The sequence below is a fragment of the Dipteris shenzhenensis genome, chromosome 19 (assembly GCF_047967505.1).
Source record: "Dipteris shenzhenensis isolate YYH24624 ecotype China chromosome 19, Dip_SZ_1.0, whole genome shotgun sequence".
In the NCBI taxonomy this organism is placed as follows: domain Eukaryota; kingdom Viridiplantae; phylum Streptophyta; class Polypodiopsida; order Gleicheniales; family Dipteridaceae; genus Dipteris; species Dipteris shenzhenensis.
The window spans coordinates 37,277,785-37,349,873 of NC_141614.1; the positions used below are offsets into that span (position 1 = coordinate 37,277,785).

General features: G+C 42.5%; 1 protein-coding gene and 1 pseudogene across 1 annotated transcript; both read right to left on the minus strand.

Moving 5' to 3' along the window:
* Positions 1-7,140: 7,140 nt before the first annotated feature.
* TTN5 (ADP-ribosylation factor family protein) lies at positions 7,141-40,825 on the minus strand. Its single transcript, XM_087390782.1, has 6 exons — positions 40,735-40,825; positions 40,258-40,408; positions 40,050-40,160; positions 8,117-8,279; positions 7,921-8,001; positions 7,141-7,766 (listed from the first exon to the last, which is right to left on the minus strand). The coding sequence occupies exons 2-6, from the start codon at positions 40,320-40,322 to the stop codon at positions 7,629-7,631; spliced, it is 558 nt and encodes a 185-aa protein (XP_087246908.1). The 5' UTR covers positions 40,323-40,408; positions 40,735-40,825; the 3' UTR covers positions 7,141-7,628.
* LOC147890427 (pentatricopeptide repeat-containing protein At1g11290, chloroplastic pseudogene) lies at positions 33,669-35,642 on the minus strand (annotated as a pseudogene).
* Positions 40,826-72,089: the final 31,264 nt, after the last annotated feature.

Below are 72,089 nucleotides of genomic sequence, written 5' to 3' on the forward strand. Positions count from 1 at the left end.
CACCATGCACTATCTCCATAATTCTAACGTACATTTTTCAAAATTTTGCCTTTCTGACCAAATGAGAAAATTTTATTGAGTTTGTCCTCAAATGTATGCACACAATTGCAGCACAGTATTAGAGCCCCCTCAACCATAGTAAAGGCTATCAATTGGTTTCCTCCTTTAGTTTATGGGAAGCTCAAGTAGTGCACTTTCAAAGAAATAATAGCATCCATGTATGTAGAATAATTATTTGATGTTTGATTATTTTTTTGGATTTATAGTCCAAGCTACATGATTTATAGGCATTATAGAATTTGCAATAGTTCGATTATCTCATTCAAGATGCCAATTATGTATATTTTTTTTATAAGATTCAAGTTCACAATGTGTAGATTCGTTTAGACACCAAGTTTGTCAATTTCCATTGAGAAATGCATAAGTTATGAGCTGAGCAAGTTAGCCATATACAAGATATTCCCTGGACTTCACAAAAAATGGCTGCATCCAATCATGCATTGATCCCTATTTGAAGTATTATCCCTTTTAAGTTATGTTTGAGGAGTCACAAAGGGTTTGTGGACTTTTGCAAGCCTGCCGAGAGCCCAAGTCACCATATGTCTACAAGAGCTAGGATATGATCAGGACATCACCTGGGCAATCATAGCACTTTATGACAAAGATCGGATAAGCATGAGGTAGACAAAGGAGACCATGAGCACGTCCACTATCATAGTTTGGTGATCCTACCAGGAAGGGATGCAAATCAAGTGTTGTTTGTGTTGTTCTAAAAGTAGGCTTGATGGCACATGGGTACATGCGCACATGCTTGGGAATTCTATTTCTACTTGGAGAAGAGGGGGAGGATGGTCAAATCTTCTTGGAAAACGTGGATACTTCTGTCTGGTGAATGACAAAGATACTCCTATAAAAAAAAGGGGAGCAAGCTTGGTGCTGGGGCCCAAAAAAGAAGGGTATAGTACGACAGCCTAGATCTAGTTCCTTGAAATGATTCTAACTTGTTGGAAGCATCCTTTAGAACATGGTATTACAAAGGTGATGATGCTATTGACCTATGGCATAAGATTTTGAACCTAAAGTAAGGGAATCAAGAGGATTATACAAAGTTTCATTTGATTGTGCTGTGACCTTTGGTGAGGCTTTGGCTAACCCTAGGAATACGGTGGATTTGTTGAAGAAGCAGACATTTATTGTAGTACAGCAACCTTTGTTGAAAGAAAAGGGGGGAAATTTTGAACTAAAGAGCTTCAAGGAAGTAAAGGATAGGGCATCATATGAGGTTAAGAATTACAAGCATAGGAGGAGTTTGCATGAAATCATTAGGGTGGAGCAATCTGCATCTCTAAAGGGAGGAGAGCTGGAAGTTCAAGCAAGAGAAGAGTCTATGGTGCAAGGTAGTCATCCACAGGTAATTCTCGTTATCACTGGATAGGCTAAATGAAAACATGCAAAATCTTTTTATTAATATGGACCAAATAATGAGAGCTATAGATGGAGAGCCATAAAAAAATGCAAGTACAGGTAGGGGAACAAATGGCATGGGCCAAGGGAGAGGAAGGTCACAATGTTGGAATTGTGGAGTTTTGGGACACATAATTTTCACTTTTTCTTGGCCAAGGATGGATCCTAGGCAAAGGTTTCCAACTTACCCCTAGAATGTGGCACAGGTGTTTTATATCTTAGCTAGAGGGAATCAACAAGAAAAAGGAGGACCGCATCCAAGTGATGAAGCCCAAAGAGTAGTAGTAGCAATAGGTTTGAATCAACAAGGAGGTAGGAGAAAGAGATGTGCATATCGTTGGGTTGGAGAAGCCAGGGAAGATTGCAGATATATGGATACTATGGATCCAAAAGGACTAGTGGGAAGGGGAAAAACTTGACTCAAGAGGAAGCTAGACCACCCAAGCATGTCGAGAAGAAAGGACGGTATGAAGGAGGGAGACCAAGTGCTAAAAGGAGGAGGATCACAGAGAAGCATTTTTTGCTAGAAGTTTTTGAGCCCTATGATCTTAAGATCCAATGTGTTGAGGATGGAAGTTTGGTGTTAGAAGTTGATCATGGTGATTAGGCTTGTATAGATGGTGTGGACGATTCTTATCTTTATGATGCTAGACACATGTTTGATAAGGACTCTTATGTAGGACATAATGCCTATGAGGAGTTTACTTTGGGCATGCTTCATGGTGATGTTGCTCCTCTCAGTGATGCTATGTCAAATGTTATGGAATCTACTAGAGAGTATGATGATGATGTTGATCAGCTATGGGACTCCATGTCTAATTCTTTCCATGATAGTGAGTATGGTACATGGGTAGATTCAAAAAGTTGTTAAATTGACCTAGAGCATGAGGAGCATGATTGCATGCCTTTAAATGGGGTACTTTGGAAACGCTTACTTTGATCAAGTTGATGATGGACTTAATGATGTGCCTCATCATGGCTATGAGAAGCATGTGGGTGATGCTAAACAAGAGGGGACTATGGGCATTTCCTTGATGGATTGGTCACCTACTAAGTGTCTTATTGGAGTAGGATACTTTGAGGATGTTGAGGATATATGCAAGGCTACGTGTGAGGATGAGAGAGTGGAAAGTGTTGTTCTTAAGTCCTTATTCCAATATGTTGAGGATGATAGTTGATAGATGTAAAGACAAGGGTTTAGATAGTAGGATGGTTCCATGAGTGATAATATATTAAAGGTAGTTGGTGTGAATATCAGCAATCATATGGACGAGTCTCTCGTGTTGACTCGTTTGTTGTCTTTGAGGATGAGAGATTAGATAAGGGAAAGTTTTCCTTGGAAGGTGGGCAGAACCTTGAGGAAATTTTTAGGGTCTTGAAGCTTGAGATCATACAAGAGGATAATAATGAAGAGACTAAGGTATAGGATGCATGTGAGATTATGAATGGTGCATTGGATGTTCATACAACCATGGCAAACAACGACTTTGTAGATGCTTGTGTGCATGCATGAAAGATACGCTATGGTGAACTGGTTTTATGCAATAGGATAGAGCAAGATGTTTTGAAGGATATATGCCTTGTGATGTACAAGGCTAATTGGAGGTTTGCTGTGTGGTCTACCCTTGCTATATGCTATTATGATGTGAGGGAAAGTCTCTTTGTGTGTCAGTTGTGCAATGCTAATTCTTGAATGGAACAACCCATTTTGGCTATCAATCTTTGGTAGATAATGCTCGAAGAGAACCAAAGCCTTGTTTTAGAACGTTGTATACATACTTGGGAAAATAGATACTACTAAGAATGGCTTTCAACTCCCATGCATTATCTATTGCTAGCTAACAAAGGAAAGGGCTATGTGATATCAAGCGCCATGAGACACCCACCATAAACACAAACAACCCATGATTGAAGGTAGATCCTCTTGTTTCTACTCCCTAGACACATATGCCTTGTGCAACATGTGAACTTCAGCGCGAAACAACTAGAATGTGGCGTTCTTGAAACACACCACCTTTTTCAAAGAGGGCGACCCACTACTTTCTTGAACAAAGAACTTGTGTAAAACCTCGCAACCTCTATAGAAACTAATGAAAAGTACGAGCATACAGCCATTGCCAAACACCACACAACACCAATGCAACTCTTGTGGAGGTCGCAAGCCACCGATCACTGTGGACCTAGAGGCAAAAGGCTGAGATCTACTTAAAAACTACAAGAGAATTCAAGAAACCATTGTAGGAGTGGTATGCTAACTCAACATAGTGGCCCCTAAGGAAGAAGATGAAGACTGATTAAAAGGTTGTTTTGTTTCATTTTGTTGAAGATATGATGGGTGCTGTCAGAAGCATTTTTTATGTCAACTATCTTCATATGTTCATCTTAAACACTAATCCACCTTGCAATAGATTCTTTTCAAAGCCGTGCTCAAAAAAACCAAAGTAGAATTGCAAAAGTAAGCATGTACAAGTAAATTGCTTATACTTATACGAGGTTTTCTTGGCCTCTCGCCACAACTAGAGTTGTCCTACATAGACAATTTTAGATGGCAAGAGGTTTATTTAAAGGGGGGAATCTTAAATAGTGGTTACAGGTTGGATATACAAGATAGAGAAAAAAATCTAGTTCAAGACATTGTGCTTAAGGGCAATGCTTACTTGTTTAATCTTTTGATCTTTCATTATTCCAAACACCTGTACTTTTCCATTGCATTCTCCAAATAAACATTAAAGAATATGGTAAAAATAGCTTTGTTTGTTCCTCTATAAACTAAGTCGAGAAAATCTCAATTGGCTTTTTTAGAAGAAGGAATTTGATATTGATTTTCATCTTGTAAATTTGATCAAGCTTTTTTTGGAGCTAAAAAGGTATTATTTTGGTCATGATGCTTTGAAGAAATCATTTTCTTCTTATGAATTCTTGCTCTGAAGAAGTATGCATGTATTTCTTCTATAGTCTCAATTACAATACCATTCATGAGATATGTAAATTATAAGAAAGCAAAATACGATTCAAGAACAAACTGAAACAAATAAGGCTTTTCAACTTTTGGGGATTTGGGAGCAATGGACAAAATAATATTTTGGATATTAATGTTTCCTTATTACTTTCGTATTTGCTTTCTATATTACACATATATAGGAGGTCAATAATGTTCAATACCTCTGAATAATTTTATGTCCCACTCCTTTAAGAATTGCAATCCATGTAGTGCCTTTTAGTCGCACTAGACCCTGGGACACCAACTCAATATGTAATATGTTACTATCCTCCTCTAAAATCCAAGGTATGGGGAGACAACTTTAAAAAAATTTAATATTCAAGGGAAATCTATGAAAATTTCATGTCCCCCCTCCCACAAAATATAAAATATATACCTTGAAAAATATGCAAGATTTTAAGATTTGTACATATTTTTCATAATATGTGAGGCCCAAGGGGAGAGGAAGGTCTTTTGGATGGGGGGGGTAAAACAAAAAATACACTAAAATATGAAAACCCATCTCCTTTCAAATTAATGTAACTTTTTCATGTGTTACCCAAATTTCAAGATATAAAGACATATTTGAAGCTCTTTTAGTATAGAACACAACCACATTAATTTGAATACTTTCTACTCATAGCATGTTGTTAAATTCATCTCATACTCAAGATGTTGATGGGTTTTCTTACTAAAGGGAGTTGGCGTCCCAAGCACTAGACATGCATTTAGTTGAAATAAACTCTTAAAGATGTGCTTCTAGTATCCTCCCTTACTCATTAGAGCTCTTATTACTTTACAATAATCATGTCTTGAAGAATAAAGTAATAAAAATTTTAAATGCACATTTTGAAAAATAAGAGAAATCAAAATTGAATGCGAAGAAGAGGATTTTTACTTAGAGTCCTTCACTTGGTCACCTTCTCTACCAAGATTTTCAATCTCTTTACAATATTTTCACTTGTTTCTCATTCCAAGTAAAGTTAATTTGGGGTGTTGGACCCTTTTCCTAACTTTAAAATATTTTTTTTTTGTTTAAATCTGCAAATCTCAAATTGGTTTCTTTTTTTTTATCAATTCATCATGAGAATCTCAAGAGTGATTTTAAACAGATATTGATTGAAGCCTCAATTATTGCACGTCACTATCAAAATTCCACGAGTAATTTCTTAACTCTATGTATGTTCTTAGAAGCATATTTCTTTAATGTTCATGCATGCCAAGTATCTTTCAATCATTTACAATAGCTATATAACCTATACTAGTCATTTATAACATATTCACATAAATTTCTCCTAGATAACAAGTTCTAACCTTCTCCTTAGGTACTCATAAGTTATGAGTTTCCTTCAATCTTTGTAGACATGTATGCCTTTGTAATTGAATTGCCTTTTAGTGACCCTATCGAAATTTAGTTTTCATCTCTTCTCCTTAGGTACTCATATAAGTTCTGAGTTTCTATCAAGCTTTATAGACATATATGCCTTTGTAATTTGAATTGCCTTTTGGTGACCCTATCGATTTCATCTCTTTACCTCCTCTTTTCAAAGACATGCACATGTTGTATTTTAAGAGCCGACTTTTTGTATAGGCACAAGCGCCCACCAAACATCTCATTGAGTAGTCTCTTCCCCCACCTTATCTATTCAGCGTCACATGCTAATGTTGACATGTTCAATCAAACACGATCATACTATTAAATGGTGGTAAAAGGTCTTCTATATATTCACTTAGTCCTTCACTAAGCAAATTGGACAACTTACATACTTGAAACAAGAAAGGTTTCCAAGTGCACAGTTTGCCTCACATATGACCAAACTAAGGTATTGCCCTAGAGCGCGAACTCCCTTTAGTAAGAAAACCTATCAAAATCTTGACTATGAGATGAATTTAACAATATGCCATGCGTAAAAATTATTCAAATTAACATACTTGTGTTCTACACTCAAAGAGTTCCAAATAAGTCTTTACACCTTCAATTTGGGTAACACATGAAAAAGTTACATTCATTTGAAAGGAGATCAGTTTTCATATTTTAGTGTATTTTTTGTTTTACTCCCCCTCATCCAAAAGACCCCCCCCCCTTGGGCCTCACATATTATGAAAAATATATACAAATCCTAAAATCTTAAATATTTTTCAAGGTATATACCTTATATTTTGTGGAAGGAGAGACATGAAATTTTCATATTTTTCCCTTGCATATTTGAATTTTTTAACAAAAATCCATGCATATTATTCATGGACCTTGTCCTCCCATACCTTGGATTTTGAACGTGTAGTAACATATTATATATTGAGTTGGCACTCCAGGGGTATTGCACAATCTCCTCCACTTTCTTATGTGGATTGAGATGTATGTAGATAAGGAATCATTTCCTTATACACACAATGTCCAAGTCTAAGAGTTCGTCGATTGTGGTTCGTCTATAATTTAATTTGAATATCAATAGACGTATACCTAGATGAATCCAGGAACATTCCCAAACTCATCCTCTAAAAACACTACATAGTGCAATTTGAATCTCATGATAGTCACTCACAAGGTTGAAAACCATAAACTCCATCATGCATAGCAAGGACTAGCTACTATGACATCCCCACTGACGTCATCAGCACCCAACAATGGATGTAGACCATGCCGATCTAGTTTTGGAATATCATGATTGCAAGAATCCAATCTTGTCCTTAGTGCATCATGCAAAATGGGTTACTAGGAAATGAAGAGGGACAGTGTGGGATTGGAGGGGTGTTTCTCACATCCCCCTTCCATGGACCTCCAAGGGAGAGGCTGGGTGAGTAGAGGTCTCCAATCTGGACAAATGATAGGCCTTTAGGCATTTACAAACCACTATGAAATCACAAGAGTTGATGAGATATTGTAATCAACTGCTCTTTATAATTAAGTTTGGCTAGAATTTTGAAATCCAGAAACCAGCCCTTCAAAACAATCTCTGTATGCCAGCAATCTGCCTGTGGTTATGGCAGTCGTAAACAGCATCATAAACATGTCATAAACACTATGTCAGCAATCTGCCTGTGTTTGTTGCATATTGTCAGTAATCTGCCTGTGTTTATGGCATATCAGTACAACTTGAAACTTGAGACAGGTCATAGAAGTACGCTATTGGTGTCCAAATAATAGCCCTTTTTCCTGCCAGTTTGAAACCCAATCCCTTGCTGCCTACTCCAACATGTAGATGCGTGAAGCTATGTCAGAAACCAGCCAATCAAAACCCAATAGCAGCCCTTCTCCTGTGAGAGCACTACAGCCAACAATCCGCCAGTGCCTACTATTATCCATCACCTCCAAGTTCAGGACCTGATTATTATAAAAAGAAAGCCAATAATTAGACCATGGAAGTCCCCGCAATTTCAAATAGTCCAGTCTGACAACATTGACCTGATTTCTGGATCAGATTAGCAGCCAATTTTAATTGAGAACTGCCAGGCATAAAATCACAGGAAAGCTTCACCTTGGCTATATCGTTGGGCTTTAGAGCACCTCTGATATCTTGCTTATTAGCAAACACCAGCAATGAGGCTCCAGACAACCTCTGAAAGAGATGAGGATTGCGAGTCAACTACAATCCATCCAATGCCATCCCAAATTGTGCAGCAAATGCAAAGAAGGGTTCTAATTTGAGTCTATGAGAGCAGTAGGATGACCACCTCTTCTTTGAGGAGGTTATGTAATTCCTCTTTACAATCATCTAGTCGTCTAAGATCTGAGCTGTCTACCACCCATACCAAGCCGTCTGTTTGTTCATAATAATTCCTCCAATATGACCGCAGAGTCTTCTGTCCACCCACATCCCAGATGTTGAGTCGAAAGCTGTCAACATAAATTCACAACCCTACCATGATTAGATGATAGCTTATATACCTGAAGAAAGAATCCCTACTGATCCGTGTTCCCTTGTCATATGACACAAAAACCCTCTTCCAAGATCTCCAAGAGAGAAAAAGAATATCCATGCAAAAACTGAACACAAAATCTTTATAATCTGTTAAACATCCTTTTTTAATCCATAAGAGTTCCTCTTGTCAGAAGGAAAGCATCTCTCTCTCTCTCTCTCTCTCTCTCTCTCTGTGGGTTCGTATGATGAGGACTGATGTGGCGTCAGCTCCTTGACAAGGATGCCCAAGGGCTCCTCGAGTACAGCAGACTAGTACAACCAAAGAAGAGAGCTCCATTTGCAAAAGATTGGAGCAAATTGAACTAGTAGCAGTTCTCAGAAGAATCTTGGCTGAAATTCCAGGAAAGAAATCCCCTCGCCTCTCAAAGACCTGGAGCCATCACGCACAGTCTTTATCAGGTTCCTCACCAGCCCATCACTGAAACCCAGACCCACATCAACCTCCCTCTTTGACACGGGTGACCTGAAAGATGCCATCCTCATTCTTCACAACAGTTGGACCCAAGGGAGAACCTAGCATATGGATGGAAGACTCCCACACCCATCTAGTCCCAACTCTTTAATGACGCTATCTCTTTTGGCCTCACACCACAGTACTCATATACAAGGTCAAGGGACCCAATAAATCCAAATAACTATCAAAGTAACCTTCAGCTTGGGGGTGAAGGGCTATGGCTAGGAAGTGCGGCTGATGCCTGACCTTCGAAAAGCAATCCAGATGGCAGAGAGTGATTGTCGGGTTGATTCAGTTTGAGGCTTGCAGGTGAATTGTTTTTGCAAGCAGGGTTGGGTTCTTGAATTACAATTGCAGGAAGGTTTATCCTGCAAATTGCAATTGGCAGTTGGATGAACTTTGGAGATTCTGATTGGTCATTGGAGGATTCTGATGCTCTAGTGATTATGATTTGCAATTTGGAGGGTGAAGTCAGTCGTGATTGCAGGAAAGGACATGACCTACTCACGCAATCATTGGCACTGGGCGGCAATTTTGCAAATAGGCATGCACAGGAAATTGCAATTTGCAGCTGATTATGCACTGGTGATGCTGATTTGCATGTGGACATTTTCCATAGTCTGATGATTGCGATTTGCACACAAGGACACTGTTCACAAGTCTAGATGCAGGTGTGACAAGTCTGGAACTTGCTGGAAGCATGAGATCTGCTAGAAGATCATGGAAGCTTGTGGATCTTCTTTTCTAGTAGCCAAGCTAAATTCAGAACTGGGTGCTTAATCGAGTTGTGCTTTGCTTTTTTAGCCCAAAAAGAGAGCTCTGCTTGGTCAAGGAGTCGTTGTAGTTTGCAACCAAAAGGATAGCCTCTCCTGCTCATCCTAGCTCGTGTTGCAATCTGTCAGCGTGTTGCTTGCCTGGATTTGCACCCCTCGTAGACAATCAGCCCTCTCTCTTAGAAATCAATCCCCTAAGAATCTGCTTTCTGTTCTTTACTCCAGAAAAATCGCAAGTTAGTTCTCACCTTGTGTTTCTACCATGAATCCTTCAAGGCACTATTATCAATCTATTCCTGTGATGGCTACTGGCAATATTTCAGCTGGAGTTAGTGTTTTTGCCCTGGTCATGCCCTGGGTTAAGCCCAACTTTACTAGTGGGACTCCTATTCGTTCAACATGAGCATGCTCAATTTCCATCTTGCAGATCACAGAGGGTGCTTCATTTAGTACTTGAAGTACACATCTGACACACTATGTGGACAGCCAGGGCCTTCACAAAAGGCCAGATAGGATGCAGGATGCTCTCAAAGGTTCTATACCCTTTTTATGTTTTCCACATTAGACAAGGTTGAAAGCCACCAACTCCGACATCTCCCATGGTCATTTTTGAGCCAATCCATCAACAAAAACTGTCACAGGCTGCCACATCAACCCGCAGATAGCACATGAACTCAATCTGATCAATCACTTGTCTCCAATCACAAATGTGAACTCCGATACATATCATCTGTCACCATCAAGATCGAAAAACACAAATCACCCATGCACTTGCTCAAGTCATGTCATCATCACGTTTAATATGCACACACCATCATACAGCAGCTGCCACAAATGCTGCAATGGGTTCCCGTGTCCCCCAACATTAAACACATTTGAGCTATGTGACTTGTATGTAAAAAACGAGCTAAGAAGCAGACAAACTATCTAATCTACTGATAAGGAGATCAATGAGTATACACAGCAAAAGAGAGAAGTTGCACAGCTGAAGGAATTACATGATGATGAACTCCAATAAATTCTCTATTTCAAAAATAGAAAATAAAACAAAGTGTCACATATAGAGTCAAAGCTGTGCCCTGGATCTCTACAACCAACGCTATGATAATCTACAGACAATCTACGAGAGCAAGTCGCCACCATACTAGACATTCCACAAATAATGCATTTAGCTATATACATGTATAGCTACGAGACTAAGCCACAAGGAAATATTTTCCCTCCAAAGTTTGCCTCCAGCAGCCCCTATCAAACTGATGGGGGAAATGAGCAGCAAACCACCATGCCACCAACAAGTTTTACACCTGCCTTCAACTCAGCAGTGAAGCTCCCAACATATGAGCATCCACATGACACAGCATAGGTCCTTAATGATACTAAACAAGAAGATCCTTGACTAAAGAGAAGCCCTTCATGCCCGCTCTATGAGTCTCTGTTATCCACAGACAAAGGATGCTCCTAGAAATCCACAAAATTCGCCTTGCCAGTCTTCTCTTGTTGTCACTCTTCTTGAAGCAGTACTTTTCAGCATTCTCATTCTTGCCACTATAAGCACACCTCCATAAGTTTCGACCTTGTCTTCAACTTTGAAACCTTTAAGCTTCATAGCATTGCTTTTCAGGAACTCTTTACTTAACTGTCACTTCCAGCTTGGTTGACAGTAGGAACATGATCACGTTGCTTACCGAAAAAAATTATGGAGAAACCAAGTAAGGCTACCATCAGTATTATTAACATACCCATAGTATTTACATTACCAGTGGTGGTATATACATTACAGATGGCTATTATTACTGTTGGTATTATAATCAGTGGTAATACAGTACTACCAGTGCTAGTTGTCATCATGGTAACATCGGGAGTAGGTAGGCTTGATAGCGAGGTGGAATTTGAGTCCATGTCTTCCACCTTTAACCAAGACCTGATTGATGTTAAGATGCTCACCCAGGCTCTCCTCGCTGGCGAAAAAAGAAATTGCTTCCGTTACTACATTTCCTCAGAAACTTGGTGCTCCATAGGTAAAGGCGTACTCCAACCTGCCAGGCAGGAAATTTTGTCCCATCAAACTTATCAAGTGAACTCAAACGTTCAAGCATATACTCTATCACTTTGAAATTCTCAATACGACCTCACAGTCACAATTATCTCAGCTATGCTCTCATCATGCTACTTTTATGCAAGGAGACAGCTCAGATGCAGATGAACCATCTAATCTACGGATAAAATGCTGTTCCAGCTTTTCTTTCTGCAGCCGCCTCAGCCATAGTCTTTTCCGCCTCAGCCCTGCTCATTTACGTCTCTGTCCTGCAGCCATTTGCCCTCCGTTGTGCCCACTCAGCTTCACCATAGCCTACCTCTCCATAGCGGTCTCCTTTGTGCCCATTTCACCTCCTGCCACCTTGCTGCTTCTGCATAGCCGCCCTGTGGCAGAACAGTGCTGGCTACCTTTTCCAGCATTTCGAGGTGTTTCAGACCACCTCCAAGCAGTTCCAGCCAGTTCCAACCCCTGCTAGTGCTGCGTGGAGGGCACTCTCCACATTTCAGAAGCATTTTTCTAGTGCTGTGTGCATTTCGAAGCAGACCAAGCTTGCACATGTGGAGATTCGAGCCATTTTCAAGCATTTACATTCCCATTTTAAGGGTTTCTAGGCTGCTGCTGCCGCATAGCTGTTCATTCACGCACATCAGTTGCAGATTCTCAGGTGATTTGGAGGCCTCTTTGACCTATTTTGGAGCAGCTGCTTGCATTGGCGAGCTGTTTTGGGATTGCTGTTGCAGAGCCACCTCCTTCACACACTTTTTGGGACTGCTCCTTGCCTCTCGTTCATCACGGGGCTGCTCTAGGTCACGGCTGTGCATTTTGGAGCACTCCTTTGGCTCTCTTTAGCCTCCTGCTTGCATCTTGGGCTTCCTATCCACTTTCATCAAGCTCCTTTCCATCATGACTTCATTGTCCTCCAGCTCTTTGCTCATGGAGAAATTCAAAGGGGAAGGTTTTCCCACATGGCAAACCAAGATGCAGCTGCTTCTTATGCACAAAGGTGTTTGGGATGTTGTTGAGGATGACAAGGTTGACTTACTTGATCAACAACACCAAAGGCTTTGTAAGCAGCACAATGCTAAGGCCATTTCTGAAACCGGCCTCTAATCACTCAGAGGGCAGTGGAACTAAACCTTTAATCACTTCAGCACTTATTTACAGCTCACAAAGCATATATCACAACCATTAACCATTGCATGATCACCATTTGGCATTTACCCATTTGTTCACAAACAAAACCACTGAAAAAGGGATGGAGGCTAGAATGCCCCTGCTCAACAGACATAGACAAGTGCACCCGATTGGCCCTCATGTAGCACTGCCTGGGCACCTGTGAGCCAAGAAAGAGGCGGCAATCAAGGCCAACCAATAGCTTATGGCAAAAAGAAATTGCAGTAGCAAAATCACAACTCACCAAGCTCTGAAAACTCGAACCAAGTCCTCAATCGCCAAGAGGACATAGTAGCCAATGCCCAATTGCATTCTCAGCCAAAGAGGAGTGCAAAGGCATGAAGAAAGAGCATTTACAAGAGCCGACCAGCAAGAATTCCACTGAAAAATGCGAAAAGAAGCACTTCTATCGCGAAGAAGTGGGAGTTCTTGGGCTCAAAAGAAGCGTGCTTCAGAGAGGAATGCATTGAGAAGGTTTTGGAGAAGTTTCATCGCCGGAAAGTCCTCCAAAACTGAGAAAAACCAGTCAACCAGCGCGTGGGACCACTCGAAATTCAACAGAAAGCTGTAGCTTTGCAAGAGGAGAGGCCCAGGAGGCGGTAGAAGCAAAAAGGTCCAGAAAAAGCCACTTTTGCAAATTCGGCCAACAAAAGAAGTGCTCAACTCTGCCCGTTCTACCAAACGCACGGAGGGAAAAGAATATCACTACGAAGGGGACGCAGAGGGGCAGCCATCGGGCCAAACGGAAGTCGAGGAATCCAAATGGGTGAGAAGTTATAAAGAAAAACGGAATTCGGCTGAAGGAGGCTGAAAAACCAGTCCAAAATCTCAACAAAGGGAGAAGATGAGAGAGAAAACCACACATGTGAAGTTTAGAAGGCCCAGGAAGGTCCAGGAATGGCAAAGGAGCATGTAGAAGGCACTAGAGCCACCTGGAACTCTAGGGGGGCCACTGAAGGTACATGGCCCTCTAGGAGACCCATTAAAAATGCCACATCATCATTTCCCAACAACCACTCTTTTAATTCCTTGGAATGCCTTTGGGCCTAGGGATTAATTACGCTTATGTGCTAGGCACCATGCCGCGTTTAATTACACATTATTAAGCCCACGCTTGGAATTTTAAAACCAAAGTTGTCACAATCTTGTAGTACATTAAAGTACTTAGAATTTCACGCCCCCGTGACATACCCCTCTCTTGAAACAGCAAACCACAGTTTGCTGCCCCAAAACACAGGAGCGAGCATGAAATATAGCATAAAAGAGTATACAAGAAAGCCGCAGCTATAGTATACAGAGACTGAAAATATGGCTAGGACAGGCATGCATCCATCCATATATACTGCTGAAAATCTATGTGATCCTCGTTGATCAATAGTCAAGATGCATCAATATCATGAAGTCTCACAGCAGAAATACTGTCAGCTCAGTATCTCGGATGAAACATACAGTGTCATCAAGCGACCTCATGAAATCACAGTGAGCCCGTCTGTACTGAGGGAGTGAAGGTGCTACCCCCCTCTCGAACATCAGGTAATGCTCCAGACGCTCGCTCTGCTGAACTACCTGTAGGAGCCCGGACCGCAGTCGGCTCTAATTGGAAAGCATCAAGGTAAAGCAACAATATCCTAGGTGAATCTGCCAGTTCACCTTTCTCCATCCATTTCGCATCAAGTGATGGGTAATTTTGAAATTTTACCAAGTAGCGACGGATAACTTTACCCTTGAGCTTTCTATCTCTGTGTGCCAATATTTGCTCTGGGACCAGAAGTTCATCCTGTTCTTTCACTTCAGGCTGCACCTCATCAGGTACATCCTCGGGAATATCTCCATGATATTGCTTTAATAAGCTCACATGAAAGGCATTATGTATCTTCCAATGCGGAGGCAACTTCAGCCTATAAGCTACCTCGTTTATCTTTTCAGAAACCTAGAAAGGACCATAGTAACGCATATTCATCTTTGCGTATAACCTTTCCTTGCCTTTCTTATTTTTCAGCCTTGCCTTTTGAAAACGCAGCAAAACCCAATCACCTTCTGTGAATACCAATTCCCTGCGGTGCTTATCTGCTGCTCTTTTCTGCTTGTCCTAACTTCTTTGCAAGGCATATTTGATCTTCTTGTAAGCCTCTTCAAGGCTTTCCACAAAACGATCAGCTTCGAAGATTTTCTCTTTTGTATGCAAAATGGGAGGTATCTTCCTGGCACCTTCCACTATTTCAAAAGGTGCTTTACCTGTGGATGTGTGCACCGTATTATTGTAAGCATCTTCCAACAAAGGCAAATAATGCTCCCATTTGCTTTTGTGGTCTGAGACATAGCATTTAAACATATCCAAGATGGCAGAGTTTTCCTGCTGCGATTGTCCATCAGACTGAGGGTGAAAAGATGACAAAAAATTCAGCGTAGTGCCCATATTTTCAAACAGTCCTCTCCAAAAGAGGCTGGTCATCCTCGGATCTCTATCACTGATTATGGATTCAAGCATCCCATGATACTTGAAGACATGCTGCAGAAACAATTTCGCCATTTGATCTGCTGTAATTTTCTTTCTTACTGGCACAAAGTGGGCTTGTTTGCTAAACCTGCAAATTATTGTTCACAATCCATCATGTCCAGTAGGAGTACGTGGAAGATCAAACACAAAATCCATAGCTCAAAGGGTGTAACAACCCAGGTGCCTTCTGCCTGTCAAACTTTACTTTCTGACAAACCATGCATGTTCTCACATATTCTTCCACATCTTTCCTCAAAGATGGCCAATAAAAGTATTGCTCCATTGCTGTAATTGTTGCTGTAATTCCCCTATGTCCTGCATATGGAGGAGCATGACTTTCCATTATGACTTTCTGTCGCATCTGATCAGTGACACAGAGTCGTCCATGCATCAAAATGAAACCCTCTTTCAACATATAGTGATCATGCCTTTGACCATCAGAAAGCCGATCATAAATAGTTGAAAAATCAGCATCATTAACATACTGATCTTTCATCACATCTAACACATTGTTGTAAGCAATGCTCACTGCTGAACCACTGGGTTTCTTGGAAACTGCTTCAGGCTGTGGTGTCCTGGAAAGTGCATTAGCCACGACATTTTTGTTACCCGGCACATGTACAATTTGAAAATGAAACATTGAGAGGAAGTTAGCCCATCTCATGTGCTTTTCAGATAATTTTCTCTGCGTGAGAAAATATCTAAGTGACTGATGATCTGTTTGCACATAAAAATCAGCTCCAAGAAGATAATGTTTCCATGTGGTCAAAGCATGTATCACTGCTAACATTTCCTTCTCGTATGTCTGCAAGTACAATTCAGCATCTTTGAGAACTCTACTCTCATATGCAACCACTCTGCCATCCTGCATCAAAGTGCCTCCTATGCTGTTCCCACATGCATCACAAGTTACAGCAAACGGTTTTGCAAGATCTGGCAAGATAATAACCGGTTCAGAACACAACTTTTGCTTCAGCTTTTCAAAAGCTGCATTTTCCTTTGGTCCCCACTGAAACGGTACAGCTTTCTTTTGTAAAGCATGCAAGGGAGAAGCAATTTCTGCAAAGTACTTTATAAACCTCCGATAGTATGAACACAACCCAAGAAAGCTTCTGACTTCATGCAGATTTTTCAAAATTGGCCAACTCTCCTTATGGCCTCAACTTTTGCAGGATCCATCTTGACTCCATCCTTTGACACTATATGACCGAGAAAATGAATCTCATGCATAAAGAACTCACTTTTCTTGGTGTTTATTAATAGCTTGTGTCTTTTCAACTCTTGAAACACAATAGTGAGGTGTTTCCTGTGCTCCTGCTCATTTTTAGAGAACACAATGATGTCATCGAAGAAAGTGCCCACAAACTTTCTGTGTGCTCTAAAAATTCTATCCATCATTCTATTGAAAGTGGCAAGTGCATTAGTCAAACCAAAAGGCATCACAAGAAACTCATATAACCAAATGAAGTGCGGAAGGCAGTCTTGTAGACATCTTCAGGCCGTATCCTTATCTGATGGTATCCACTTTTAAGGTCAATACGACTGAACATTGAGGAACCTTTCAACCGATCCAATATATCATCAATGCGTGGAATTGGAAAACGGTTCTTAATTGTGACTTTATTCAAAGCCCTATAATCAATACACATTCTCCAACTGCCATCCTTCTTTTGCACAAGCAACACAGGGAAACAGTAAGGAGAATTACTTGGCTGTATTAATTCCTTTTCCAAGAGTTCCTTCACTTGTGACATTATCTCTTCCTGTTGTGCCTTACTGACACGATAGGGAGGTATATTAGGCGGTGAGCTTCTTGGAATTATATCAATTTGATGATCCTCGGGCCTCTTGGGAGGTAATTCTTGAGGAAGTGCATCTGAGAAACAATCCTGAAAATCTGAAATAAAAGCAGCCCTTTCTCTATCTAAAGCAGAAAGAGTAGAGCCTTCCTGAACTGGTTGGCTGTCCTGTTTGACAAAAATCAAGTATGCTGAAATATGACGCTTTATTACATTGGAAATACAAGAAGCTGAAACTACAGGGATGGACTCCCCTTTCAACTTTACATCAAGTATATGATTTTTGCCTCTATGAGTTAAAGAAATCGTCTTGTTTCTCATCTGCACATCAGCCCCCACCGTGTACATCCAAGGCATCCCAAGCAAAGCATCACACTCTGGCAAAGGCATGATATAGAAGTCCTCTGCATCCTGATATCCCTGGATATGCATCCTCAACTTGCCAATGATAGGAGTGACGGGTGTATTGAGTTCAGGGTTGGCCATATCACACATGCCCGATGGCCCCATTTCCTCAGGCTTGATGCCAAGCCTTCTTGCCATATCAGGAGTTATGAAATTTGCCTTTGCCCCAGAATCAAAGAAAAACAAACAATTCTGATTTCTTATTTTTCCCCATGCTCTGCACATCTCAGTCTTTTTCATTTCCTCTTCATCATGTGCATGTGGCAAACTCCCAATCACATCTGGAAGAAGTCATGCGGACGGTTTAGGCTTTTTGCCCTTCCGATCAGCCTGTTTATCACCATTCTTATCATCATCTGACCTGTCTCTTTTCTTGAATGGGCAATCATAAGAGCGGTGTCCCTCTCCTTTGCATATAAAACATTTGTTTTGCTCCATGAGTGACTTTTTCTCTTCATCAGATAACTTGGTACGGGGCTGTTTATTAGGCTGTCCACGCCTTTGACCAGCTTTGAATTGGGCTTTTCCTCCCTTTGAAACGGTCGTTTGCCATAATTTTTATTTTAAGATTTGATGTCCTTATCCTGGTGTTTGGCAGCCCGTTTGTTGTCTTCTTTCTTGCTGTCCATAAAGCCCAAATTCTTCTCCTGCATCCATGCATATGCTGTCCTTGCATTCTCAATTAATTGAGTTATAGAACCCACCTTGGTTTTGATGCAATAATCACGTAGCTCACTAGGCAATCCACAACAGTACCTCTCTATTTGCTCTTTGTATGACAAGTCATGCCAGTGTGAAAGTACTTCAACTTCAAAAGTTGGAGTAAGCCAAGTAGAAGAGAACACTTGCTTAAATTCCAACCAAGTAGCAGGTGCATCTCCATGAAGCATAAGGTTGGTGTACCACTTAAGTGCATTGCCTTTAAAAAATGTGGCAACCTTCCTCATCTTGGATGCTTCTGTAAACAAACCCCCAAGAAATGCAGCATCAAACTGTTGAAGGAATGTGAGGGCTTTGTACCTGTCCTGTACTCCATTATATGTATCAAACTTGACATGAGAACCACCATCCTAAATTCTTTATATACATTTGATATTGGCTGTCCCAAAGATGGCTGTATATTTGCAGCATTCCCTTCACTAGGGAGATCCATGCTTGGCTGAACATTAGGCATGGGAGCATATGCTGTGGCTTGCATGCCTGGCTGCATTCCCACATTGTCATACATGGCTTGCTTTCTATGCCCAATTGGCGGTGAAATCAACATAGCGTCAAAGATAGAATATGTACCAAAATATTCAGGTTGCTGCCTCAAATATGGCTGAGGTGGTTGAGCCACATTTATAGACTGCACATTATAATTTTGAGGAGTAGAAATACCCAAACCAAGGCCTTGTGCTGGCTGTTCATACTGTTGCACTGGCTGTACTTTTTGTACCTCTTTCTCAAGTGCTCTTTTGGGCGATTCCTCTCTCTTGAAAGTCACTTTCTGAGTCATTTTTTATGGCTGTCCCTCATGGGAAACTGATGCATGAGTGTGCGGTCCACCATGAGAAGCTGATGCATGTGTGTACTCACTCTTTCCATGCTTGTGCTTTCTTGATTTCTTCTTCTTCTTGGCATTTGTTTACACAATCTGAGCTAAATTTTGAGCCAACTGAGTCAAAGCAGTCACTGCACTTGCAAGCTGTGCATTCAACATAGTAGCATCATCTAACTCACTGCTAGAACTAGTATCACCGTTGAGCTCAGTTGTAGCTTCATGTGTGGCCTGCTCAAAAGGCATTTGTTGTGCTCCCTGCAGCTGCCTGCAGCTGTACACTAGCTGGATCATTAAGGCTTTCCTGCCTTCTCCTTCGAGGAGTTGTGGAGCTCTCTTGCTCATGGGTACTCACCATGTTTATGGTTGTAATATTCAGCTGTCAAAAAGTGCAGCAAAGATACCCTTCCACCAAACTACCGAGGCCCACCTCTTGAGAAAGACTGTGTGGTATCTCGGCAATGGAACCAATGAAACCAGCCTCTAATCACTCAAAGGGCAGTGGAACTAAACCTTTAATCACTTCAGCACTTATTTACAGCTCACAAAGCATATATCACAACCATTAACCATTGCATGATCACCATTTGGCATTTACCCATTTGTTCACAAACAAAACCACTGAAAAAGGGATGGAGGCTAGAATGCCCCTGCTCAACAGACATAGACAAGTGCACCCGATTGGCCCCAAACACCGTGGCGCCCCTTTCGGTATTTCTTTATATTTCACAGTGAAATGATTACAAGTTGCATCTGGGAGACCTTCCCTGCAACTGAGCACGCAGCCCCGATTCACTAAGCCTTCGCAAGGCTTTCAAGCATAGAACACCATCACATAAGTGCACTTATCCCAAAGGCATTCTCTTTTCCGAGTGCAATTCCATTGGCTGTCCAGATGCAATCACACTGCACCCCAGCTGCACTCTCTTTGAGTGGTTTCCAGATGGCATTCACAAAGCTTTTCAAAGCTCCAAAATAAAATCAGCAAAGTACCTAACCAAAGAATGACTCATGTAGCACTGCCTAGGCACCTGTGAGCCAAGAAAGAGGCGGCACACAAGGCCAACCAATAGCTTATGGCAAAAAGAAATTGCAGTAGCAAAATCACAACTCACCAAGCCCCGAAAACTCAAACCAAGTCCTCAATCGCCAAGAGGACATAGTAGCCAATGCCCAATTGCATTCTCAGCCAAAGAGGAGTGCAAAGGCATGAAGAAAGAGCATTTACAAGAGCCGACCAGCAAGAATTCCACTGAAAAATGCAAAAATAAGCACTTCTGTCACGAAGAAGTGGGAGTTCTTGGGCTCAAAAGAAGCGTGCTTTAGAGAGGAATGCATTGAGAAGGTTTTGGAGAAGTTTCATCGCCGGAAAGTCCTCCAAAACTGAGAAAAACCAGCCAACCAGCGCGTGGGACCACTCAAAATTCAACAGAAAGCTGTAGCTTTGCAAGAGGAGAGGCCCAGGAGGCGGTAGAAGCAAAAAGGTCCAGAAAAAGCCACTTTTGCAAATTCAACCAGCAAAAGAAGTGCTCAACTCTACCCGTTCTACCAAACGCACGGAGGGAAAAGCATATCACTACGAAGGGGAGGTAGAGGGGAAGCCATCGGGCCAAACGGAAGTCGAGGAATCCAAACGGGTGAGGAGTTATGAAGAAAAACGGGGAAGCCATCGGGCCAAACGGAAGTCGAGGAATCCAAACGGGTGAGGAGTTATGAAGAAAAACGGAATTCAGCTGAAGGAGGCTGAAAAACCAATCCAAAATCTCAACAAAGGGAGAAGATGAGAGAAAACCACACATGTGAAGTTTAGAAGGCCTAGGAAGGTCCAGGAATGGCAAAGGAGCATGTAGAAGGCACTAGAGCCACCTGGAACTCTAGGGGGGCCACTGAAGATACATTGCCCTCTAGGGAGCCCATTAAAAATGCCACATCATCATTTCCCAACAACAACTCTTTTAACTCCTTGAAATGCCTTTGGACCTAGGGATTAATTACGCTTATGTGCTAAGCACCATGCCGCGTTTAATTACACATTATTAAGCCCACGCTTGGACTTTTAAAACCAAAGTTGTCACGGTCTTGTAGTACATTAAAGTACTTAGAATTTCACGTCCCCGTGACAATTTCCCTCATTGGTCTTTGCTTGGCCGCTTTGCTTGGCCGACACTCTTATCCATCATGTGGACTTCAAGTCAACAACTAAGGAGATTTGGGATCCCCTCGAGACATTGTTTGGTAACAAAATCACCAACTCTAAAGTCTTTCTAAAGCTCAAGTTTCATGATTTAGCAAAGTTTCAATCTCTTGTTCAAGTTTGAAAATGATGAAGATAAGATGGCTAACCTTATGAAGAGTATGCATGGGATTTCTCGCTTTGAGCAAATTCCTGGAGTCCTTCATCTTGCCACTACCACGTTTGATGATATGGTGGCACCACTCATTAAGAAGGACCGTCGCAATAAGGACTCCTCTCTTGCCCCAAAAATGAATGTATTGTCTTTTACTTTGGTTTGATGGTATTGACCACCCAATTCAAAGTGACAAGTGATGGTTTTCCCTTACCGGTTGTAAGCGGACTGAGACGTCACTATCACACGGGAGGTGTTGGACAATTGGACTTGCTCTTTGCAGTATTGCAGTGGAGGGGGGATCGGTCTACTCTTTGAGTGTTGGTCTCACACTCTTTGCTCTGAAGGGGGGTGTTGGATATATCGTAGTCAAAGAGTGTGATGATGTGATGTGTTGGTGTGTAGTACTACGAGTTCTAGTACTAGTTCATGTCTGAGTGCCACGTTTCACTCTGGGAGTTATCCCATATACACTTGGTACATGTGTGTGTTCTCAGCCTATGTAAGGCTTGTACTTCACTTATCATGTCATACTTGATGAATGAATGAAAACCTTCTTCATGTCTTCATTTGAGCATCATTTCCTCACACCCTCTCTCTCTCTCTCTCTCTCTCTCTCTCTCTCTCTCAACCATGTTTCTAACATGATCTAAGAAGGATTCATCGACCCACCAGGATACGCGCGGATCCATCTCCCCCACTCCATGAGGATCTTGATTGGGTAGTTCCGGGTCTCATCACACCGCCTTTGTATAAAGTGGGAGCAGGGTGGGAATCCGTAAAAAAATGACTCCAAGACCAGTTGCATGCAATGGGAGCCGAATTGCAGTGACTCAAAGATACGAAAGGGAGTCAACCGGAGGGGACATCCAAAGCCATGGAAGAGCTCAAAACAGAAAATGCTAATCTCAAGAAAGAAATGGTAGTTATGCAAGCCACCATGCAAGGGAAGCACACTGAATTTACGCAACAGCTGAACAAGCGAAAAGAGGCTATGCTGGAATGGAAAGAAGTGGTGGAAAAGGGATCAAAAGCCGCCAAAAAGGAGTATATCTTTGTGGCCTTGGGAAGAAAAGAGACTGAATAGCAAGCCTTTAAATGTCTTGGTTAAAGGCCTAGCAGTGGGAGATACCCCAATGGCTGCATTTCAAGTAAACATATGCCCAAAGAATTGCTGCTTGTTCTTCCAAGAGTGAATGTCTCATGATGTAGATGATCTCATTAGATATACCTTTGTAAGACTAGAATAAGTCCAATCATACAAATTTAGATTTTTTGTTGTTCTAAAGATCAAAAATCTACAAAGAATATAAAAGAATATAAAAGAGAAAATGAAAGAGAAGAAAAAAGAGGTAAACAGAGTTTTGATCAATGTTGACATTCATGTTCATATCGCACATGCTACAAAAAATGTGTAGTGCTTCCAAGTTCCCTCGTAGGTCCTATGCCATGTCAATGTTGAGCGAGAGAGAGAGAGAGAGAGAGAGAGAGAGAGAGAGGGAGGCTATTAATGTTCATGGAGACCAACAGGTCTATGGGACAGCAAAAAACAGCTAATACATCTGTACTGGGAGGGCACAAGGAAGCTCCCAAGGAGTGCCCAAGCAACTTTGAATTATTTTGAAGTAACTACACTGTGAAAACAAGACGGCCTTTCATCAATTTAAGACCAAGGGTCTTTTCGTTTTGAATTAAACTCCTTGATGAGGGCCACGCCCTCACGAAATACTGACCATTTTCCATCCTTCCTAGCTGCCTTGACCTTGGCTGATTATGTTGCCTTTTGGTTCAAGTAAGCTCGTGTGAGTTCTTTGGTTATCCATATCTTGGTCGCTTTCGGCATGTAGGATTGGCGAAGAAGCTTGATTCATACATCCTATGTGCTAAGCCGTCTCGTCTCCCTCCAGCAATTCAATACTAGGGTGGCTACCTTGATTTGTACTAGAGTCTCACTGTGCATATCCTCCTCCTTGAACTAGCATTCAAGAAGGCCTCCTATTCTGATCTTCAGTGTCAGTGTCACGCCAACCTATACAGTCACTCCTTTGTTATTTGCACTTTGTTTGAACAAGCTCCTTGAAACCGGCCTCTAATCACTCAGAGGGCAGTGGAACTAAACCTTTAATCACTTCAGCACTTATTTACAGCTCACAAAGCATATATCACAACCATTAACCATTGCATGATCACCATTTGGCATTTACCCATTTGTTCACAAACAAAACCACTGAAAAAGGGATGGAGGCTAGAATGCCCCTGCTCAACAAACATAGACAAGTGCACCCGATTGGCCCCAAACACCGTGGCGCCCCTTTCGGTATTTCTTTATATTTCACAGTGAAATGATTACAAGTTGCATCTGGGAGACCTTCCCTGCAACTGAGCACGCAGCCCCAATTCACTAAGCCTTTGCAAGGCTTTCAAGCATAGAACACCATCACATAAGTGCACTTATCCCATAGGCTCAACCCAAAGGCATTCTCTTTTCCGAGTGCAATTCCATTGGCTCTCCAGATGCAATCACACTGCACCCCAGCTGCACTCTCTTTCAGTGGTTTCCAGATGGCATTCACAAAGCTTTTCAAAGCTCCAAAATAAAATCAGCAAAGTACCCAACCAAAGAATGACTCATGTAGCACTGCCTGGGCACCTGTGAGCCAACAAACAGGCGGCACACGAGGCCAACCAATAGCTTATGGCAAAAAGAAATTGCAGTAGCAAAATCACAACTCACCAAGCCCCGAAAACTCGAACCAAGTCCTCAATCGCCAAGAGGACATAGTAGCCAGTGCCCAATTGCATTCTCAGCCAAAGAGGAGTGCAAAGGCATGAAGAAAGAGCATTTACAAGAGCCGACCAGCAAGAATTCCACTGAAAAATGCGAAAAGAAACACTTCTGTCGCGAGGAAGTGGGAGTTCTTGGGCTCAAAAGAAGCGTGCTTCAGAGAGGAATGCATTGAGAAGGTTTTGGAGAAGTTTCATCGCCGGAAAGTCCTCCAAAACTGAGAAAAACCAGTCAACCAGTGCGTCGGAACACTCGAAATTCAACAGAAAGCTGTAGCTTTGCAAGAGGAGAGGCCCAGGAGGCGGTAGAAGAAAAAAGGTCCAGAAAAAGCCACTTTTGCAAATTCGACCAACAAAAGAAGTGCTCAGCTCTGCCCGTTCTACCAAACGCACGGAGGGAAAAGCATATCACTACGAAGGGGAGGTAGAGGGGAAGCCATCGGGCCAAACGGAAGTCGAGGAATCCAAACGGGTGAGGAGTTATGAAGAAAAACGGAATTCAGCTGAAGGAGGCTGAAAAACCAGTCCAAAATCTCAACAAATGGAGAAGATGAGAGAGAAAACCACACTTGTGAAGTTCAGAAGACCCCGGAAGGTCCAGGAATGGCAAAGGAGCATGTAGAAGGCACTAAAGCCACCAGGAACTCTAGGGGGGCCACTGAAGGTACATGGCCCTCTAGGGGGCCCATTAAAAATGCCACATCATCATTTCCCAACAACCACTCTTTTAATTCCTTGGAATGCCTTTGGGCCTAAGGATTAATTACGCTTATGTACTAGGCACCATGCCGCGTTTAATTACACATTATTAAGCCCACGCTTGGACTTTTAAAACCAAAGTTGTCACGGTCTTGTAGTACATTAAAGTACTTAGAATTTCATGCCCCCGTGACATACCCCTCTCTTAAAACAGCAAACCACAGTTTGCTGCCCCAAAACACAGGAGCGAGCATGAAATATAGCATAAAAGAGTATACAAGAAAGCCGCAGCTATGGTATACAAAGACAATGAAAATATGACTAGGAGAGGGATGCATCCATCCATATATACTGCTCAAAATCTATGTGATCCTCGGCAATCAATAGTCAAGATGCATCAATATCATGAAGTCTCACAGCAGAATTTGGGCTTTATGGACAGCAAGAAAGAAGACAACAAACAGGATACCACACACTCTTTCTCAAGAGGTGGGCCTCGGTAGTTTGGTGGAAGGATATCTGGCTTTCACCCAGGCGACCCGGGTTCAAATCCCGACAATGGAACCAATGAAACCGGCCTCTAATCACTCAGAGGGCAGTGGAACTAAACCTTTAATCACTTCAGCACTTATTTACAGCTCACAAAGCATATATCACAACCATTAACCATTGCATGATCACCATTTGGCATTTACCCATTTGTTCACAAACAAAACCACTGAAAAAGGGATGGAGGCTAGAATGCCCCTGCTCAACAAACATAGACAAGTGCACCCGATTGGCCCCAAACACCGTGGCGCCCCTTTCGGTATTTCTTTATATTTCACAGTGAAATGATTACAAGTTGCATCTGGGAGACCTTCCCTGCAACTGAGCACGCAGCCCCAATTCACTAAGCCTTTGCAAGGCTTTCAAGCATAGAACACCATCACATAAGTGCACTTATCCCATAGGCTTAACCCAAAGGCATTCTCTTTTCCGAGTGCAATTCCATTGGCTATCCAGATGCAATCACACTGCACCCCAGCTGCACTCTCTTTGAGTGGTTTCCAGATGGCATTCACAAAGCTTTTCAAAGCTCCAAAATAAAATCAGCAAAGTACCCAACCAAAGAATGACTCATGTAGCACTGCCTGGGCACCTGTGAGCCAACAAACAGGCGGCACACGAGGCCAACCAATAGCTTATGGCAAAAGAAATTGCAGTAGCAAAATCACAACTCACCAAGCCCTGAAGACTCGAACCAAGTCCTCAATCGCCAAGAGGACATAGTAGCCAATGCCCAATTGCATTCTCAGCCAAAGAGGAGTGCAAAGGCATGAAGAAAGAGCATTTACAAGAGCCGACCAACAAGAATTCCACTGAAAAATGCGAAAAGAAGCACTTCTGTCGCGAGGAAGTGAGAGTTCTTGAGCTCAAAAGAAGCGTGCTTCAGAGAGGAATGCATTGAGAAGGTTTTGGAGAAGTTTCATCGCCGGAAAGTCCTCCAAAACTGAGAAAAATCAGTCAACCAGCGCGTCGGACCACTCGAAATTCAACAGAACGCTGTAGCTTTGCAAGAGGAGAGGCCCAGGAGGCGGTAGAAGAAAAAAGGTCCAGAAAAAGCCACTTTTGCAAATTCGACCAGCAAAAGAAGTGCTCAGCTCTGCCCGTTCTACCAAACGCACGGAGGGAAAAGCATATCACTACGAAGGGGAGGCAGAGGGGAAGCCATCGGGCCAAATGGAAGTCGAGGAATCCAAACAGGTGAGGAGTTATGAAGAAAAACGGAATTCAGCTGAAGGAGGGTGAAAAACCAGTCCAAAATCTCAACAAAGGGAGAAGATGAGAGAGAAAACCACACATGTGAAGTTTAGAAGACCCCGGAAGGTCCAGGAATGGCAAAGGAGCATGTAGAAGGCACTAGAGCCACCTGGAACTCTAGGGGGGCCACTGAAGGTACATGGCCCTCTAGGGGGCCCATTAAAAATGCCACATCATCATTTCCCAACAACCACTCTTTTAATTCCTTGGAATGCCTTTGGGCCTAAGGATTAATTACGCTTATGTGCTAGGCACCATGCCGCGTTTAATTATTAAGCCCACGCTTGAACTTTGTTGTCACGGTCTTGTAGTACATTAAAGTACTTAGAATTTCACGCCCCCGTGACATACCCCTCTCTTGAAACAGCAAACCACAGTTTGCTGCCCCAAAACACAGGAGCGAGCATGAAATATAGCATAAAAGAGTATACAAGAAAGCCGCAGCTATAGTATACAAAGACAGTGAAAATATGGCTAGGAGAGAGATGCATCCATCCATATACACTGCTCAAAATCTATGTGATCCTCGGCGATCAATAGTCAAGATGCATCAATATCATGAAGTCTCACAGCAGAATTTGGGCTTTATGGACAGCAAGAAAGAAGACAACAAACGGGATACCACACACTCTTTCTCAAGAGGTGGGCCTCGGTAGTTTGGTAGAAGGATATCTGGCTTTCACCCAGGCAACCCGGGTTCAAATCCCGACAATGGAACCAATGAAACCGGCCTCTAATCACTCAGAGGGCAGTGAAACTAAACCTTTAATCACTTCAGCACTTATTTACAGCTCACAAAGCATATATCACAACCATTAACCATTGCATGATCACCATTTGGCATTTACCCATTTGTTCACAAACAAAACCACTGAAAAAGGGATGGAGGCTAGGATGCCCCTGCTCAACAAACATAGACAAGTGCACCCGATTGGCCCCAAACACCGTGGCGCCCCTTTCGGTATTTCTTTATATTTCACAGTGAAATGATTACAAGTTGCATCTGGGAGACCTTCCTTGCAACTAAGCACGAAGCCCCAATTCACTAAGCCTTTGCAAGGCTTTCAAGCATAGAACACCATCACATAAGTGCACTTATCCCATAGGCTCAACCCAAAGGCATTCTCTTTTCCGAGTGCAATTCCATTGGCTGTCCAGATGCAATCACACTGCACCCCAGCTGCACTCTCTTTCATTGGTTTCCAGATGGCATTCACAAAGCTTTTCAAAGCTCCAAAATAAATCAGCAAAGTACCCAACCAAAGAATGACTCATGTAGCACTGCCTGGGCACCTGTGAGCCAACAAACAGGCGGCACACGAGGCCAACCAATAGCTTATGGCAAAAAGAAATTGCAGTAGCAAAATCACAACTCACCAAGCCCTGAAGACTCGAACCAAGTCCTCAATCGCCAAGAGGACATAGTAGCCAATGCCCAATTGCATTCTCAGCCAAAGAGGAGTGCAAAACTCAGAAAAACCAGTCAACCAGCGCGTCGGACCACTCGAAATTCAACCAGCAAAAGAAGTGCTCAGGTCTGCCCGTTCTACCAAACACACGGAGGGAAAAGCATATCACTACGAAGGGGAGGCAGAGGGGAAGCCATCGGGCCAAACGGAAGTCGAGGAATCCAAACGGGTGAGGAGTTATGAAGAAAAACGGAATTCAGCTGAAGGAGGCTGAAAAACCAGTCCAAAATCTCAACAAAGGGAGAAGATGAGAGAGAAAACCACGCATGTGAAGTTTAGAAGACCCAGGAAGATCCAGGAATGGCAAAGGAGCATGTAGAAGGCACTAGAGCCACCTGGAACTCTAGGGGGGCCACTGAAGGTACATGGCCCTCTAGGGGGCCCATTAAAAATGCCACATCATCATTTCCCAACAACCACTCTTTTAATTCCTTGGAATGCCTTTGGGCCTAAGGATTAATTACGCTTATGTGCTAAGCACCATGCCGCGTTTAATTACACATTATTAAGCCCACGCTTGGACTTTTAAAACCAAAGTTGTCACGGTCTTGTAGTACATTAAAGTACTTAGAATTTCATGCCCCCATGACATACCCCTCTCTTAAAACAGCAAACCACAGTTTGTTGCCCCAAAACACAGGAGCGAGCATGAAATATGGCATAAAAGAGTATACAAGAAAGCCGCAGCTATGGTATACAAAGACAGTGAAAATATGACTAGGAGAGGGATGCATCCATCCATATATACTGCTCAAAATCTATGTGATCCTCGGCGATCAATAGTCAAGATGCATCAATATCATGAAGTCTCACAGCAGAATTTGGGCTTTATGGACAGCAAGAAAGAAGACAACAAACGGGATACCACACACTCTTTCTCAAGAGGTGGGCCTCGGTAGTTTGGTGGAAGGATATCTGGCTTTCACCCAGGCGACCCGGGTTCAAATCCCGACAATGGAACCAATGAAACCGGCCTCTAATCACTCAGAGGGCAGTGAAACTAAACCTTTAATCACTTCAGCACTTATTTACAGCTCACAAAGCATATATCACAACCATTAACCATTGCATGATCACCATTTGGCATTTACCCATTTGTTCACAAACAAAACCACTGAAAAAGGGATGGAGGCTAGAATGCCCCTGCTCAACAAACATAGACAAGTGCACCCGATTGGCCCCAAACACCGTGGCGCCCCTTTCGGTATTTCTTTATATTTCACAGTGAAATGATTACAAGTTGCATCTGGGAGACCTTCCCTGCAACTGAGCACGCAGCCCCAATTCACTAAGCCTTTGCAAGGCTTTCAAGCATAGAACACCATCACACAAGTGCACTTATCCCATAGGCTCAACCCAAAGGCATTCTCTTTTCCGAGTGCAATTCCATTGGCTCTCCAGATGCAATCACACTGCACCCCAGCTGCACTCTCTTTCAGTGGTTTCCAGATGGCATTCACAAAGCTTTTCAAAGCTCCAAAATAAAATCAGCAAAGTACCCAACCAAAGAATGACTCATGTAGCACTGCCTGGGCACCTGTGAGCCAACAAACAAGCGGCACGCGAGGCCAACCAATAGCTTATGGCAAAAAGAAATTGCAGTAGCAAAATCACAACTCACCAAGCCCTGAAGACTCGAACCAAGTCCTCAATCGCCAAGAGGACATAGTAGCCAGTGCCCAAGCCAAAGAGGAGTGCAAAACTCAGAAAAACCAATCAACCAGCGCGTCGGACCACTCGGAATTCAACCAGCAAAAGAAGTGCTCAGCTCTGCCCGTTCTACCAGCAAAAGAAGGGAAAAGCATATCACTACGAAGGGGAGGCAGAGGGGAAGCCATCGGGCCAAACGGAAGTCGAGGAATCCAAACGGGTGAGGAGTTATGAAGAAAAACGGAATTCAGCTGAAGGAGGCTGAAAAACCAGTCCAAAATCTCAACAAAGGGAGAAGATGAGAGAGAAAACCACACATGTGAAGTTTAGAAGGCCCAGGAAGGTCCAGGAATGGCAAAGGAGCATGTAGAAGACACTAGAGCCACCTAGAACTCTAGGGGGGCCACTAAAAATGCCACATCATCATTTCCCAACAACCACTCTTTTAATTCCTTGGAATGCCTTTGGGCCTAAGGATTAATTACGCTTATGTGCTAGGCACCATGCCGCGTTTAATTACACATTATTAAGCCCACGCTTGGACTTTTAAAACCAAAGTTGTCACGGTCTTGTAGTACATTAAAGTACTTGTGAACATTTGGTAATTGGATCAATAAACCCACGGACATTCTTGGTGAGATAATTAGTAAGTTATGCCAAGCAGCACGAAAAGGATTCGTTCACGAAAGGAAAAACGTAGAATTTCACGCCCCCGTGACACTCCTTGACAGTAGAGACCGATCGGGAAGTTGCAGGAGAGGCCTTGCGCGTTTGCATTACCTCATTATGGCTTGCTTTTTGGGTCCTTCGAGGTCCTGGATTTGGGCTACCAAAACTGCCATGTGAAACTTTCCGTCTCGCAATTTTGGCTGTCTGGAGAAAATCTGGTCCTGAGGGTGAATGATGGGTTGGTTAAAGTGTTTCTCTGTGTAGGGAGAGGGTGTAGAGGCAGCAAATGGATAGGAATTTTCCAGCTGGGATCAAGGTTGCATGAGATTTTCACACAGAGAGAGAGACAAAGAGACAGAGAGACAGAGATAGAGACAGAGATGAACCGGTTATGCAAAATGCAACAAATGTATACACGATTGAATGCTGAATTCACAAATTTTAGAATCATGAAAATGAGATATTGCTGGATTGGCCTTCCAATGGAGAAAAAGCACCATCATGAGAGAGTTTGTAGCCATGTTGATGTCTACATGTAAGATCAGAGAGAGACAAGCATCCACATTCATGCATGGTTGAATTGAGAGAAAGTGCACATTGACACATGAAACAGGTACCCCTTCACCTCCCCTTTGAACACTAGATCAGTCTACAACTCATAGACTACCATTTTGTGCATTCCAATGCACTCTTTCCTTTCTTATATCCCTACAACCTAGATAGTGAATGCATCCCTTCATCAATAAATATTGGCCAATATTACATATTTTGTCGGTACTGTCTGGACCATTTGTTCCCACGATCTCAAGGCTGTGTCAAAACCATCAATCAAGATCTAGGTCAGATAAAATGGCCATCTCCACAATAATGTCAAAATTACAATCCATTTCATAGGCATGGCAATACTATGTCAGCACAGCCAATTCCTCAACCATTTAAATAACCATGTTAACTAAGAAAGAAAGTTTACTAACCTCTGTGAAAGACCAAAGGGTCTATGAGACTAGAGAAAACCAGATACAATGAAGGCTAAGGGGTGGGGCCACTTTAGTCATCCACCCATACCCAAGGATGGTGTCTGAAACAAGAAAATAAATACGTCACGCTGTCGCTGCAAGAATGAGAACCCAAAAATGTAAAGGGCAGTGGTAGGGAGCCGGGTGACTGGGCCTGTGTATTCTCTCCGTGGGACCAGCTCCACCAATCTGCTGAAGATAGATACGATGATCTCGTCTGACAGTGGCTCTGCATTTGGTGAAGCCAGCATCATCAAGGAAGAAAATCAATGATGGACTGCTATTGCTAATCAGCATGTCCAGATTGTCCAGGTCCCTTCCTCCTCCTTTGTAACCGAGAGAGAGAGAGAGAGAGAGAGAGAGAAAGATCTAGTAACGTCTGCAAGAGGCCTCAACGGGCCTATGAGACAAAGTACAAAACCAAAAGTAACTCATACAAGCCGCTATGGGCTGAAACAAAAGGCTCACTAAGGCCCTTGCTGAAAGCTAAAGTGCTAAACTAGCGAGCAAAATAGCTGAGTAGCAAAACAGAAAAATAGTATCAGGTGCTCAGAGGTAACGCTCCTAGTACACGCACTGGCTCGCGGGATGCATTACCGTCTTCAGGAGGCCTCGCGGACCCCTATGAGACAAAAGTACAATCCAAGAGTAGCTCATACAAGACACTGTGGGCTGAGTCACGGGTCCACATCTAGGCAGCCCATTGCTACTAGAAGGTGGCGCACTGTGCACACCTTTTGTACAAGGTTTTGGTCAATCTTTGGAACAACATATGTTTACTGTTTCTACTCTCTTGAGCATAGTTCAACAACTGTCTGCATCTGTCTCTCTCTCTATACACACATACACATTAAGGAAAGAAGTTTCAATTAGCACTATGTGGTTTCTGGGCATACGCTTTCATTATTTTACACTGTGGGGAGCATTGGCTGTAGCAAGCAACCTCCACCTGTGTTTATTAACATCTACACATGGACATCTCGTTCCAAATCGTTATTTACCTTGACCGTGCTTGGCAGTATGGGCAGTCAAAGACAAGAAGACATAGGCTTCCTTGGATGGTACCTTCCTTGTACAGAGAATTTCATCCAACGTGCCCCATTTAATAGAACACACCATAGTACCCCATGGGAGGCCGATAGTGCTCAAACAGCACTCATCTCACAACTATCAAATGGTTGAGCACTTAAGATGGACACATAGTCACTGTACCTTTATTTTCCAATTCTCAGTTACACATAGGCATCTCTAGCTCCCACCATCATGGGGATGTCTGGGTCATATGCTCCATCTACTCAATGATCTCATGAGCTTCTTTGGTCTTTTGCAGAAATTAATCCTTTCTATCTTTCTTTCTCTCATATGTATTGATTTTAATGACTTTGCACAATTGCAAAATGCCATCAAGGTCAGAAAAAAATTCAATAGAGTATTAGAAGTTCAAACAGAAGCAACCGAAATAAAGATTCCCATCTACGTAAAATACTCAGGAAACTGAATCCAGAGTGTAGGTATCACACCTGGTTGATATTCCCTTTCAGATGCCCATCATTAATAAGCTCCATCAAGTCATCAAAAGCGTCCCACCACTGATCACTGCTTTCAAGCTTGACTCCTAAAGAGGCTGTGGTCTAGGAAACAGGGATATTATCGATGAAGAGAAGAATTCATGATCAGGAAAATGGCAGCATTGATTGCACATGATGAGCTACAAGCCCAGACTCCCTTTATGGAACCTTCTTCTTGAGATATAGCAGGTACCCATGAAAACTGAGGAGAAAGACACAGCATTCGCATTCACAAAATTTATTGTTTTTTTCTTTGCTCTGCAGCTTCCCCTGTCACCAATAATCCCCACAAATAAACAAACCATCCTTGAAGTACTGTTGACTTCTTCCCCTACAACCTTTCACATTGCTTTCATGAATTTGCAACAATCAACAGCTCTGAAGATCGCTTCAAATCCTGAGGCTGTGACGATTAAATGCTTAGGCCGCATTTCTCCACAAAGTTGATATCTGTTGTCCACTTCTGCAATCAAGTACACCACAGAGTCTAAATGAGATAAAAGTGCCAAATTGTCCATTGATACGTTTACTCATTCAGCTCAAAATCATATCTTATTGAAAGCATGGTCCATTAAAGAAGAAATAAATGCAAATCTTCTCCTTCAGCTCAATCCATCTCTTTCTAAGTGTCTTCCATAATTCACCGTGACCTAACAGCTCCGATCACCTGAGCATTGCGTGCATCCTCCCACATGTGATTGACAGCATAAATATTTGACATTAGAGCACATCCAGCAGCGTCTATACAACCACTTTTGACAAGATAATCAAAAGCTAGTCTTCCTATCTCCACATTTCCATATTTTGCACATGAACCTAGCAAGACTTTCCAGACCTCAGAATCAGATTGGAATGGCATCTCGCAAATCAAATCATGTGCCTCCTCTAATAGTCCTGCACGGCCAAGCAGGTCAACCATACAGGAATAGTGCTCAAGAGTTGGTGTGAGACTGTAATCTTCCTTCATGGACTTAAAAAAGAAGCGGCCATCTTCAACTAGGCCTGCATGGCTACATGCAGAGAGGAGACATACAAATGTCACACCATCTGGGCGAATGCCTTCCTTGCGCATTTTCTCAAAATAATGCTGGGCTACTCTACCATACCCATGGTTAGCATATCCTGCAGTCATTGCAGACCATGAGACCAAACTTCGTACATGCAAGGAGTCAAACACATGTTGTGCATCTCCAAGGTTGCCACATTTGGCGTACATGTCAACTAGAGTATTCCCAATATAAGTATCTGATTCGAGCCCTCGTTCCATGATGTCTAAATGGATCATTTTGCCTTGATCTAGTGCTGCTATGCTGGCACATGCTTTGAGGAGGGAAGCAAATGTGACCTCATTTGGTTCTGTGCCATCTTGTTGCATTTCCTTGAACAATTGCAGGGCTTCTTCACTTTGTCCATAATCCGCATATCCTTCAATCATTGCAGACCATGACACCACATTTCGTACAGTCAATTTGTCAAATACATTGCGTGCATCTTCCAGGCAGGCACATTTGGCATATATGTTAACAAGGATGCTTCCAACAAACACATTTGACTCCAGACCAAATTTCATAATGTCAGTATGGTTTAGCTTCCCCTGGTCTAAGGCTCCTATGCTGGCGCACGCTTTGAGAATGCACACAAAGGTAACTTTATCAGGCTTTATGCCCTTCTGTCGCATTTCCCTGAACAGTTTTAGGGCTTCATCACCAACCCCATTCTCTGTGTATCCTGAAATCATTGCAGACCACGAGACCACGTTTCGTACTTGCAGTTTGTCAAATACTGTACGTGCATCTTCTAGTTGATGGCACTTGGCATACATGTTCATCACAGCACTTGCCACATACAGATCTGATTCAAGCCCGTGTCTACAGATATCAGTATGGACCAGCTTACCCTGATCCAGATTTGCAAATATAAGGCAGACTTTGAGAATGCTCAAAAACGTGATATTGCTTGGCTCCATGCCTTCTTGTTGCATTTTATCGAACAACCAGAGGGCTTCACTACTGTGGCCGTGCTCGACATATCCTGCAATCATTGCATTCCATGAAACCACATTTCGTAAGAGTAACTTGTCAAACACTTTGCGTGCATCTTCTAAGGTGCCACACTTGGAATACAGGTCAATCAGTGTGTTTCCAATAAATGAATCAGTCTCAAACCCTTGCTTCTTAAGATCAGAATGGATCAGCTTCCCCTCATCTAATGCTGCTATGGAGGCACAAGCTTTCAAAGCTGCAACAAAAGTGTACGAGCCTGGTTCTACAGCTGACATATGCATTTTCTTGTAGAGTACCATAGCCTGTCTTCCTTGACCATGTTGGGCATGTGCTAAGATAATAGCAGTCCATGTGTGAGTGGTTTGTTCAGGCAAACTGCTGAAAACTCTGAGTGCTTCGGGCATAGATCCACATGAAGCAAACATGCGAATAAGCTCACATCCCAGCTTGGTGCTCCATTGGAATTCATTTTCAAGAATCATGGACTGTACCCATCGACCTCCTACCAGATTCTTTGTTTTAGTGCATGCTTGGAGAAGACACACCAACATATCCACAGAAATCGGAGTTCCTTGTTTACAAATATGGTCTACAGCCTCAAATGCTTCACTCAGTCGTCCCTTGTCACTCAATTTGCGCAAGCAACCAATGGAGAAAGGATAGGCATCCATGGGTTCCACCCTATAAGATAGTGCATATAGAATGGTTTTTTGAGAGAGCATTCCTCTTTTACTTTCATCGAAATTTTTGAAATGTTGGATATGGTAAAACCAGGGCAAAACAAAGTAACAAGTTTCCACTGGTCAAATACCACAATATAAAAGGAGTGCTTTGAGAAGCTAGCCTACAGTGCTTGGAACACTTTTCATAATACTGTTAACAAATTTTTTGCTTACAACTGAGAGGTCTGAATTTAGATGCCAATTCTACGCCCCCCTTATTGATTGTAGATACTTTCTCTTTCAAACCCAGCCAAAGAAATGAAATATGTCTAGATTCTAGATATAAAAAATGCTCCTGGCTACAAGCCCCAAGTCTAAATGCAGGCATAAACTCATTCTGTAATGAAAATTAGACTGAATCATGTTCATTAGGGCTAAGCCTTTACCCTAGGCAGGTGGGCCAACTACCAACCTCTCAATATTTCTGAATATGCCTGGTGCTTTAATGCTGAAAGATTTTTCATTGAAGTCCCATTGGCACCCGTTCAATTAATGCTCTCAAAAATAAATTAGGTGAAATTTCATGACCCAATAAAGGAAACCTGCATCAAAGGCACAAGATCATTTCTTCCCCAAAAAGGAACCATTATTTATTTATTTTTTAACAACATGATAAGCTATTCTGGGATATGTATGAGCTCAACAACGCAGCGAGAATCTTAGACCTCGAGACGGAGCTGTACGGCATAAGGATGGATGAAAGGGAATCGGTACAAGAACACATCACCAAGATGAAGGTGGGGCGGGATCAGCTGGCGACAATTGGTCATCAAAGGACGAGCTCGACCAAGATGGCAAAGCTATTGCTGGGAATGCTCCCCAAGAGCTATAGTAGTTTTGTGACTACAATGATTGCAGGGCAGAGGGTGACGGCGGTAACTTTCGAGGAGCTGGTTCCACAGTTGCTGCAACAAGAAGTTTGGGAAAAGAACTACGAACATACAGATAAGGATGACAAGGCCCTAATAGCTCAAGAGAGGAGCAAAGACAAGGGCAAGGGTAAGCCTAGCAAAGGCAAGCCCAAGGACAAATCTAACGAAGGAGTAGACTCTTCAAATGAAGACAACAAGAAGAAGAGAAAGAAGGAAAAGAAGTGCTTCTATTGTGATGAGCCAGGACATTTTGTGAAGAATTGCAAAAAGAAGAAGGCTGATCAGAAGAACGGGGCCAGCTCAAAGTCAAAGGAGTCAACTTAGTTGGTGGTGACATAGGAACCCTTTTTGATGGCAACTCCGAGTGCTGTTGAGATTAGGTACATGGACTCTAGTGTTACTATCAAGATGTCCGAGATTGAGGATTGGTCAAGAGACGAGTCATAGAACTTTGAGAAGCTGATGGACAGTGATGAGTGCCTAGAGTCGGTTTATATAGTCGAGTGTCGCCATCAGCATCCATAAGGCTTATTGCTCTAGCGTAAGCATGGCTAAGGCAAGCCACAAAAGAAGGAAAATGTCAAGGATTCATCAAAGGATGACGGGGACTCTTCAAACGGAGAGAGCAAGAAGAAAAAGAAAATGAAATGCTTTTACTACACAAGCCTAGACACTTTGCTAAGGAAGAAGGTTGACCGAGCAAGAGGGAGGACAGTCAAAGAAGAGAGAATCTAACACGACAATGGCCAAGGTGGACCGAGCAAGAGGAAGGACAAATCAAAGATGACAAAATCTAGCACAACAGCGGCCAATGTGGTAACAAGGGAACTTTCTCTGTGAACTTCGTGGTGGAGGATGGTAGGTGTTGCTTAGTCTTGGGACCTAAAAACATGTCCAAGACCACTGACAGAGATGCAAGTGCTCATCTAAAGTTGGAGCTTGAGAAGTTTGAGTTCACCAGGGGGAGCATGAGTACAGAGTCACACAGGGACAATGAAGATGAGGGTACTTCCGAGAGGCACCTCGCTTGCTGCATGAAAAGCAACATCAAATTGAGTTTCCAGGATACGCTCTCTTGATTTATTTTATTGCAGACTTCAGTAGATTGGCTTGAGGTGGATGTTTGTACAAGAGTTCGGTCTCTTTGTTCAAGAGGACTGCAAACGGCTGCTGCAGTCATACTAGAGTGGCAACTCCAATGGAATCTGTTGAAGCAACGCCTGTGATTGAAGTCTTCAACAGCAGAAATTTTCTTGTGTAACAGCTTCATACTCGTCTCCTACGTATGGAACGAGGTCTCTAGCTAGTGATATCTGGCAAAGAGAAGCGACCTGCTAATGCTCAGGGGAGCAAGAAACACATCATATGCTTGGAATAAGGAAGCCTGTTATTGTATTGATGAGACTTATAGATAGTGATAAGCCTTGCTTTGGCAGGGTTTATTAGAGGATGGACAAAATGATTGAAAAAATGAAGGAGTCAGTGATTGATCCTGCTAAAAGGCAGGAATTGGTGGACTTGGGAGTAGGGTGGTGGAACTCTTCATTCACCCTTGCTTATGTTTTGGACCCTGAGTTTCCAAGGGCCAAGCAAGAGGCAGATAAGGAGGTGATGCGAGGATGGGAAATAATATTGAAGCAACTAGTGCCTGATCCAATGAAATGAAGACAAGTGAAGGATAAGCTGGCCTTTCACACCAAGAAATATGAACTATTTGGTTCAGAGGGTGCTCAACAAGACAGCCTTAATGTGGGACAATTATAGAGTGGAACTCCTTTGTTGCAGAATTTGGTGGTCCGTATTTCAAGTCAGGGAGCTAGTTCCTCTCCTTGTCAATGCTTAAGGAGTAAGCGTAGGACACATGGCGTCAAGAAGAGGAATGGGCTTGGGATACAAAGGGCCAATGATCTTGCGCCTTGAGAAGGCCAGTTGTCGCTTCAATCATGATGAATTCATTGGATGGAAGCCAGAGGAGGAACAGATCAGTGACAGTACAGCGATGGTTGATCTTGAGGCTGATTGAGATGATGTGGAGGATGGAGAGGAGGACGTTGTTGAGGGCCTTTCTAGGTTTTGTTTCTTTTTGTATAATGCATTTAGCAATCTATCATCTATAATCATGAATGATGACACATGTATCATCATGATTCTATCTATTCTCTGTGCTCCTTTTCCCTGAACCTCGGTCCTCTCGATCATTTGTAATGTTGTCTTCTGAGTTACCAACATGGTAATTGATTTGTCAATTCGTGAATGTTGAAATTTTAAGTGTGTAGTTTGTACATCAGATCTGAAACACTATTTGCTACTACTTTATTGTTAAAATTCTATAATTGTGTCTCTTTGTAATGTTGTACATGTGTGATGATGTGTATAATGATGTGATTTCGATTCCCACTCCCATTACCGTTCCCTCGTTTTTTGTCATTCTCGCACAGAGTTCCGTTCAGCATTCCCGTTCAAGTAACTATGAGATCATTTGTGAATGATAAATGGTCATCAAAATTTTGATATGCACTTGTTTTGGGGCAATATCAACGCAATGAGGGATTGCCTTCATCAGCGCATGGGGGCGGGTGGGGGGGAAAGGAGGGGGGGCCAGTTGTTATTAACGTTTGTGTAAGACCGAGGAAGCCTTTGAAGCCGAAAGCTAGATCCATCGTGTGATCCAAAACCCTGGAGGGGGAACTACAGGTGCCTAGCACTACCCTAAAAAATATAAACTAAACTGAAAATCAATGGCACATTCAGTGTTCGTCAACACTCAAACGTCCGGTCATGTGCCAGCAGTAAGTGGTACGTACATATATATAAATACATTTATGAACGTGTCCAAACTTATCGTGTAGACAAACAAGGAAATTGCAATTTAAAACCTTTGATAATCAATTACAAAATGACAAACAATCACATGACAACCCCTTCATCCATCCAGATGGAGGTCACAATATAAAAGCATACGCTCTAATATATATATATATACGTTAAGCATAAGCCAATATGGTGAGTTTCCATCAATTCACAGATCATGAACGGGGTGCAAGTTGTCATTAATGTTGCCAGCTGAGTTTGAAGCCCTTCTTATGTATCACCCAGTTCCTTGAAACTCGTCAGCTTTCATTTATCGGTCTCATAGGCATTCTTGTTTTCGTGGCAACAAAAAGTTTGTCTTTAATTCTTGCTCTTACAAGAGAGTACGAAGAGGATTTGGAAGCACCACATCACAGATAAATATTAATTCATAAAGGCATCACACTGCCTAGACATGCATCTAATGGTGCTTCGATTCCGCAATCCCTTAAGTCCACGTCGTAACCCGCCGCCCCCTCCCCTCCCCGGTCTTTCTTCTTGTAAGCTGTAGCAGAAGCGCCACGATTGGAATAGCATTGAATCAAAAGCACACCTTTTGTACTGCATTGTCTTAATATTGAACCCGAGAGTAGGGCTGATGCCACTTGTATCCTCCCCATTTATTCGCTTAACAATAGTAGTCTTCCCCGCATTGTCAAGCCCCCTGAAATGGTGGAGATAATGAGGTGAAGAAACAATTTCCAGCGAGTTGCGATTGACGAAGAGAAATTTGTGATGGATTACGAGGCAAGAAAGCTTACACCATCAAGATTCGCATCTCCTTCTCCTTTTTCTTCACCTTGCGGATGATGGAGAGCAGACCCATTTTTGGAACGACAATTCGACAAATTGAAGAGCGAAATATAACTGCTCTCAAGAGCAGATGGTCAAATGGTCACTAGGAATAAGACATAGGATAAAGGGGCCAGTCTTGTGCACCCCTATCTTTTTCATAGTGTATGTTTTTCAAAATGTAAGGTCATCGCATGAATGGAAATAGAGAAAGGATATAATTTTTCCAAAAAAAATGAGGAAAAAATATTAACTTCTTGGAAAACCTACATACCCAATACTAAAGGGAGTGTGTCACATTTAGACTATCTTAACTTTTCATAAGAGCTTGACACCTAAGCATATTTTCCCTTTTTCATGCCTCTTTATTGGGTCTTTCCATGGAGAAAATAGGGGAGGGTGCTAATATTTTAAAGGCACCCGCCTCTTTACTAGCCCCTTTACCCTAGATGTTACTAATCAAGGCAAGTACACTCCTTCACTCACTAAGGCCTCGGAAGTTTGGACCAATAGAAAACCACGATTTAACGTTTGGACAGGCACCTCTTTACACATACGGTGCCCAAGCTTAGACCTTTTAATCCAACATGGAGTCCACATCATGCCCAGAGAAAGGCCTTCCTTGGGCAACCACCACCAATAGGCAGGGCTGGCTCAGCCAATCACCATCACGATTTGTGTCCCCAGCTCCACACCCATCCGGGCCCTCATTTTTACCAAAGGGGTTTGTCCTTGGGCAGTGTGTAAAAGGGGTGTCCATCCGTGGGCACCCATTTTTTATGATCTCACAATGGGAGGTCGGTGTGTAACGGGGGGTGCCCATTCCAGCCTGCCCATGAATGTTTTTGGGTGCCCACACTTTGGGCACCCTTTAGCAGTGTGTAAACAGCCTAATACTAGTTTGGTAGCATGATATGTCCTCTTGAGGACGTTCAGAGAATTGTATTAACATGATATGTCCTCTTAAGGAAGTTCTTAGGGTGTTTACAAATTGTCTTAACATGATCTCTCCTCTTACGGAAGTTCTTAGGGTGTTTACACACTAGCATACCCTGGACACCGCCCACAGATCATGGATGAGCAAGATTGCCCACCCACATGCATTCAATGCACCATGGGCATCTCCACTCTGTAAAGACCCTTAGAATTGTGTTAACACATCAAATTTTGTCTCAGCTACTACTATAACTATGATGTATAATGTTTCCTTTCTATAAAGAGGGCTGAAAAAGATGCTATAACTATAATGTATAATTTTTCCTTTCTATGTCAATAATTTTTCTATGATACCTTGGTCATGTAGATTGATTGTGGTCAAGGAAATTATCAAGTGAATTTTTCCTTGAGAGAGTTTTTTTTTTTAACTTTCAATCCTTGCTATGATGTAGCCATGACATATTACTACACTTAGACCACATTGTGTTGAGAGTTGTGGTGCCATGAGCACATAATTAAAGGCTAAGGTATGGTATAGGAAAGAATTAAAGTAGCCACCCTAAGATGTGGACTACATGATGTGGAGATGTGGATTGAGGATATCCACAAGAAGAGATGTGGATGAGAGGATCACACATGTGTTGACTATTCAAAGGGCACTCTCTATATAAGAGGCCTATCATGTATTGTTGAGAACACACATTTCAAGAGATATAGATTTGCTATCTCCCTCTCATGTCTTATTTAGTGTGCTTTGAGCCTCCTTAGTTCTTCCACTGATCTCGTGTGCACAAGGCTAGTACGATCCGCACTTTGTCATGGTATCAGAGCATAGGTTTAGCTCTCCTAGTTTAGCTCATTTAGTAGTTCACTAGGATTGCTCCCATTCCTAGATTAGTTGTAGGCATGTCTTAGGAACTCATGTTTTTTCTCCTAGTTTAGTTTTAGTTTTTAGATTGAGAGAATTCCATCCATGAGAGTTGAAGACTTCCGTTCATTCTATCTCTTCCGGTGAGAGAATTCTTCCTCATTCGAGTGAGAGAAAAGAGCGCTTGCATGTTTTGCAGATTGACCTCAGTTCGATGGACTTAGTGCGCAAATTTGCTCGAAATTTCAAGGCAATGAAACTATCTCTGAATATTTTGATGTAAGCAAACTACAGCCTCCCGTGGAAACAAAGGTCTGATCACACAGACATGTTAAGTGGGCAACCATAGCTAGAGCTCATGATGCTCCTACAAGCCTTCGACTCCAACAGCGGCTCTTGGATCAGCAACAGCCATTGCCAACCCACGTCACAGCATCGGCTAGTCTAGCAAAGCCTCTCCTGGCTCCATTGAACTCTACTCACGTAACTTCAGCGCGCATCAGCCATCTCCTTCAACGGAGCTCTTATGTGCCTTTTTATTCAAGTGTCTCTCTGCAAGCTTAGCAAATACAGCATGCTTCCATCGCCTCAAGCCGCCTCAACGATAGAGACAGCCTTCCAACATCGAGCTCTTGTGAACGCCTATCAACAGCCGCAATGGACGGCTCACAGCAGCAACAAGCGACCTCCTAACGTATCACAAGACTCGCCATCCGGACTGTAGCACCAGCGCCTAGCAAACGCAATAGTAGTGACCAGCCACACAAACAGTAGCCTCGCCAATCAGCCCACGAACTCCTGCTTGCCGCCTTGGTCGCTTCCTCAGCCTGAGCGCCCACGAATGGGATAGCAGCAACTAGCGCTGCTCGAACGCATCCAACAACTCTATGGCTAGGGAGGAAAGAAGGACCGAAAACCGAACGCCAGCAAGCTCCAAGCCTTGCCATCATCAAACGACCTCTCCAACGACCTTACTGCACACAGTCTCTGCTTCAGCACGTAAGAGCCACTCCACGAAATGCCAACGCCTTGCATCTACTGTGCTCCAGCTAGCCATATGCCTCTCCGAATAGCAGCGCCAAATCCCACCTGCTCGCCTTCTAGTTCAACGATGGGCAGCCCCCTCCATCTCTAAACGACAGCAGCGACACATAGTGCTAGTCTCCACCGACGGACGGACGACTCCATCGACGGAAATTGGAGAAGAGAAATCGCCTCAGAAATACAAAGTCTCCTAAGGTTTCTCCACAAACGACACGTGGCAGATAGGTATAGTCAAGGTAAGGTTGGGTTAGGTGAAGAGAACCCGGGGTTCAGAAGCTTGGTCAGCTTCTTGACACATGGCAAGATAGAAACTAACCACGGTTAGGTGTATTTGACCTTGGATCAACCAATGGATAAGGTTGGTCAAGCTAACCCCGATCAGGTCAACCCAATATGCCATGGTTAAGTTAGAATTAGGGTTAGTTAAGCCACATCAGCATGCACAGTCAGCAGTGCCTTCTAAGCACACAGCCTCTTGCTAAGCACAGTATGGAATTCAGCATGTGAATCCCTGTGCCACATCATCAAAGGCCCTCTTCTTCACAAAAGCTTCGACAAAGCGTAACTTCCAATCCAGGAAGAATTTGGCCATGCTCCAAAAAGGAAAAGTGATCGGCTTTTTGAGCTCTATGCGCCTGTCAAGTCAGAATCATTGTATGCAATTAGACACTGCCAATATTGAAAGAAATCAATTGGTAAGACCTTTGCAACAAATGGAAAAGCAAAGCATGAATGCACAAAGCATGCCAAAAGCACAAGTGCATGAGATGACCATAGCCCGAAACATGGCATCCACACAAAGCATCAAGGTACATGGAAGAACAAAGCATCATGCATGAAACTACACCAAACAAAGAAGCAAACGAGTCATCATCAAGCCATGAGCCAAAAGGTGACATCAATGGAATGTATTGAGAAACAAAAACCTTGCCAACCTTGCCTATATGTTTGTAATCAAACCTGACCACCTGAGAGTAGCTATGAAAGCACCCAGGGGAGGTATTGACATGTAAAAGCCACACTTGACCACCTTAAGTAGCAATGCAAGCACTAAGGGGAGGTGATGGAATGTAACTCACATCTGACCACCTTGCAGTAGCCAAAGGATCATGGCACCAAGGGGAGGTGTTGAGAGTTGTGGTGCCATGAGCACATAATTAAAGGCTAAGGTATGGTATAGGAAAGAATTAAAGTAGCCACCCTAAGATGTGGACTACATGATGTGGAGATGTGGATTGAGGATATCCACAAGAAGAGATGTGGATGAGAGGATCACACATGTGTTGACTATTCAAACGGCACTCTCTATATAAGAGGCCTATCATGTATTGTTGAGAACACACATTTCAAGAGATATAGATTTGCTATCTCCCTCTCATGTCTTATTTAGTGTGCTTTGAGCCTCCTTAGTTCTTTCACTGATCTCGTGTGCACAAGGCTAGTACGATCCGCACTTTGTCACATTGTGGGCACTTTCTCTACCTTTTGCCTCCTTATGCATCGCCTTGTTGGCCAGTGTGTTCTTTTTAGTAACTCCCCCTTAGAACTATCTAGAGTTCTCTCCCTAAATCCCAATGTATGCCACTTGGAACATAATTAAGTGCCATATGTCCTTAATGGACCTTAATTATTTTATGCCTCCTTTAGTCCTTAGCATTCATTGCACCATTAAATGGTAAAATACAGTCCATTCATGCACACATATGAAGCCCTCATGTTTTCCATCCTTTCCATAAATAGTCCAATAGACTTCCACAATTATGGTTGACATAACAAGATTATTCAACCTTTTAGATTCTAGAATATACTTTGAGCCATCTTGAAATAGGCAAATAAACGTAATGGCCCTTGCAAATGTCACTACTATTCTTATGATGGAAAGTTCCAATTACACAATTCCTCCACTACAATTTTACATGCTTCACAGAAATGTAATTCGTTAATCTGCTCAAACCTATAAGTTTCCAAGAATCTATTTGAAGAGATCATGTATTTCTTTGCCTCATGATCCTTGTATCATCTCTCATATACTGCTACTTTACGAACTATGTCACTTTGCTTGAAGTAGGTGGAAGAAGTTTGCATGCTTTCAAAAGGTGAATCACCTACTAGAGGATCATCACTTTGAGATCTCTTACATAACACAAGACATTAAGTGATACTAGTTGTGGATGGTGTTTTCATTACCCTTGCATGCTCATAAAATCTTCATGCAAAGTGCTCATCTAGCTTCCTTTGATTAGGCAAAGAAGCTTGATCAATGTGGATTTGTCAGCATAGAAAACTAGCCCATTCCCTAGGAGGGTCTAAGTCTATTAGCATGCTTATAAAAAACTTGGATAGAAGATAATCTATCTTCTTCATCTTGATCCTCTTCTCTATCCAGCCCCTCACCTTCTCTTAGTTGATTTTGCACACTTGCTCGTGGAGTTTCAAGTCTTTTGGCTCCTCTTATTGGTATAGGTGTGACTACCACACGACTAAAAACTAGTGCCAAAAACTAGTGCGGTGGTCTCTCCAAGCCAACCTATGATCTGCAAAGTGACCAGTGGCAAAGCTACAGTAAAATGTTACGCAATGACAGGTGGTCAGGCTAGAGACTACATTGCGGCAGTGTTCAAAATGATAGATTGCATCTCATTATTATGCCAAGAACCAACGCGATGGTCTCTCCAAGCCAAACTTGAATTTTAATGATCTTCATGGGCATGCTACCCAGTGACAAGTAACAAAGCTACTACAAAAGGCTGTGCGATGATAAGTAGTCAGGCTGCACTGTGCAAAGTAGTGCAAAGATGCATGATATACTGCAAATCTGCCATAGACCATGGTGCCATATTTTGGATTTGTTCGATAACATCCACATACCTTAGGGTGGTCACCTTCCCTAATAGGTATCATGTGTACCACGTATGGTGAAATTTCCTTCATTTCCTGTATGACCATGCTAGGCAGTCTCACTATTCCATTAGGATTGCTTTTAGCTTTGTTTCCTCTTCTTGTGTGAGCTATTTCCTAGTGAATACCAATTTCTCTTTCTCCCCTTCAAGGGTAAGGTTTATTGTACGAGTTTTGGTCGGTCCCTCATAGAATGGAGTCTCTCTAATGTTATTGGTTTCTTGCACTTCAGATTCTCTTACTAGCCTTGGAATTACTATGGGGACACTACCACTAGTGTAAGTACTATAGTAGTTCATGAAGATTAGCCTTTGATGGTGTTGAACTACCCATACATGGGCTATGGGCACTGGGTGGTGTAGGATCACTAACCAATTTTTGAGGCTCTTGTGGGCTTTCTTTTTCTAAAGTCTCATTATCAAGATTCATCTGCACATGTGGCTTAAACTTTTGAAACTTCTTATGTTAGGAATTGTGGGGTAACTTTTCCACTGACAAAGTATTCCCAAGTAATGGTTCACTTGCTATGCATACTCCTTCAAGTCCATCAGGGGACAATTCAAGATGAGGTGGCTCAGATTTTGGGAGAGTTGGCTTGGTAAGATACAACTCTATGATTGGACTCATTTGAACTCATTGAAGTGGTCTACCTTGGCTTTGTGGCTCCTTCAATTTTCTTGCGATATCTTCATTTCCTGTATGACCATGCTAGGCAGTCTCACTATTCCATTAGGATTGCTTTTAGCTTTGTTTCCTCTTCTTGTGTGAGCTATTTCCTAGTGAATACCAATTTCTCTTTCTCCCCTTCAAGGGTAAGGTTTATTGTACGAGTTTTGGCCGGTCCCTCATAGAATGGAGTCTCTCTAATGTTATTGGTTTCTTGCACTTCAGATTCTCTTACTAGCCTTGGAATTACTATGGGGACACTACCACTAGTGTAAGTACTATAGTAGTTCATGAAGATTAGCCTTTGATGGTGTTGAACTACCCATACATGGGCTATGGGCACTGGGTGGCGTAGGATCACTAACCAATTTTTGAGGCTCTTGTGGGCTTTCTTTTTCTAAAGTCTCATTATCAAGATTCATCTGCACATGTGGCTTAAACTTTTGAAACTTCTTATGTTAGGAATTGTGGGGTAACTTTTCCACTGACAAAGTATTCCCAAGTAATGGTTCACTTGCTATGCATACTCCTTCAAGTCCATCAGGGGACAATTCAAGATGAGGTGGCTCAGATTTTGGGAGAGTTGGCTTGGTAAGATACAACTCTATGATTGGACTCATTTGAACTCATTGAAGTGGTCTACCTTGGCTTTGTGGCTCCTTCAATTTTCTTGCGATATCTTCTGCTATTATTGAACTTTGGAGTTTCCACTTTGGGAAGATTGACCGCCGCTATTAGGGCATGGAGGATGACTAAATCATTGTCAAAGACATGGTCTTAAAATTGAGCATTTTCAACCTCTATTTCAAGGTCCCAAGGAAAATCCAAGTCCTTATTGGAATGGATAACTTCTTTAGGTACACTATTCCATTCAAGGTCAACCATAAAGAATGACACTTCTAGATCGATTGGTTCTTCATGTTTGCATGGAGGTTTTACCTACATGACCTTTGCATCAATTTGCGAGAAGATGGGATCTAGTGTATGTCAGTTGTCAATGGTTGCCAATGCTTGGATCCCATTGTTGACATTGCTTTGTGTATCTCCTACTAAGGCATGTTATTGCATGGGGGATGATTTTCTTGAGATCGTCGTTGAAGAGGTATCATCCAACGCTCTAGGCACAATTGGTTTTATTGCTCCTATCCCCACATTGATTCTTACTCGGGTGTTGCAATTTTGGATTGTCAATCTATCGTTCCCCAATCATGGAGGACTAATTATTTACATAACCAAGGATGTCCAAGCAAGATTTGATAAGATTTGTTGGGGAGATCCAAGATTGTGAATTGAAGAGTAAAGCGGACTCCTGCAACTTTTGTGGACACTCCATTCACTATTCCCAAGGGCTTTGCATGTGAACCATCTGTAAGACATATGTTGAAATTAGCCTTTTGCATTGGTGGGAGACCCCATTCATCATAGAGCTCCTTGCCATCCATGATGGCTTGGACTTCATCATATGCTTTATGGATCAAAGGCATGGTGATGTTGCATATGTCATCTCTTTTACCCATCCGCATAGAGATATCTTCTATGTCTTCCGTAGGTGGAGGGGGATTTGCTGATTCAATCCATCCTTTGAAATTCTCCCACAGATTGGGACAATCTGTAAGAGGATTCTGATGGGAATGGACATAGGGCAACTTAGAATGCTAGATAGTGCAACACCTTCAAGTTGGTGTGGCAGTACATTAAGTTGTGGATCTTGTTGTTGGAATAGAGGCTCAAGTACAGTGTAAATACTTGGTGGGGCTAAGTCAAGGATTGGATCTTGTGCTTTGCTTCTCAGCCTTGAATTGAGCTTTTTCTTTTTGCACCCATTGTTGAAGTGCTTGAAATTGAGCCTTTTCCACTTCTACATTAGGGTATGGAACTTCTTTTATGTTAGGATCTGAAGTTGATGTTGATGTGCTTGGCTACTCATTGCTTGGCGGCTGAATAGACACTTGTGTTTTCTTTTAGAGAGGCCTTTTGGATTGAATTGGAATAGTAGCCCCCTTGGTTGCCTCTTCTTGCTAGCGTGTAAGTAAATTCACAGATTGTGATAATATGCTTACGGGCCTTAGACTTTGTTGGTCCACCCCAATAATGTTGATTGGTACATCAGGCTTAGCCTCATTTTGTTATGGGACCTTATTTTTCATGGGACAATCCATACAAGCATGGCCAATGCCACAATCTTTGCAAAGTGGTTGGAAAGTAGTGGGGCTACCATGATGAGGGCATTCTGCAATACCGTGATTCTCTCCACAACCATAGCACTTGATTGGCACTCGATATGTGTTGGGCTGATGAACTTGATTCTCATATACAAGGATTAAAGCTTTTGCTCCTTCCACATAGTACATTGGGTACTCAACTTCATACTCGAATTGTGAATCCACTTCCTTGGCTTGAAGTTGTTGTATTGGAAATGCCAAAGGAGCTGGATTTGGCACTCTTAGATATGGTCGTGGATTAGGATTTCTGAGTAATTGCGGGACTTTGGCTCATCGGATGGGAACAAGATTCAGCCTCGGAGTTGGGGGTGCTTGTGCAAGTGCTGGTTGCCTATACACTGTGATGGATGTCGATTGGTATTGTTGAGGTCGGGGCGGGTTGTTACGCATGTTGAAGATGCAACTATTTTCATCATGCTCATCAACTACACAGATGTGGCACCACAACCTTGGTGGGGGATTGGCTTGCACATGTAGTGATCTTGGCTCTTAGGACGGGGCATTCATTTGTTGCGTGGTTGGCCATGCAATGTGGACACCATACATTTTCTCGCCTTGGATAAGTCTGAGGTGGTGGATGAGACATGTGAAGCTTTTGTTGTGTGGCATGCATCATTTCTTCTCTAAGCTTCATGGTCATGGCCTCTAGGTGATCTTCATTAGACATTTCTGCAGTTGACTTGGCTTTTCCATTTTTAGAGTGCTTATCATGTGCAATGGATCTTCCATCATCACTGCTGGTATCAAAGTCTGTCATGCCATCCTCGATGTCAATGGTTGCTAACACGAGCAGCACTGAATGTTTCGTAATAACTGCTAATCTTTTTCATGTCTTTGCGAATTTTCTTCCTTAGGCCTGTAATGAACCAAGCAGTGAGGTACTTATCATTGGGGTGTGGGTCACATTTGGCAATTAAGCATTTCATCTTGCCTAGGTATGTGCGTACATCTTCCCTTCGACCTTGTTTGAGCTTGCTTAGTTGGAGAGCGGGATCATCTTGTAGTCTCTCTATTTGGAAGCGCCTCTTAAACTCAGTTTGCACAGCAAGTCCCATGTGGCTCATTCTTCCATTAGGAGGTCTAAGTACCCTTTGGAGGCTTCATCAGTTAAGGCCATGGGGAACCATGTGACCTTGGTTTCATTTTGATTGATCTCCTCCAGCTCAGCATGCAGCATCGAAATGCTGGGAGGAACCTTGCTGGATCACTCTGGCCATTGTATTTGGGAAGTTTGAGCTTTCCTAGTGGTTGCGTGCCTTGATTATTATTCTTATGGCCAAAATTGTTGCGAGGGTTAAAGAAATTGTCCCCATCCACTTCTAATTTAAGATCGCCATCATCGTCGCGACGACGATCTACCATGTTGTGACTTGGATGAGTCAAATGGATTCCCTGAATTTCCAGGGGGAATTCATTGCAGAGGGTTGTCGGAGATGCTGGCTGGAGCATAGTTGCATGTAGAACTATTGAGTTGGGGATGAGGTACCTCCTTCGCAAGTCTAGGTGGTGATGTATGTGTGTTACGGGGGTTAGAGATGTGTTAGTGTAGTAGGGTCCGTTGTGTTAAGAATATGCCTAGGATTGTCCCACGTGAGTGGGGAAATGTGCCGATGCAAACGAATCGTCAATCGGAGGTCATGGTGGAAATTTATGAGCGAATTAGCGCAAAAAGGGGCCCACACGGGGGTGGAAATTAGAGAGTGATAGGGTTGCCTAAATGGTGTGAAATGGGCTGGAAATTTTCCCCATAGTGTTTTCGTGTGTGAAACAATGGTTCAAACTGGGTTCAATTTGCCCGCCAAACGAGCGAGTTATGGAGGGTCAAACGTGGGTCAAAATTAAGCCTTTTTTTGGGGGAGTCTTTGGTCTTAATGTAGGGCGTGAATGTACTTTAGACTAAACTAGGTTAGGTTAGTCTAATTAACTAGTTACTGTAACTGCAGTTGGAATAAGGTTGGTCAGTCTACCTACTAATTAGTCTAACTATCTAGTTACCTTACCTAACCTAACGGTGGGTCTAATTAGCTATAGTTAGTTGAACTAACTATAGTTTGGCTACTAACTAAGCTACAATTAATTCTAACCTATCCTAAGGCTAACCTAACCTAATCTAGTTAGTCTAACTAAGGTTAGTGGTGGGGTTCAAAGGACTTTTTTTCCCCCCTAGGGGGGGTGGCGGCCATTAGTCTAACTAGGGTTAGTGGTGGGGTTCAAAGGACTTTTTTTTCCCCTGGGGGGGTGGCGGGGTGGGTAGGTGGCTGGAGGAGGGGCAGATGGGGGTATGGAGGGGGGGATGAGGGGAAGAGGAGGGTGTGGAGGGGGGGATGAGGGGAAGAGGAGGGTGTGGAGGGGGGGATGAGGGGAAGAGGAGGGTGTGGAGGGAGGAGGGCTTGTGAGGCGGCTAGGGGTGGAGGAGGCTAGATGGGGAGGACGACGGGCATGAGCAAGCCGCCAACGAAGGAAGATGGAGAGGACGACAGGCGCGAGTGGGAGCAGGCGTCAAGCAAGGGGTCATCGTCATGGGCAATTAGCCCCGATGCTAGTGGCTCCTCCTCCACGGGCGATCGAGGCTTGCCTTGCAAGACCTAAGGCCCTTAAGAGAGGAGGAGAGGAGGGGAGAGTTGGAGGGGGCGGGTGGTGAAAAGGGAGGGGGGGGAGGGGCGTGGAGTGGATGGTGGAGAGGGGGGGAGGGGGGTGGTGGAAGGGGGGGGGGGGGTTTGGTGGGGGGTGGGTGGTGGAGGGGGGAGGTGGAAAGGCGGGGGCATGTTTGGGAGGTGGAGCGGGTGGTGGAGATGGAGGGTGGAGGTGTGTGTGGAGGGTGGGGGTGGTGGTTGAAACTTGACGAAAATTCAAAGGGAGGAGGAGATGGTCACCTACAACGCTCTCCCAAGTCTTTCTCGATGTAACGGGATTGTTGAGGGTGAATGGAAGGTGGGTGGATGGCTAGGTTATCGCTCCAAGAAGGGCTCAAAGGAACTCAATGATGAGGATGGGAGTAGGATGGTGGTCGATGGAGGGGGGAGGGGTTTAGGGTTTGGTTTAAACCCTGAGAGTTCCTTCCCGTACCATAATTTTTGATGGTTTGCTCGGATCGCTCTTTTGTAAAAAGGTGAAATGTTCAAAGTATCAAGCTCTACACATTGGTGTTCATTAGAGAGCTTGATTTGTTCTTTAAGTGGATGATTTTTAAGAAATAAGAAATGTCCTAAGGTAATAACCCAAGGTTGATGCTTGGGGTTGGTACTTTTGGCTAGAGTTGAGAAAATTTTTTACTCTCTGAGTCCTTGAGTAATATGTTCATGATAGTTCATGGTAGTTTGTTCTTTACACATACTTGTGTATGTTTACTCATTACTTGAGACGCTAGTCTCCCTAGCAACATTGCCAAATATTGGCTCTTTCCCATGGCTTTTGCAAGAAGAGCAAGGTATTCTCAGTATGCAGGGTTCTGAGCCTTTTTGTCACCTACAGATATATTAGTGTTGTCGGTTGTAGTATAAGTGTAGCTTAGGACCTCGAGTCGTATTCCAGTGAGAGATGTAGGATTAAGTGTGGTAAGAAAACATAGTGCATGCATGTGTGAAAGGAACGTGCATCATCATGGTTGGGGTAATGAAGGATTTTGCCTCCATTAGGGGTTGAAAGTTTTAGAAAGAGTTTAAGGGTTAGAGGGAGGTTAAGGGTTCAGAAGGGGAGGGTTAGAAGAGGTTCTAGGGTTCAAAAGGAGCTTAAGGGTTAGAAGGAGGATCCAAGGTTCAGGGTAGAGTACATGGCGGAGAAGTCATCTCCCTCGTAGATCATGGAGGTTAAGGGTTCAGGGACTAAGGGTTTAGGGGGAGCTTAGGAGTGGGAGAGGAAGAAGGTGTAAGAGCATTGGGGAGGAGGAGAGAGAGGAGGAGGGGAGAGAGGAGGAGGGAGGAGGAGAGGGACAAGGAGGGATAGGGAGGGAGGAGGAGAGGGAGGAGGAGGAAGGAGGAGGGAGGAGGAGAGGGAGGAGAAGGGAGAGGAGGGGTTGCAAGGTTGGAGGAGAGGGGAGAAGGAGTTGCAAGGTTAGGACATGCTTTTGGACGTGGAGTGTAAGGAAGCATGGACGCTTGGAGACAATTGCTTGGAATACCAAATTAGAACTCAACACAATGCCCCAAAGAGTGTGGGCTTCATTCCATTATGGGGTATTTATACAAGTTGGAGAGCTTCTCTCTCTGAGGTACCCGAGACACCGAGCAAGGGGGAACGAGCCATAGTAAGAACGAACAGGGGGAACACAATTGGTGTCACTACTTTATTTCTTTGTAAAATTGCTCATTGAGGGCAGTAAATTTATCTAGATGGGCCACTCATTTTTAAGACTATGGTTTGCAATAAGGATGCATCCCATGGAATTGTGTGGAGCAAATTACCTTTAATCCTGACAAGCTCTAGAGTCTTGGGTGAACAACCAACAACTTGGTAATAGCCTTTCCCCCACAAATTGGAGCTTCATGAGGTTGCATATAGCCTTGTAGTAGGCAAGAGAAAACGTGTTTTCAAACTCATATCGATCCCTATTGAGGTCCAAGAGGCCCCAATAGGGAAAGAAGAACACGAGGGACTCTCAAAGCAGCGATCTAAGAAGATAGGAGATAAGAATGGAGAAGAAGGATAATTGATTGTTGCTTGCATTGCATGAATATATATATGAGGCTCATACCGCTTAGTGTCACACACACTCACACACCCCTTGGAACCACCCCCTATAAAAATCCCATGAAGAAAAAGAGTAAGCTAGATTAGTGCAAATAGGTGTATTCCTTGCAAACATTTCCAGGTAGTACTTGAAATTTGGCCATGAAAACTTTTTTTGCTTGAGTGGCTTCAAAGAGGAGGGCTTTCTTCTAGGCATTAATTAATGACCTTGAGCCAACCTTGAGCCTTAGGTTGCTGACCCTTCCATTGTAGTTCTGTCAAAGGGTGTTTCCCAACTTCTATTTTTTTTTCATATGTTTCCTACAAACTTACTACAATAGCTTGGTATGGCCATTCATGTAGGAGATGGACGAGATAGATAAGCCCTTAGTTGGTGCAAGAAATTATGTCAAGCAATTGAATCAATAAGCAATATGCATTACAATAAAGAGCACAACACCATCTAGGAGGCTTCCAATCCTCTATATTGTATCATCATTCAAACTTAGCATGTAGCCAGAGAGAAAGGGGCCTGTTCATGAGCAAAAAAAGCATGGAGGTGCTAAGAATTCCAAAACACATTGTAAGATGACACACCAAGATAATATCGAACAAACTAGCATAGTCTGCCTTAACAAAATCAACATCCCAAGCCTCCCAAACCTTAATATAGTCCTCATGAAAGCCATTTAGCAGGGAAACACTTAATCTTTAGAAAAAAGCATTACATTTAGCAAGGTTATACCCCACAAATTCTCAATCAAATTTAGCCAATATATTCACCATCTATGTACATAGATTATAGAAACACAAGCCCCTATTTTTCAACCCACACATGACATCGAAATGTACTTTCCGATTTTCTCACTTGGTAGCATAGATTCTATCCAAATCAAAAATGTTTCGGGTAAGTTCTAATGCAATTTAATCAACCCAATTTCATCAAATGATTTTTTTGAGCTCTCTTCATCATGTGATTCTTGTTTGATCACAATTCTTGAAGGTCTAAACTACGTCTTCTTCCTTTAAATAATTCTTGTTGCAAAATCTCGCCATGGACAAAGATGACAACGGCCCAATTTTGGCTAGTAACCTGACCAACGCTATGCAATTTGCTCTCCACAAACCTCCCAATCACACACTAAAATCTCCTGAGCTTGTGCCTCAGAGAACAAAGGGTAAGAGCAAGAAATCCATCCATATCTATTTGCCTTTCTAGTCTTCATACGTTTTTGTCTTGACATTAGCTACTATATTTATTGGAAACCAACGCAAATGTTTTTGCCTAGAACAGGCCATGCCGACATGGCCTGTTCTAGGCAAAAATCTTTGGCATGTCATTAGCTTGCCACCACCCCCTCCAAAACCAAGTAGTCAAATGTTGATGCAAGGCCTGAGCCACCTTTCCTTTCACTACCTTCATGTTCTATTTTCAACTACCATCATCTCTCTCCTCTTATTGCTTCTTGATTGAACCTCTAGTTGTAATTGTATGAGATCACACAATCAACGCTCTAAAGACTTTTTTGTGCCCGTTTTACCAACAAAAAGGTAGGAGCTCTATACATGGCCAACACCACAATGCCTTGGAGCAACCCAATCGACAACAAGAGAATGACAGAATGGTCTTAGAAGTAAACATTCAATGGTAATCATCAAGACTTACTTGCGGTAGAAGGTTGCTAGGTTGTGGACGGATATGGACTCAGAGAAGATGAGGAGTGGATGGGAATTATGACATGAGATGTGTATTTAGGCCAGAGGTAGCATTCAAGTACTCCAAGGAGGTAGTCTCATGTTCATCGACTAAAGTGCAAGAGTGCAAACGACCAGCTTCTACCTTCACAGTAAACAATCATCCCTTTTGGGTTGAAGTAGTGCTACCTTGAGGTGGGAGAAAGGAGTTGCTCTGGGTTGAACCACAGTTGCCAAAAAGGTGTTGATTCAAGGGAAAGGTAAAAAAATTTGCTTAGAATAGGCCGTGCCGATGCGACTTGTTCTAAGGCAAAAATTTTTGCCTTTGTTTTGTTTCTAAGCAAACATGCCTTGTCTTTTTTTAACCTTGCAAATTATAACGGATTTTGTTTAGTGCTCGAGCTGTAATTTCTATCCATTATACAAAATGTTCTTATGTGTTCAGAACATGTCATACCATGTCTTAAATCAAAAGAATCTCATACTTTTGAAAAGGGAATAAAATCTATGGATACATTGCTCTAATATGTGAATGTAATGGTTTCAACTACAAACTCTAAATATGATCTTCGCTACACTGTCTAAAAGAATTTAAATCAACTAGCATGCTCACACTACCCTTTGCGTGGTGAGAGTAGTGATCATAGTTGCAGAAGCCCAGGAGTAATTTAAACTAATAAGGTAGTGTGATTGGAAGCGATTTTGCAATGACAATTAGCATAATCGAGTCCAAGAAAAGAATCTATAATAATGAACAATACACCACTAGTAATTCTCCTACAAGCAAAATGGTGATTCTTTATAGTTCAATGTCTTATTTTTGCATTGGCTTGTAAAGTTTTTGTGGCATTGTTATGACATAGATTACAATTTTTGCAAAAACTAGTTGATTCAATTGGTATTTCAATTACAAGCTGTTGGTTGTGTTAAGCTATATTTTTTGCATCTGCATCCAAACACATCAAATGGGTAGTGTGTTGACATGCTGCCCATTTAGAACCCGTCTTGCCGAACACCTATTTTGGGCATGTGTTGAGATGTTGCCCATTTAGAGGTGACAATTCCCAAAATCCATGATAACAAAAAATGTTGCATACCTTGTGTTCTTCATCCATTGAAATCAACCAAAGCCAAACTATCGATCTTTTAGGAAACCAAGAATATAAGAAAATAACATTTTGAGACCCTTTCTCTGCAACATGTCAATACGCTACCCATCAAGAAATGCACTATGTTTCTAGCTAGAGTGAAGGCAATGCTTTTGGTCGAATGCACCTCTTAGTGTAAAAACATTCTGGTGTCTCCATGTGTGTGTGTGTGTGTGCACATGCATGCCCATCAAGAAACACACTATGTTTCTAGCTAGAGTGAAGGCAATGCTTTTGGTTGAATTTACCTCTTAGTGTAAAAACATTCTAGTCTGTGTGTGTGTGTGTGCGCGTGCATGCATGTAATGCTCTAGCAATGCATGGGACTATTATAATGGTAATTAGAAAACAAAGTCAAATAGACATTTTTCGTTGCCCACTTGCTCGCTTTAGACTTTGGCTCACGGTTGCTTGTGAAATGGCCATCCTCCTCTCTCTACATGTAGGAATTGTAAGAAATTCTCTCTCTACATGTAGAACTTGCATCTAGGATGCACATATAGAAGTTGCCATGTTTTGTATGTTGCATGTACAAATTGCATGTAGGAATCATGTGTAAAACTTGCATGTAGAACATGCATGTAGGACTTGCATGTTAAAGATGCATGTTGAGGATTCTAAAGAGAGATTATTCCTAGCCTTATGCAAGTACAATCGGAGCTTTTCTGCTACTCTACACATATATTTTGTGCTCCCTAAGTCCATGTTGGCACAGAGACAACATTAACTAAAGTATTTCAAAAGGCCCAACCATCATCCATTCTTGAATTTTGTCCTTCTACCAATGCACAACCTACAAGGTCCTTAGTTGGTGTAGATTCTCCATGAGACATGCCTTTTCTTGTTTTCTCTTGGAATCAAGAGCCTTATATTGTGATAACATTACTTTTATTTATGTCCATCCTTCCCAAAATATGTACATCTCAACATCTCTTTTACTTTGATGTTTACTTTCTTTATGATTGAGTCCTTTTGTCTAGTGTTCATTGCATAGGCTGGCAATAGGTAAATTTGCCTCAGAGGCTCGGCCCTCCATTCTTCTTTTGTCACCCAACATCATTACACCCACATAATGAAAATCTAGGTTCTTAGAGCTTAGACATAATATTTATATTAACTTGGGGTATTTGTTAGATAAACTCAAATGCAAGATTTATTTTGCATCCTCTTCATCAAGTTTCAAACCAAGTGTAGCTATAATATATGTACTCAGACTTGGGGTATTGTTTAGATAAACTCAAAAGCGAGATTGATTTTGCATCCTCTTCATCATTTTTCAAAGCAAGCATAGCCAACTATTTCAATTAAGATTGCCTGTGATAAGTTCCTACGCTCTAACATTCTCCCATGTGAAAACTAAATAACTCCTTCTTTTAAAGAGCCTTGGAATTTTCATTCTTGTACCAAACAAGGATGCAATACCTAATTGTCTGCTACCAATCTTGTGACATCTACATGATGAAAATATTTATGAATCAAAGCTTTGCCCAAAATAGCAACATGATTTTTGTTTTTCCTAGATGATCACCTTGTCAGGCTCATTCTCGGGGATACACTACTAAGAAATTCTATGTATCACATACATTAAAGTGGTATTAAAAAAACCCCTCAACTAAAATCCCCTCACACCCCCAAGAAAAATAACCCTCTTTACTTATGAACTAATCCTTGTTATTATTAAAATCTTGCTTTTTTTTTGAAGTTGAATTAAAATAACCCTCCTTTTGAATGCATGCTGATTTGCAGATCTATAAGTACAAAGCATAGTACTAAGACGATAAGGAGGATAACTTTGAGAGTTGACTCTCATAAGCAACTACTTCTCAAAAAATAAAAAACTTTGCTTTTATAATTTTTGTCAATTATATAACATTTTTTAAAGATCTTCAAATGTACCAAAAATTTGGATGTAATAAACACAATGCATCATTTTTAAATTTAAATTATGCGGATGTAATAGATCAATCTTGGAGTATAATATGCATATGCATGCAAAAGTGAAAGGGATGTGCATGGGACATATATAAACCATGAATAGAATTTGTAGATAAACCTTGTAGAGTATAATATGTGTACTTTTTGTGAGTACCCATTGTGAGACCATAGGTCATTGCACTGTATTTTTGCTTCCATGATTTGTTTTCACAATTTCATCAACATATTGAGAGTGAGCACTTTGGAAAGACAAATATGTCTGAGAAGATGATTGATTTTGGGAAAAGTCTGTAAGAGAGAGTTGTAGATTTTACACCAAGCTACAACTTTGATACTTTGTGATTTACATGGTTCAACCATTCAAATGGGCAAATAATGGCTCGAAGATGTAAAAAAGTCACTCAAGTGTTTTCTTGGCTTGGATTTGCGTGCCCAATTCTAAATGCAAATTTGAAGCCTTAGATGGCGAGTTTGGGCAAAAAGAGATGATGATAAAAGTTGTAGAAAATCAAAAGAGTGTTAAAAGTTATACTATGAAATATTTTCATATCTTGCACCATTTAGAAGATATGGGCCTCCAAACAGAAGAATTTGCTAGATCAAATCAATTGCACCAATTCTAATGCAATTACTATTAGGGACCAGCATTTGGGGCATGGAGAGACATTCCCCCAAAAAAAATTTGAAAAAAAATGGCTAGATGACCCCAAGTATGAGCAGGTCGGCACGACTTTGGGCTAGACGGGGTCCTTTGCACCAATTCTAAATGCAAATACTATTGGGGACCAGTATTTGGGGCATGGAAAAGAAAATTTGAAAAAAAATGGCCAGATGGCCCCAGGTGTGAGTAGGCGCATGCGACTTTGGGCTAGATGCAGACCCCGTCTGGCCCAAAGTCGCACACGCCTACTCACATCTGGGGCCATCTAGCCATTTTTTTTTCAAATTCTTTTTGGGGAATGTCTCTCCATGCCCCAAATACTGGTCCCCAACAGTCCCCGTCTAGCCCAAAGTCGCATGTGGCTGCTCACACCTCGGGCCATCTGGCCATTTTTTTCTTAAAATTTTTTTGGGGGAATGTCTCTCCATGCCCCAAATACTAGTCCCCAACAATATTTGGGGCATGGAGAGACATTCCCCCCAAACAAATTTGAAAAAAAAAGGTCAGATGGCCCCATGTTTGAGCAGGTGCGACTTTGGGCCACCCACATGCACATTGAGGCCAAGAGGCCTTTTTGAAATTGAGTTTTGGGTAAACTTCAACAAGCAGCAAGAATAAGACAACAATAATAAAACAATATAGATTTTGATTTTACTTTATTTCATGAGAATTATAACATTTATTTACTTTAGAATGAAATAATATCAATTACCATAGAAAGGGCAAGTACAAGCAACCTCTGTTGGGGAGCGAAAATATAGTGTCTACGAAAGGACACACTATAATATAATAGGTGTCCTCTAAAGGAAAAGAACACATACAAGACAGATAAATGTTGATGGGTATAGTGGTAAATGCTAAAGAATGACCACTTCCATCACGTTGAAGAAGATTCTTCCCTCTACCTTTGATTGCCTCAATGTTCTATCCATTCATGCTCAAGTTCCTTGAAATCCAATCCAGATTACTTCCACATATTTGAAAAGATTTGAATAATGTTTATCCAATAAGCTATAGGGAGAAGGTAGTTCATAATCCCTAGACACAGCCCTCATGCACCATGTAGCTTGCACTCTTTGATTGATTGCTTGCTCCACCACAACCTGCCAAGAACACATTTTGTCACATGCACTTGTAACTTAGGGAACACTTCTACTTCTTGTTGGTAACATTGAAATGGAACAATGAGAGATGTGAGAAAATAGATCCTTATGAGGCCTTTTTTGAGTCCAAAATTCCCCTAATGAAACCAAACTGAAATCAATGCTAGAAAGAAGAGAGAAAAAATTTGATCCTCAAAGATAGTGCTTTAGCCATGATCTTGTATGCCCCATTAAGCATGGTAAGTGGGTGCTAGAGGCCGATTAGGATTCGTAGGAATGAGGTTGATAACCCTTGTATTAAGTAAAGTAGGCAAGGAGCCAGTCACAATGAATTATTGATAAGGGCAGTAAGATCACGCCCATAGGCGTGCCAAGAACACTACAAGGCATAGGCCCTTTTCCAACGAAAATACCGACCTTTTTTACACTAAAAAGTTTTTTTTGACGAGCGCAAAGGTCGGTATTTACATTGCTTTAAGCATAAAAAAAGAACGGTCACTATATAAGTGTCGCTATATAGCGACACTGGTAAACGTCGCTATATAGTGACGATTAACAGAAGCTAAAAAAAAACATTAGTGGGGATAAACAGGGCCACAACAAGCCCTGTTTTGCCCATCTAATGTTTTTCATTTAGTAATTACAAAAGAATGTTTTTTGTTACAAAATTTTCCTTGTGGAAAGGGTGATACAAAATCGCTCAAATGAACTGAGCGACAGAAGCATATACATGTCGAAGATATACAACATTGTTTGTTACAAAATTACCCTTTTGAAAAGGGTGATATAAAATCGCTCAAACGAGTCGATATACAATAGCATATATATGGCGAAGTATATGCAAACTACTACTACTACTACTACTACTACTGCTCATCCGAATCATCGTCCTCATCCTCGTCGCGCTGGCCCTCATGAGCTGTGCCTAATCCCTGGCCCTCGTGAGCTACGCCTGATCCTTGTCCCTCATCGAAGTTGTGTAAGCCTAATCCCTCATCATCACCGCTCACCTCTACTAATGGGACGTTCGAGCTTTGATTCTAAGAGTGAAACCATATTAATTGGAAATAAGATTGGAACTTAAAGAATAAAACAGTTTAAAAAGTGAGATAACAACAAGTAGGAGTAGACTTATACCATGCAAGTAGCCACCTCAGACTAATCGACCGTTACTCCCAGCGCCTCATGCTCAATAAACCATAGCTTTGTTCCTATACAAAACATGCATCTCGTCTCTATGTCCGTAGAAAGGCGACACATCATAGCTTGCTGTGGGCCCAATTTACGAGAGTTAGATAAAGTGCATGCAATATGTAGTAAAACAAATAGAACAATACATTAAATGAGAAGAAGTAAACTTACCACGGTTGCCTCGAATGCCACCGTCCGCCTACACCAAAGTGCAAAGTACCTATGGAGTCCAACTATCTCCTCGTAGCCCTCCTCTGACCCTCGAACAGTTTGGGATGGTCCCTGTACTGCTTCTTGAAAAACTTCCAATCAGCTTTGTCTGCCCAACTGGGTTTAGCCTTCCCCTTTTCGATGGAAGTACACAAGGTTGACCTACAATGCTTCAAGAGGACCCCTATGCGCTCTTTCATGTAATCCGAATTGAACTCCCAATTTGGACGGTTAGGATATTATCTTTTCAATTCATCGATGATTGTCTACTTCTTTCCCTCATCTTGGTACTGCTAGTTAGTAGCTATGCTGCTCCTGAAGTGGTGGCTCATCAACTGCCTCATGGTGGACATCACTACTGAGCCCTTTTTATTTTCTATTATCTCTCCAACAACCATGATTTCATAGGACAGGTCCTCGACCGGGTAAGGAGGACTCATGGTAGTGGTAGAGTCAGAGTGAATGGTGTTTGTGTGAGCGCTTATGGAGCGAGGAGTAGTAGTGGTAGGAGAGGGCAAGGGACCTGATTGGTACTAGGTCTCAAGACCAAGTGGAGACCTATAGGGATGTGAGTGTGTTGACTCATCTACATCTCCTGAGTCAGCAAAACATAAGCGACCCCTCCTACTCTTCCTTCCCTTACAATGGGCACGCCCAAGTGATGACCCCTCAATCGAAGGGGCTAGAGGGGATGGTTGGACAGTAGGTCCAACCATCAGTGTAGGAGAGGGATTTGCTGAGGTCCTCTGGGATAGCAGAGAGAAGAATCTTGCTACCTCCGCATCGGTCATCTATGCGACAAACTTGTTGGGACTCCTGACAAAGCCATGGGCTACTAGCAAAGGAGTTTTCCAAGGGGTAGTCATAGTGCTACGTCCGAGAGGAGTCAGGCCAGGGGTAGTCACAGGGGTAGGCTCTTCAGGTGTCACATGAGTGGAATCAAAGTCCTTTGGAGAATAGAGATCATGATGTCTCCTCCTACGAGGGTTTCTATACTCATCAGATGTGCGACGTGACCCCATGTCTAATTTGGGGGGATTGGACAAACATAGACACAAACATGAAAAACAAAAACAAAAAACAAGAGCGGGTAAGAAGCAAAAAGCATATGCATAAGAGAAGGAGAAGCATAAGAGAAGGAGAGGGAAAAAGAAGAGAAAGAAAAGGGGAAAAGAAAAAGAAACAGGGGAAAAGAACCAAATATGCATAAGAGAAAAAAGAGAGAAAGCATATGCATAAGAGAAAAAGAGAGAAAGCATATGCTTATGCTTATGCATAGGCATATGAGCATATGCGCATGCATAAGCATAAGCATAAGCATAAGCATAGGCATAGGCATAGGCATAAGCATATGCTTATGAAAAGAAGAGAAAAAGAGAGGGAAAAAGAAGAGAAGGAAAGGAGAAGGAGGAGGAGACATATGCTCATGCATAAGCATAAGCATAAGAGAAGGAAAAACATATGCATAAGAGAAAAAGAGAGAAAGCATATGTTTGAAAGAGGGGAAAAGAGATTGAAAGAGGGGAAAAAGAGATTGAAAGAGGGGAAAAGAAGAGAAGGAAGAGGGGAAAAGAGATTGAAAGAGGGGAAAAAGAAGAGGGGAAAAGAGCATAAGCATAAGAGAAGGAAGAGGGGAAAAGAGATTGAAAGAGGGGAAAAAGAGATTGAAAGAGGGGAAAAAAGAAGAGGGAAAAGAGCATAAGCATAAGAGAAGGAAGAGGGGAAAAGAGATTGAAAGAGGGGAAAAAGAAGAGGGGAAAAGAAGAGAAGGAAGAGGGGAAAACAGATCGAAAGAGGGGGAAAAGAAGAGAGGAAAAGAGCATAAGCATAAATGAAGGAAGAGGGAAAAAGAGATTGAAAGAGGGGGAAAAGAGATTGAAAGAGGGAAAAAGAGATTGAAAGAGGGAAAAAGAGCATAAGCATAAGAGAAGGAAGAGGGGAAAAGAGATTGAAAGAGGGGAAAAAGAAGAGCGAAAAAGAAGAGAAGGAAGAGGGGAAAAAGAAGAGAAGAAAAGAGCATAAGCATAAGAGAAGGAAGAGGGGAAAAAGAGCAATGCATAAGAGAAAAAGAAAGAAAGCATATGCTTATGCTTATGCATGAGCATATAAGCATAAGAGAAAAAGAGAGAAAGCATAAGCTTGTGCTTATGCATGAGCATATGAGCATATGCTCATGCATAAGCATAAGCATAAGAAAATACATATGCTTATGAAAAGAGGAGAAAAAGAGAGGAAAAAAGAGAGTGGAAAATAAGAGAAGGAAGAGGGGAAAAGAGATTGAAAGAAGGGAAAAAGAAGAGGGGAAAAGAGCATAAGCATAAGAGAAGGAAAACATATGCATAAGAGAAAAAGAGAGAAATATTATGCTTATGCTTATGCATAGCATATGAGGGAAAGAGCGGGGGAAAGAGGGAGGAAAAGAGGAAAAGAGAGGAAGAAGAGGGAATAAGAGAAGAGAGGGTTTCTATGCCCATCACTACAACTAGTGCTTAAGGCGTTAGCTGCACGCCAATGCAAATAACGAAAATAACAAAAGGGAAAAAGAGGAAGCACTTAAAGGGATTGGATGAGTTTGGAGAAGCCTACAAAAAAGGAGAAAGCATAAGCCTACAAACAAGGAGAAAGAGGAGGAAGATAAATACCAAAAAGAGAAGAGATGAGTCTTCTTTCTTTCACCAAATCTCATTTTTTGTCCTTAACTTTTGAAAATCAAGCATGAAAATTAGCACATAGCCTTAGCAATACAAGGAGAAACATGCTTCAACACTCACAAAATGAAATCTCACAAAAAATGAATCTACATTGCTTAAAGAGACCCACCTTCTTGAAAAACTTCCTTTCACACAAGCACAAAGGGAGAAGGGTGGAGAGGGAGCACAAGTGTTGGGAGAGGGGTTGGGTAGGGGTGAGGAGTGGGGAATAGAGAGGAGGAAAGCGAGGTCATCGAATATAAGGTGGGAGGAGAGATTTTTGCTTTTCCCGATAGAGATGTGAAAGACGGCATCGTGCGGGGTTTCGGGTTTAAGCCCCCAACATCGCTATATAGCGATGCTGGTCAGTCGCTATATAGCAATGTTTATATCCAAAAAGCATCGCTATATATAGCGATGGAACATGCCAAAGCATCGCTATATAGCGATGGTTCAGGGGACTTATTGTTAGAAGAGAGAAAAGGAGCTCATGGGTGGCTATTTTTTGGATCTTAATAGATTTCCTTGCAGCTCATGTTGTGATTTTGGAACTGTGTAGATGGAAGGGATGAGTGGAAGCTCGTCAGATGATGTGCCAATGCCCAAGAGCGTAGAGTGGCTTACGGAGAGGTTGTCTTGTCATTGCACTCATTGCAAGCGAGAAGTACGACATCAATGTCGTATTGTCATGTGCCACTTGTAGATGTATGGGGAGGAGCTCGAACCAGTACCCACCGTTGGTGTTGCACGTGGTGATAAAACATTGGTAAGTCAATGCTATTTGAGTTCGTGATTAATATTGGATACCATTATGACACGAAACCTTTAGACAAGATGTTATATTTACATGAAATCTTGAGACAGCAGGATGAGGAGGGTGGCGAGGGTGCGCATATACCTTCATACTTTGAGCAAGACTATAGTCTCTCGGATGTGCCAGATGATGACGAGGGTATGGTGGACATGATAGATTCTATTTTTAGGGGCACTACATCACATGTACACGTGATGTTAGAGTCTGAGGTCAATATGCGAGAGTTGCAATCAACATAGTTGTACAAGGGTGCTAGGATGTCTAAACTATGGGCTTGACTCTCAATCTTGAATTTGCAAGCAAAGTATAGGTGGTCGGATACAAGTGTCTCGACCTTAATGAGGTTAGCTTTCGCATTAATTTGACTCATCATTTGGATATTGTTTGTTTTGAGAATCATCATGTACATTTGAGAATCATCATTATTCGAAGCCTATGTATGTTTGAATTGTGATAGGTTGCTCCAGAAGATGTTGCATGCACCAAATACCATGCCCGCATTAAGAGATGAAACGAAGAAGATGCTAACAACGGTGGGTATGGATTATGATACCATCCATGCTTGCCATAATGATTGTATTCTCTTTCATCGTGAGCATGGAGATTTGGCTAGTTGTCCGAAGTGTGGGGAACAATGATATAGAGATGACTTGTAGGGTGAGTAGATACCGGTAAAGGTCTTGAGACACTTTCCCATCATTGCAAGAATACAACACATGTTCTGATGCTTTGTTGTTCTTGAAGCAAGTTTTCTTGTGCTTGTGTATTTGAATTTCTGTTTGTTGAAGTGGAAAGATTGAGATGTTTGCTGAGATATACTTGTCAACAAAGGATTCTATGTCATTGTTTGATGATATTCCAAGGATTGGTGCATTTTCAATCCATAGAATCCCATGATCATGTTGGCTTCCTCTATATTGGAATTCTATAACAAAGAAAAATTCATTCACCTTCCCTAAAATAGTGGCATCTTTGCACAACAACATTTTTAGACATTGAAATTTATGGGACGTAGTATTGTGCAATTGTTATTGGATCAAAACGGATAAGATTGCGAGTGGCTAGTCTTTCATTTGCATTCATCTCTTCTTGTTGTTCTCCTTTCAATTTTTGGAGGCAGTGAAGTAATGGTTGCCATAGTTTTTTTGCTGCAGACAGTGTAACAACGAAAGTTGGTGGACCAAGTTGGCGCAACATTGCAAATACATTTTTCTTTAATTGGTACTTGTAATCTGCAGAGCTACGTAGATGTGTGAAGTCCCTAGATCCTATGTTGGAGTACAACAACTTCTCTATGTTTGTGTCAAGCAGAGCATCCCTTACTTTCAATGTTTGATCCTTGTTTTGACCTTTTCGCATACGAACCCATGTAGAGGAAAGGACTTGTTGTACTAGTATTTTCATTGTTTTGAAGAAAATGTTTTCTATATATAGAGCAAATCGTCGATCAAGATTAATGAGTTCCCACTTTGCAATGCCTTGATAAGATGTACATCTAGGAAGGTTGTATTGTCTTTCATTGCCATAGAAGAGTTTAGGAAATGTAATTCCTCACAATACTTGTCTTTGAAAATGCTAAAAGGTGAGTAACCCTTAAAAGGTGTAATTACGATAGTGTGGTCCTCAAAATCTGCCACTTGTTGACTATTGTAAATTCCATGAACTAATGTGTCATTTAGTGGTTGGTCGTCATCTTTTAGATTTTTTTGTATGGTGTCCATTCAATGCAAAGGTGTCAAGCCTAATAGCATTAAACAGAGTGATTGGGATGACATGGATGAGCAAGCATGCTCTATCATTCAGGCATCACTCTCAAAGTCAGTCTACTTGCAGGTACAGGATGGTGTACAGGGTGTAGACTACCATGCATATGAGTTTTATACTCGTATATGCCGGATGTATGACCATGATAGTGTTATGTTACAGCATGATGGGCTGAAATATCCTGATGGGCTGAAATACAGCCTTGATATGCACTCCAAAGGTCGATCAATTGGTAGAAACAGGTCATGTTCAAGGGGGAATTCCAGGAGCAAGTCTAGATCTCGAACTTGTGTTAGATGTTTCTATTGTGGGAAGTATGGCCACATGAAAAAGTATTGCTGGAAATGGCTGTCTGCACACTGATCATGAACTGTTCCTATTTTGGACAGTAAATAACTCTGTACTGTAAACTCGGATGACCGAGCTGTCAACACAGAAAACGTAGCCCTTCCAAAGTTCTCCGACTCCTCTGTTGGCCATCGAGCCTAAATCCTTATGGATTTGCAAATACTTGCTGTCAAAAATGCAGTCACTTGCTCTTGAGAGGGAGACATCTCTTGAAAGGAATAGATTTTGAGAACTATTCCCACCCAGGTAGCCCTTAAGGAATCTACAACCATCTAAGGCCTCCTTCCTTCGACAACAGCAATGTCGACTAGTGAATTGCAATTACTTCAGAGCCTCCAATGAGCATGCACCTAAGGCATCTAAGCCATGACTTCTAAGGCAGCTTCTCGGCACAGAGCCCAAACGAACTACTATCTACAATGCGCATCTTTGCATACAAACCAAAAGCGACCCTACAACGTCTGTACACAATAGCTCCAATCGAGGCATCGTCTATGACAATAACACACTTGAGCAACCATTTCTTTGCAATGCAATAGCAACCAACCTCAACACTGCAAGGTGCTCTTTCATAGACTGGAACGGAGACACACAGCTTCACAGAGTCCATAGGCACTTCATATGCATAGATAGTTTCCCACACGCCATAACACACTGCTCCAACAATGAAATCTCACCACTTGTAGTGCCTCTAGCAATCAGACTCTTAACCAAAGCTACATGCAACATGAACTCCTGCTACTCCAACATATACGCAGTAGCTCTTGGCTCCTCCATCGACATAGTAAGGCAAAGAGGTTCCGCAATGACCTACAATCCCTACGACTCAACTTCCACTTTGGCAAAGTTTCAATCAACCGATGCCATACACAGCAAGCTGCACATGCCAGAGCACCACTCCATTAACACAGTAATGTCCAGCTCAACGATGACCAGCTCCAAGGTGTGTCCAAACGCCTTCAATAACTTCAACACCATGAACGTCGACCACAAGCATAGCAATGAGCAAATAGTGACTCGGCAAGCCAAACTCCTGTCGATTCTCTTGGTTCTTCCTAAAGCTCCCACTGGGCTACTCCTCTCTGAACTTGTTGGCCACTCTCACCCAAGTCTCACCAAGCTCTCCTTGGCTCTGATACCAGTTGAGAGTGATCTCAACGGAAGCAAGAACGGAAGAGGGAGAGAGGGAAACAGAGAGCCACACAAGTTTTGGTGGGTGCAGAACCACCCTAATCTTCTTTTTCATTCATTTATATATGTGTTTGAGTATTGTACATAACCGGGGTTAAGGCACAGTGACCTTTAACCCCCACAAGCCCCCCATATGAGGAGAAGGCATTTGAGTAGCTCGGTTATCCAGTAGGTCCTGGTTTGGGCACCAGATGGGCACCATGTGTGGCTTGATGGCTGGATGGAGTTGGCACACTGCCAACTAGGCTACATGCAAGTGCGGGAAGGCATCCCATGACTGACCGCACTGAGGGTAGATGGAGCATTTCTTGGGGCAGCCCACTCTCAGGTTGTGGGGCCCGTTTGGAGCCCCAGATGAGATCCTGAATGGCTGTGGGCCGAATAGGGTTCGTAGGTTAGTTGCTCTATTTTGCGCACTGGTTCTATCGTGTGATCGGTGGCCTATTTCGGGACCAACCCCCAGTCGGTTGTTTTGGGCACCCAATCGGGTCTAACCGACTACGACTGATGGCTATATAAGAGCGAGCCCATAAAGCCCATTTCATCACTGGCTACAACCCTTATTCCTTAGCATCCAACCTCCGTCCTCTATTGTTTCCAGCTTGCCATCGAAGCTTCTTTCACAGGAGTGCACGGTTGGGAGGTAGCGCCATCTATTGTATCAGTTCTACAGTAATCAAATTTTTGATTCTCCATACTATCTGCTTTTCTCTCTTGTGTGCAAGATCCTGTTATCTGTTGAGCATAGACGTTGTATTGTTTTCTTACATGGTATCAGAGCCTAGACTCTAGCAAGAAGATTTGGTAGTGTGTTTCTATTTGCGAGCAGATTGTGAGAGATGGCCCAGCCCACAAGACTGCGAATCCCACCGTTCGGCGAAAGTGAAAAGTTGGACGGCTCTAACTATCCACTCTGGAAGTTCAAGATGAAGACCATCCTAAGCGCATACGAGCTTTAGAATACTGCTACTGGGGCGGACATGAAGCCGGTTACGAGACCAGATCCAGCCGATGCAGGACAATAGATAGTACCAACTATGGATGAGATTCTCGCGTGGACAAGAAGAAATGCAGATGTGCTGTGTTCTATTGTCTGCAGTGTAAGTGATTCCGTCGTGGCGTTAATTCAACATGTCACCACAGCGGAGGAGGCATGGACGGTCTTAAAAAATCAGTACGAGACCACGAATCAGACACAGATTTAGAATCTAGAGACTCAACTTGCAAACAAGAAACTGTCTGAGTCTGAAGCGGCAGAGAGGTTCATCACCAGGGTGAAGAATCTGCGCGATCAGATGACTATGATTGGCATCACCATCACCAGCGAGAATCTAGCACAAAGGTGCATACGGATTCTCCCACCAAAGTACGATGGTCTTGTTACGGCACTGAATATGCAAAATAGAAATCCACCCCTCAACTTTGAGGATTTCAGCGTGATGCTTTTGGAGGAGGAGATGCGTCAAAACATGAGGACTGGAGAGGATTCGGCTTTCTACGCTGGATCAAAGAAAGGTAAGGGTAAGGACTCTGGCAACCCATCTTCTGCTGATGATAAAAAGAGAAAGAAGAAGATCAAGTGCTTCTATTGCAAAGGTAGGGCACAAGCAGAATGAGTGCTAGAAGAAGATTGCAGATGAGAAGAATGGAGTAAAGAAAGAGTCCAGCACCACGCAAGCAGTACCAGTAGAGCTGTTCGTAGCAATTGAGGAGATTTACACGGAGGTAGTTCATGTACTTGCGGATGAACCTTGGACTATTGACTCATGGTGCATGGCGCCACATGACCAGTCAGAAGGATTGGTATACCTCTCTACAGCCGGTAGGGAATGACATCCTGGTAGTAGTCAGCAATGATGCAAAATGTTCAGCAAAAGGAAAAGGTGTGATTGCTCTCAAGTCAAATGGAGTTGTAAAACAATTGTCCGATGTTCTTTATGTTGCAGTATCAAGAGGAACTTGTTGTCCATTTCTGCGATCACGGATCAGGACCTCAAAGTTCAATTCGATAAGAATGGTGCACAGATTCTGGATCTTCAAGGGAAGGTCGTTGGTAAAGCTACATGGCGCAACAACATCTACGAACTCTCAGCTTTCAGTGCTCGAGCCGATGTGAAGAACACTAAGCTGTGGCATGAGAGGTTTGGTCATCTAGACCTTAGTTCTTTAAAGGAGATGCATAAAAGTGAAATGATTACAGACCTACCAGAAATTACAGATCTACCTGATGTATATGAAGCTTGCATGATGGGCAAGCAGCATCGGCAGCCCTTTCCTAAAGAGGCCAACAGGGCAAAGGATCCTCTAGAGCTCGTTCACATGGACCTCTGCGGAAAGATGGAGATGGAAGCTTTGGGTGGTTCCTACTACTTCATGACACTGATCGATGACTACAATAGAAGGATACGGATATACTTCCTGAAGACTAAAGACGAGGCTTTTAGTAAGTTCAAGGAATGGCATGTAATGGTCAAGAAAGAAACAGGGAAGAAGGAGAAGAAATTGAGATCAGCCAAAGGTGGAGAGTTCACATCAACTGAATTCAAAGTTACTGCAAAAGTCACAGGATCAAGAGGCAGAAACCCCCGCCACATACATCACAGCAAAATGGAGTAGCAGAATGCAAGATACATGTCATCTTTGAAATGGGTAGGAGTATGATGAAAGGGAAAGATTTGCCAAAGACTTTATGGGCTGAAGCATGTAACACGGCAGTTTACATTCTGAATCATAGCTACACGAATGCTGCGAACGGGATGACTCCACTGTAGGCCTTTTCTGGTAAGAAACCTTCAGCTGCACATTTCTGAGTGTTTGGATGTGATTGTTTTGTGCATGTCCCTGATGCTAACAGGACCAAATGGGAACCGAAGAGCCGGAAGTGTAATTTCTTGGGCTACACTGAAGAGGCAAAGGGTTACCGTTTCTATAACCCTATTACCAAGAAGCTAATAGTAATTTGTGATGTGGTCTTCTCAGAACAGCCGCATCAATTGGATAAGGATGCTTCCTTCCCAGACAACCAAGACCAAAATATCCATCTAGTACAACCACCAACAACAGACCGAACTCCCCCGATGGTGCTTGGGAGGACTCAAGATAAAGAAGAGGAAGAAGAGCCTATAGAACCACAATGGCAAAGGCCATTTACAAAGTGGGTAAACCAGCTTTTGTATGGCAGAGAACCTCCAGCCATTGAGGAGGAACCATCCGAACACCGTCAGTCCAAGAGATTAGAGGAGCAAAGAAGGGCGCAGGAACACTTGGTCAACTACGCTTTGATGACAGAGGTGATCCGTGCTGATGAACCCAAGTGTCTTGAAGAGACACAGGGTGATGATAGGTGGATGGAGGCTATGCAGTTGGAGTATGGCTCCATAATGAAGAACAACACTTGGGACCTGGTGGATTGACCACCAAAACGCAAGGTAATCGGCACCAACTGGGTGTACAAGACCAAGTACAAGTCCGATGGCACGTTGGATAAGTAAAGGCTCGGCTCATGGCAAAAGGATTCGCACAGGTACATGGTCTTGATTATCAAGATACTTTTGCTCCCATAGCTCGACTAACCACAATTCGTAGTGTTTTGGATTTAGCTACCCAGGGAAGTTGGCCTGTGTTTCAGATGGATGTAAAATTTGCCTTTCTGAATGGAGATCTCAAGGAGGAGGTATACGTGGAACAACCACCAGGTTTTGTGATCCCCAGTTCAGAAAAGGTAAAGTCTGTAAACTGAAGAAGGCACTTTA

Bases quoted from the DNA above. Each gene is read 5' to 3' on its own strand.
- TTN5 (XM_087390782.1), bottom strand. From the start codon at position 40,322: ATGGGTCTGCTCTCCATCATCCGCAAGGTGAAGAAAAAGGAGAAGGAG. The intron at 8,280-40,049 runs GTGTGCTTTTGA...TTATGTTGACAG, and splicing joins AAGACAATGCAGTACAAAAG to CTTTCGACTCAACATCTGGG. The intron at 8,002-8,116 runs GTGGTCATCCTA...CATCTCTTTCAG, and splicing joins ATAACCTCCTCAAAGAAGAG to AGGTTGTCTGGAGCCTCATT.